The 72089-nt window shown below is 38.0% G+C and overlaps 1 protein-coding gene across 1 annotated transcript; it reads left to right on the top strand.

The window, feature by feature from the left end:
• Positions 1–17452: 17452 nt before the first annotated feature.
• Positions 17453–57376, top strand: LOC127801925 (uncharacterized). The gene is made up of 3 exons (XM_052337458.1): positions 17453–17856; positions 52981–53129; positions 56997–57376. Exons 1-3 carry the CDS (start codon positions 17671–17673, stop codon positions 57133–57135), a joined length of 474 nt encoding a protein of 157 aa, XP_052193418.1. The 5' UTR covers positions 17453–17670; the 3' UTR covers positions 57136–57376.
• Positions 57377–72089: the final 14713 nt, after the last annotated feature.

The raw sequence follows: 72089 nt of genomic DNA, 5'->3' as shown, positions 1-72089 counted from the left end.
CACTAACGTAGTCTTAGATGATTAAATCAGTCGGAGGGAGTAACCCGGACCTTAGATAGCTAAAGAAAATTATACAGTATCGACAAGTGATTCGAATTATGATTTTTAGTGATGAGAGAAGTGGGATCGGGAACAGTTTTCGGTACAGCTGTCGACCGGGCTGAGAAAATCGAATCGACGTAGGAAACGTCCAGAAGATCAACGGAATGCGTCAAGGACTAATATTTAATGTGTAGAACAACCCTTAAGCGATTTCGGGATGAATCAAATGGATTTAAGGTCAATTTGACCAATCGGGCCTAAGTGTAGTTTTCTAATTTTGCCCGAGGGAGGTCAAAATGGTAATTTTTCAGGAGTTTCAAGGGTCTAATGAGATGAACTAAACTTGCGGGACATGGTGATATAATTGGATTTATTAGGGGTGCTTTGAAAGGGGGCAGAACTGTCATTTGGAAAGTCAAGGGGGTGAAAGTGTAAATTATCAAAGATGCAGTGTGAACGCACAAAGCCAAAAATCGGCCGCCGCCTTCCACAGCACATGGGGGCTGTTTTCGGCGATGGGACGGCCAAGGCGGACCTGGGGACGGTCGTATACGGCCGAGGGAAGTCTTGGGGACCAAGCTTGGCCGGTGATTGGCCGAGATCCGGCTGGAAATGGAGTATAAAAGGGGTGAGGGTTTCGGCCGAAAATTGGTAAGAAAATCGACCGCGTTTTGGTGCGATTTTGAGACGTTGGATAAGGGGTTATTACTCCTTGCATCGAGGGGAAGAGTTCTGGGTTTTTGGGGAGTGTTTTCGTGGAGATTTAAGGCTGTTCCAGCAATGGCCGAAGTCGGGAGGCGGACCGCCTAGGGCCGCCTGCAACCGGCCGTTTGGGCCCTTTTCCGGTGTTCTTTCGGCCGGAAAATGGTGCCATTCGGATCGACTAATCGAAGGCTTGAAGGGGGTGTGGTCATATCGTCCATCGGAGGAGGTGTCGCCGGCTGGAAAAACGGAGAAGAAGGTGGCGCGTGAGCCACACGCGCCACACTTCACACACACCCACGCGCCGAGCGCGTGAGGGCGCGTGCAACAAGGGTTTTTCTGGTATTTTCTTCCAGTATTTCTATTAATTTATTTTAGGATTTATTGTGTTGAAATATTTTGGAAAATAGTTGAATAAATAATTATTTTGGAATTATCGAGGAGAAAATTGGGAGAAAATAGAGAAAATTATGGAAAAATTGAGGAAAATGGATTTTAATGCTTCCTTAATTAAATATGGTGTTTAGGAAGTATTGTGACTCGAGGTTGAGTATAAGTTCAAGCATTTGGGATTTAACACCCAAATCGAGGCGTTGCACGAGGATCGAGGCGATCTGAATACATTCGAGGTGAGTGGTTTGATTCCAACTTTTCCTTGTCTTAGAAGTGTTTTAGGTGATTGTGGTGAGTTCTAGTGAGCGATTATACCCTCCTAGACATAAATTGTTTTACAAGGCTTTTACTTATGATCATTGTGTCGATATTTGCTTCATTGCATTAACTGTTTTATTTTAAAATGTTGGTGCATGGCGTGTAAATTTTCATATCATTTGGGGTCAAGTTTAATTGCATCGTTGGGTCCGTATGGGGCGGGATGGGGTCTGCTTGAGATTGGGACAATGTTAATCCAGGTGAACGGGTGTCACACTGGGGGCACTCGAGGGAATAATGTTAAACCAGGTGAACGGGTGTCACGACGGTGCACCCGAGGGATTAACGTTGGACCAGGTGAACGTGTGCCACAGTGGGACATTCGAGGGATTAATTATGTCAAGGTGATATCTCGAGTTAGACATGTTTTGCATGTTGCCGCTTGTCTGAATATGCCATGCTCGTGTGTCTCTCATGCATTGTATAATCTGTTTCTATACCGTCACTTAGATGTTTTATCATCTAACTTGGGCTATGCCCCTGGAACGTTTAATGTTCCAGCCAGGAACTGCTGCGAGGGCAAGGATGTGGCCGGTTGAGGCCCAATGGTGCTTAGTTTGTTAAGTCGTTGTAACGTTTGGAGGATTTAATATGCATTTCAGGTTGTAAATGAACAGTTGTATAATAGCAATTTTATCATTTGATCTGTATTACATATTTTGCTATGGAAACACAATGTAAGAATTATGGTGTTTTGGTATTAGTGTATCCGCTGCGTTGTATTAAGACTCGTTTAGTTTAAGATTATTGATCTTGATAGTTAAACGGGCAAGACTGGGGTTCGCGGGGTTTTGTTTCTGCATGTGAAGATTGTTCTTGAAATACCGCGCGTGTTGAACTTAAAAAGGAAAAAAAAAAAGAAATCCCGAGAATACCCTTATAGTGACACGCTTGGCGAGACGGGGTGTTACAACAAATTCCTCAATATAAAATCCCCATGTGTAAATACGTTCAACATTCCATATGATAAGCTAAGGAATGGTAACTTAAACATTTGCGAAAGTTAGAATCGAAACCTAAAGGATATCGTAATTTCATACAAATACAAACATACACTACTAATCTCAACAACCAATAAATTACAATATTCGGTAGGTGAGATAACATATAAACTATGCTTCAAACATAGGGAATAACATGAATTGAAATTAGATTACGCTTCGGCCACTCCTTTTCCCTTCTTACTACTCGATTCACCTAGAATGTGGAATATTCTAGGGATAAAAGTCCAAATTAGAATATGAATATTCTAAGTGGAGGTTAAAATAAATTTCATGAATGAATGATGCATGGACATGAATAAACCAACACCCTAGTATAGCTTTCACCAACATTCTAGCCCTAGTGCAGAACCCTGGGCAATCATCTCGGCAATTCTTACTTTGAGGAAGATCTATCCCCCACGCAGGAGACTCTTATGGCTTTCCGATAATACTCACTTAGAGAAATGCGGCTACACTACTAAGGCAACATCCCATCCCATTATGGTCAACATGGATGACATACTTATCGATATGCCAACAATGTCATACCCAATGCAATATCACAATTATTGAGACAATATAAAATGAATATGCATGTGTATATCAAGATGCACATAAATCACATAAACTTGGCAAATCCCTCATAAATTCCATACTCATTTAGGCAAACATACTACGTGTAAATTTTTGAGAAAAATCACACACATTGATTTAGCTTTTCAAGCCTTCTCGAAATAAGTGCTTAGCCTCAAAATTTGTGCCTTGATAATTTCCTGGCTAAATTTTTTTAGAAAATTAATAAAACTAAATTTTCTAATTTTTAAGAATTTTTCACATTTTTCCCTCTATTTTCCTACTTTTTTTTCTTAATTTTCCTTACCTTAACACATTGCCTAAGCGCCCGCACCATTCGCCTCGTGCGTGCCTCAACACACCCGATTGCTGATTATCTTCTCCAGCCTTTCATTCGCTGTCGACGACTAGTTTTTAGCTCGTTTTTTTTTTTTTTTTCTTCTTTCTTCTTAGCCTATTCCTTCTTCCAAACATGATGGCACACCTATTGGCTCAAAACAACCAGCCGAACACCCTTTATTTGGCCGTTGACTGCACTCTCACCCTGTAATTAAAACACAAAACAAAATACAATAAAAATTTTATATATTTTTTTTCTTTATTTATGTGAGAGGTTTATACTCGTCAGTATACGAGTGCAGTTGTAGTCCAAATTTAAATTTATATTTTCTAGATGAGTCCAGATCGTCCACTGAGAGATTTATTTATGGCAAAAGAAAAAGAATGTCACACACACGCACACGCATTTAGATGAATTGGTAACAAGTTTTGTTTTTATGATCTTTTTTAGATAACAGATACTAGAAAATAAAGCAAGGCAGAAGTTGGAATAAATGCTTAATGTAAGGATATAAAATTGGATAGCACTTGAGTTAAGACAATTTCAGCACCAACCCATTGATTCCCAAATTTTAGCAGACAAGGTTAGTAACATTAATTTAATTTCAGATATGATGATTTGTTACTAAATGCAATTAGAGATGATGATAGTTCTAGTTTAAGGAATCCCCATATATGATATGTGAGATTCTAATTTAAGCAACCACCATAAATCCAATTACAATTAATATACAAAACAACTAAATTAATCATCCGAATTTGAGTATGATAGCATTTCCAGCTCTAATAACTCCCATGCATGACATGAAAGCTCTAAGTTAGGCTTACGCTCCAATCCAAATCTAGTGATTTTTCAAAAATTAAAACACACTCATACTGAAATTTAAATTAATGTTACTCATTTAAAGCACAGTTTTCTTTGGGAATCATTGGCGTTGGACACTGTCCTTGCCTTAACCTAAGATTAGATTTAACCAATCATTTCCATTTAAAAGTTAATTGACAAGAATTTAAATGGCGTAATTTAAATAACAAAATTTAAATGACAAGAATTAAAATAGTAGAAACTAACCGGCCATTTAGGCGGTGGATAATTAAAAGACAAGAATTAAAATTGCAGAAATTTAAAGACAGAAATTAACCGGCCATTTAGGCGGTGGATAATAAAGTAACAATGAATGACATAAGAATTTAAAAGAAGAAAGGAAGGAAGTAAGATTGCAAGAGAAAATAAGAGAGAGAATAAGAGCAATTCTCTAAGAGAAACTCTAAGAACAAAACTAAACTTTGATTCAAGTAATAACCACCTCCTCACAAATGCACCCAAGTGAGCTATTTATAGCCCACAAGATGCAATACAAACCATTCAATTATTCAACTAAACATAATTATATCTAATGGGCACTCACAAAACATTCACCTAACTAATGGAAGAAAATTAGGTAAAAGACAAAAAATATCAAAGACTTTAGGTGGTGGACTACTCATAAGAATACAAAAGACTTTAGGTGGTAAATCACTTAAAAAAAATACAAAACAAAGAAAAGTCTTCTACAAATTGGGCTTTGTTGGGCCTTTGATTGGTCTTGGGCCTTTGGTTGGATTCCATTTGATAGTTGGGCCAAGTACACTTGAAACATCCTCTAGACTCCATAATTGGCCTTTGAATTTAAGCAATAAAAAAATGGGTAATCCAATGTCTTCGATTATGCCCCTAATTAATTGTAGAAGCCAACTTCCTTGCTTCATCCTGAAATAATATGTAATACGAATAATTATTTACTTTAAGCATAAATATAAAGCCAAAATAGGGATATAATTTATTAGGATATAGGAAATATTGACCCTTATCACACCCCCCAACTTGAATATTGCTAGTCCCTTAGCAATTAGATTATACACCAGCCATGATCTAATCGCAATACTTGCATGAATATAAAAATTTCAAATTCGAAACCAAAATGCATAGAGTAGTTTGGCATACAGTCGAATATTCAAAATCAGATTTCTGGTTAAAGGTCATACAATCTCAGGAATGGCAATCAGGATGACCAATACACAGATTTACTTCCTCTAAGTTTTGACTTTAAACCTTACTGTGGATTTTCCCTCTCAATAAAACGATTCCTCAGGTGTACACACAAGGGGGTGCACCGTTATAAGAGTAAATGTAAAACAAGTTCAAAACTCGGTGTCATCCCAAATACAAGGAACGTATTTTCATGAAAGAACAAGGAAATTGACATAGCTTCTTGACTGAAATAATGCCCTAGATGAATAACTTCTAAATTTAAACATAATTCCCTACTCCGAACTCGAATTCTGAGATCACATAATTTATAGCATCAAAAGGGATTAGACCGGGTTATAATAGGGTTATGAGGTTAATACAGGTTGTCAAAGAAAATGATAGAGTATGCAAATGGTGTGCTGGGATTTTTTTTTTTTAAACATTTGTTATGAAACAATTGTGTTGAATAACTAAGAGAATTTTTCTTTTTTTTCACTTTTTTTTTCTTCTTCTTCTTTTTTCTCTTTTTTTTTTTTTAACATGAAAATAGCTAGACAGACTAATTCCAAAAATCACACCAGATTGGACAAAATTCATATGATTATGGGTTAAACGATAGTAACGAAAGAAATTGTACTACAAATGGCTCACATGGGCTAGCAATGGAGGTTAATGTAAAGAAAGAAAAAGGTTAATAGGCCCAAAATAAAAGAAATTGATCCCCCTATCATGCTTCTACAGAACAATGTTACTCAGTCATCTAATTCGCAATTTGAAACCAATCAAGTTCATCCGCTATCATACTAGACATTCAAGGCGAATTGATGTTTTGAAGCCATTGAAAAGATGAGATAAACAATAAAGCATATTTAGAGTAAGTGTTATCTCACTCAGAATTAACGGTTATTAAGCTCAAACACTAACTTGGGAAATAGTCTCCACTTCTGTTGAGGGATCATACAGTGTATAAATCAGCTAATTACTATAACCTTTGACTTTATGACCGATAACCAATTTTTTTTTTTTTTGTTTTGAATACCCGATGAATGCAAATTACTTGTTCCAATGCATATACGTTTTCAAATAAGAAATCAATGCATTCATGTTTCGTATTGTAGACTTAACCAGCTATCAGTGCATGACTCCAAAGCTTTAGGAATAACGTTATTTAAAACATTTTTTTTTTTAATAAGAGCAAATAAAGATAATCAATTCACACAAGACTACAAGCAAATAATAGCAAACTCACAACTAAACATGAACAAAATAATTTATAATTAGACCTTACACCCTCCAACTTGAATTGCAGTAATAAAATAGGGTTGTTAGGAATACCTGTAACTCCACAAGTCCATAGATTTACTGTGAACTGCTAGAACTCAAACAAACAAATGAGCATAACATATATATTTATATTTTCACATAAAAAAAATAAAATAAAATTATGCAAGTCATAAGATAAACAAAATGCGTCTCAAGAGTACAAAAAGTACTCCTTACTCAGCCATCTTATCATAGACTTGCCTAATAACATTCCACAATTTTTTTTTTTTTAAGAGAACATAAAAAAATTTCATGCAAGTCATAGGAGATGCGTCTTAAGAGTACAAAAAGTACTCCTTACTCAACCATCTCATCATAGACTTGTCTTACAGGAATAAATCTAAATTAATCGGACCCCTTTGGCGCTTGTTTCTGGTTACCTTAGACCAATCTATTCGTGGCTCATAAAAATCGTGCTGTGGAACATAAGTATGTAATTTCTCTAGTAGCTCATCAATGGTGGATGCAGAAATGAGAATCTTTCTTGCTGAAAGAGAAATGAACTTTTGATCCACAGCCTGATCAAGAAAAGAGAGCAACCCATCGAAAAAATGATTAACATTTAAAAGTCCAATGGATTTGGTATGGAGATTACTCTTGGCCCAAGAGATTATACAAAAGATTTCTTCAAGTGTTCCAAAACCTCCTGGTAAAGCAATGAAGGCGTCTGACTGATAAATCTTACAAGCCATGCGCTTAGACATAGAAGTCGTTTTTATAAGTTGACCGCGTGTAATCCCAAAAATATGTGGTTCAGCAAAAGGGATTGGCATTACACCTACCACATATGATTTTTCAAGATGTACAGCTTGCGAAACACAACCATTCAATCCACGACTTCCCCCTCCGTATATCAAATTAATTTTTCTTTCTCCCAATTTTAGGCCTAGTTCGCTTGCTGCAAGTGCATAACTACTGTCGCTCCCGAGTTGAGACCCATATAGTACACATATGGTGTTGATTCGACGAACTAACTGACATTTCATTTATATTTGTTCTTTATGTATGCCCTGAAAAGAGATTTGGTGATCAAAAGTAGGTATACAAAAATTCAACAAGAAATAAACACAAATAAAGATTATGCGTATGTACAAATAGTTGTGATTGTGGCTCACATCTTCCTCTGGTTTTATGTCCAGAAATGGCTTAAACACCTTCTATGAAGTAAGGATAGGCTTCCCATCCAATTTCTTAAAGATTGGCAAATAGGGTCGTTTTTAGTCAGATTCCCAAGACTATAGCGTTGGTAGTCACTTATGAACTGGGTCCATAAAGCAAGAAGTTCTCTTTGCACTATTCCACACGGATGCGTCTCAAGAGTCAATCGAATATCATCCAAAGACTCCTTACTCAGCCAATCCTTTATTAAACTAATTTTATCTTCTCAATTTACGGACGTAAACCCCACAGATTTGCATCGTGTGTTATAGGTCCAACGAGTACATTTGTGACAACCATTGACTCTTTTCGATCTTCGTTTCTTCGCAAAACTACTATTTCCCAAACTTGAAAAGTGCTTAAAATTAAGTGAAGTTTCACCTAGTAATCGAACTTTTGCTTCGATCAACCAGCGAATATCTTCAGGAATGTTATTATACATCAACATTCTAAGTCTTTCACACCTAGCGGCATAAATTTTTTTCAAATCATTCATTGGGAGAGATGGATAGTACTTGCGAATTTTTGAGAGTTGAAGATCCATTTTTTTTTGTTTGATTAAAACACAACTATAATAAACTAAAAACTATGAATCTTGCAAAATGAACGAGAGTACCTGATTGGAGAACAACACGAAGGAGAGGAGACTGAGCTTGCTTGCAGAAGTGTGGCTTACCTCATACAGATATGGAGTCTCTTATAGAGCAATGTGTATCACTATTCTACACTCGGCTCGAGGCACGCCATAATTGTAGGGTCAGGCGCGTCTCTTTTTTCAACGCTTGGTACCTCCTTTTTCAACATTTGGCAGTGTGCATCTTCCTTTATAGGACAATGTGATTGCACTGCCCAAGAAAAATGGCTACTACCAGCGCCAATTCTGTCTCTCTCAATTCAATTTTTGTTTTTTGTTTTTTTAGGGGCCTAATATATATACCACACAAGACAATATTATCGAGTCAAACAAAATTATTTGCACAATGAATCAATTTCAAACACCAATAAATCAATTCTTAAGTACACCTTACCCCCCAACTTGAATTGCGCATTGTGCTCAATCGGCAATAAAATGATAGAAGATAGGCATACCTGGCGGTCTTCAGTGCATGAACTCGTATGCAAAAATTTTATTTAGACTGCACACAAAGAAACACTATTTAAGTAATGCAGAAAATGAACAACTTATATGTATATATATATAACTTCTTTTTTTTTTGTATATATATATATATATTTATTTATTTTTAAAAAACTATTTTATTATATATTTTTATTTATTTATTTATTTTTTGAAACTTTTTTTTTTCTTTTCTTCCAGTTAAGAATCAAATGATTGGTTGCCCACCTGCTCATATAATAACTCTCATTCATTACACCAATTTTAAAGTTATTTTCAAAATTATGTAAATTGATTTTTCTCATGAATGCACATACATATTTTGAAAATATATCATCCGAAGGTGTTGGTTTTATTACATCAGAGTACGACACATTAATTTGCACAAACACCTCACACATGTTTGGTTTAATTTGATCCCCAATAATATCAACTAGCTTAAAAGATAGAAATTTAGGCTTAAATGTGGATAAACTTATGACATCTTCACATTTTGGCTCTCGAATTTTATCCTTTTCTTCCTCCTAGGTTTCTTCTTTTCTCACATCATTTTGCTCCAATTTGTCTTCTATGATTGCTTGTACCATCATAGGTTCATCAAGTCTCTCAATTGGCTCATCATTCATAGGGACGGATGTAAATTGGACCAACTCTTGACCTATGGGTGCATCGAAGGACAATTTTCCCCATTCGGAATTTTGGTTGGGTTGGTTCGGAAACTCCCTAGGCTCACTCACGCTCGAGGTCTGTGTAAGCTCAATCAATTGTTCTAAAATGTCACCTATGGCCCTAGTGGTTTGTTCTTGAAATTCGGCCACTTATGCATTAAAATTTATTTGACCTTACATAAACTCCTGAAGGGTGTCCTCTAAAATATTTTCATTCTGAGGTTGATAAGTATCAGATCTAACCTCTTGTTCTAACTCGAATTGGTGAGATACTAGAGAGAAAGGTTCATGAGATTGGAACAAAGAGTCATCATTCCAAGGATAATTTCAATGGTCATATGAACTAGGGTAATCAGTGTAAAGATCCGGATCGTAGCCCGACAGATAAGAATTCTCCCCCTGACTCTGGTTAAAAGAAAACATCTCATCACTGGGATCGGGATGGCCAAATGCATTAGAAGACACATAAATACTAAAATACTGAGACATGACAATTCAACGACAGATAATGATGCTAATGAATCAATTAATGTTTCAATAATCATACCTGACCGTAGTCTCTTGCATTGTTTAGTAATTAATAGTTATCTAAATATATTTTTTATTTTATTTTTTAATTTATATTTTTTTTTGCCTCAATCTCCCCGGCAAAGGCGCCAAAATTTGACTGGACTCTCACCCTACAATTAAAACACAAAACAAAACACAATAAAAAATTTATATATTTTTTTCTTTATTTAGGTGAGAGGTTTATACTCGTCAGTGTACGAGTGCAGTTGTAGTCCAAATTTAAATTTATATTTTCTAGATGAGTACAGGTCGTCCACTGAGAGATTTATTTATGGCAAAAGAAAAAGAATGTCACACACACGCACACGCATTTAGATGAATTGGTAACAAGATTTGTTTTTATGATCTTTTTTAGATAATAGATACTAGAAAATAAAGCAAGGCAGAAGTTGGAATAAATGCTTAATGTAAGGATATAAAATTGGATAGCACTTGAGTTAAGACAATTTCAGCACCAACCCATTGATTCCCAAATTTTAGCAGACAAGGTTAGTAACATTAATTTAATTTCAGATATGATGATTTGTTACTAAATGCAATTAGAGATGATGATAGTTCTAGTTTAAGGAATCCCCATATATGATATGTGAGATTCTAATTTAAGCAACCACCATAAATCCAATTACAATTAATATACAAAACAACTAAATTAATCATCCGGATTTGGGTATGATAGCGTTTCCAGTTCTAGTAACTCCCATGCGTGACATCAAATCTCTAAGTTAGGCTTACGCTCCAATCCAAATCTAGTGATTTTCCAATAATTAAAACACACTCATACTAAAATTTAAATTAATGTTACTCATTTAAAGCACAGTTTTCTTTGGGAATCATTGGCGTTGGACACTGTCCTTGCCTTAACCCAAGATTAGATTTAACTACTTATTTCCATTTAAAAGTTAATTGACAAAAATTTAAATGGCATAATTTAAATAACAAAATTTAAATGACAAGAATTAAAATAGCAGAAACTAACCGGCCATTTAGGCGGTGGATAATTAAAAGACAAGAATTAAAATTGCAGAAATTTAAAGACAGAAATTAACCAGCCATTTAGGCGGTGGATAATAAAGTAACAATAAATGACATAAGAATTTAAAAGAAGAAGGGAAGGAAGTAAGATTGCAAGAGAAAACAAGAGAGAGAATAAGAGCAATTCTCTAAGAGAAACTCTAAGAACAAAACTAAACTTTGATTCAAGTAATAACGATCTCCTCACAAATGCACCCAAGTGAGCTATTTATAGCCCACAAGATGCAATACAAACCATACAATTATTCAACTAAACATAATTATATCTAATGGGCACTCACAAAACATTCACGTAACTAATGGAAGAAAATTAGGTAAAAGACAAAAAATACCAAAAACTTTAGGTGGTGGACTACTCATAAGAATACAAAAGACTTTAGGTGGTAAATCACTTGAAAAAAATACAAAACAAAGAAAAGTCTTCTACAAATTGGGCTTTGTTGGGCCTTTGATTGGTCTTGGGCCTTTGGTTGGTCTTGGGCCTTTGATTGGTCTTGGGCCTTTGGTTGGTCTTGGGCCTTTGGTTGGATTCCATTTGATAGTTAGGCCAAGTGCACTTGAAACATCCTCTAGACTCCATAATTGGCCTTTGAATTTGAGCAATAAAAAAATGGATAATCCAATGTCTTCGATTATGCCCCTAATTAATTGTAGAAGCCAACTTCCTTGCTTCATCCTGAAATAATATGTAATACGAATAATTATTTACTTTAAGCATAAATATAAAGCCAAAATAGGGATGTAATTCATTAGGATATAGGAAATATTGACCCTTATCAGCCGTTTAAACCTCGATTCCGGCAAGACGTAATTTTCTGGACAAGCTTCGTAACACCTTCAAATCACCTCCAAAATCCCTCAAACTCTCCAGAAATTCTCCCCTCACCCTGGAGATCAAAAGCCCTCTATCAAAACCTTCAAATTTATTCTCAAACACTTGGATTTCTTGGATAAAATTCGATGAAACTCTCAGCCACCAACATGGCTATTTATAGTCATTTCTGACCGTCCATTCGACCAATCAAGTCGCCCCATGGTCTTGAATTTATCCCTTAGGCCATGATGGCCTGCCCCTCTCTCTAATCGGTGATTAGACACCGATGGTCAGCGACCACAATGTAGCTATCAATTTTTGCAATGTTCACACAAGGATTTTGCCATTTGGTCCTTGTTCTTTCATTCTCTAACACTTTATCCCTTAGCCCTCAAGTACTCAAGTTTAAAAAATTATACTTAGTCCTAATGAGTTTGGAAAATTACACTTTTACCCCTAATAACTTTGAAAAATTACACTTAAGGCCATAAAAATTTTCAGGTATTACAATTCATATATCTTTTTGAGGTTGTGTTAAGGTTGATTTGATGATGAAGATCAAGGAACCTTAATATGTTATCTATTGATTTGTTATATCTATTAAAGCTCTTATACATGCTGAGATTGTTTTATCTATTAATATGTTTCATCTATTAATATGTTTCTTTTTATGATTTCAAAGGATATCCTAAGTATCCATAATGCATGAGTGTCGTGTGCAGCTCGTGGTACTTAAAATAATCATTAGGACTAAGATAATATTCTAAGTGCTCAAAAACATGTGTTGTTCAAGTAACACATCAAGTCTAGGAGATAACATTTCTCAAGTTCAATATATATAATGTATTTCATACACATTCTTGATATTTAAAGTAAATAATCACACTCAAATTTTGGTTCTTAAGTTCTGATCCACAAAGTTTAGAATTTTCTATTTGATACTAGGGATCAAGTTCTTAAGGTTCTCAATGTTCTGAAACCTTATAAAAGAATACTTGAAGAACTTAGAAATTGAATGTTTGTTGATTAGTAAGCAAATCATTCAAGTATTTGAAGGATTTAAAGTTTATTGAATTAAGCAGAATTTGATCAAGCTATTGAGAGTTCAATTCTTCAGGTTTGCAATCAAGTGATGATGATCTTTAATTAATCACTTGAGTAGAGCTAAAATGAAATTGAGTAGTAATGTTAGAAATTATAGTTATATCTATCTTTCAAGAACTACTCGAGTATTTAATTTTTGTAACCGAGAAGATTCCTTATCTCAATCAAGTAACAGGTAAGTTATTTGACTTATGTGTGATCTTGTTTGGGTAAATATGAATGTAAAATCTTTTTATTCGCATAGCTGCATACTTGTTGTGGTTTGATGTATGAGTTAAATATAGCTGCATTACTTGAGGGAGGTCTAACCATCGTTATTTCTAAGTCCTCGAGGTGTGAATGTTAATTCCAGATTTTTGGGGTCTCATTGGAAGCAATGGAAAGCTTAGGGACCTTATGAGAGGGATCAAGTGTAAAGGTAAAAGTTGGAAAAGGCTAAAGTGTAAAATCAAGAAATTTGAAGCTGTCATGGCCGACAACAGTTTTGATAGACCACCGTTCGATACCTCCGACCACAAGGATTCCAAGAAAGCTTGTTGGAGAAGCTCATGGATCAACCCAAGGCCTACAACGAGCATGCGGGTGGTCAAAATTTTAAAAAATTCCAACAAGGTGTGGCCGGTTGGTGACGCCCTTTAAATGGGATTTTGAGGAAGTGGTTAAGTGCTTTTGGGTCGTCCAAGGGGCTGTTTGAGATGTTTAAGACCTCGAGGTAGGTAACCATGGGCGTTTTGAGGTGAGTTTTCGCCTATAAATAGGAGAATGAAGGCCGAGGGTTTTGAGACATTGAGGCTTAAAATCGAGCGTGTTAGAGGCTGAATCGAGAGAAAGTGATAGAGGGCTTTTGCTCTAGTGAGAGTGAGGATCATTTCTGGAGAAAATGAAGGGTTTTGGTGTGTGTTTGGTAGTGTTTTGAGCGATCACCGAAAAACTAGGCGGGCCATCTGGCCAAAGGTTCGAGGCTTCGGTTGAGGCCCTTCCGAGCATCCTTTCGAGCTTTCAAGCATGCCAACGTGATCTACTGAAGGAAGAGATCAACCCAGAAGCAAAAACCTTGAGCCCCAGTGTGCCGTCACCGCATAAGAAGGTCAAAGCGTGGCCTTCACACGTCTTCCCCTTTAGTAATCCACACGCGCAGGCGCGCGAGAGCACGTGCGCAACAGGTTTTTTTTGAATTTATTTTTTAGAATTTCAAGAAAAATATTTTAGGATTTGTTATGCAAAAATATTTGGGAAAAAATTGCTATAGATATTTATTTTAGAATTTTAGTGAGGAAAAATAGAGAGAAATTAAAGGAAAATGTGAAGAAAATATGAGGAAAAATTGGTGATGGTATTTATTGATTTAATATGGTGTTTAACGTGCCTCAGGGCCTAAGTTTGGGTGTTCGTTCGAGTTTCGAGGATTAGCACGCAAATCGAGGTGAATCACGTATTTCGAGAAAAAAACTAAATTTGTCAAATGTGAGTGTTTTGATTTAAAAACCTAGTTATGTGAGGGTTCTCACCCCAAAATTGATTGTGAGCATTTTGTCCAAAAACCTGGTTTGGTAAATGATTTTATCATGTTGTCATGCTTTGAAGTGAATATGTCATGTAAATTGCATTTATATGCTATGATGAAATGTGCATACATTTACGATGATATTATTAATCATGCATCACATAAGGGTTTGAGATTATGGACTGACACCGCTGCTCTACCAAGGGTGCACCCATACACCTCGACTTGGGAAAGAGGCTGTAAAAATGGGGAGCAACAATTAGGTGCGGTTGACTCAAACCGAAAACGAATGAGGACATTTTGCATCTTACATACATGCACTAAAATATATGATTTTGTACTCTCACTTAGATGATTCATCATATAACTCGGGCTATGCCCTTAGATTCAAACCTTTCAGATGTTGTCGTAGCAGAACTAGATCATATGGAAGAAGCATGTGACGACACTTTACAAGTGCACAACGAATTATGATGTTGAAGTTAATGTATTTAAGTTTCTGCTGCTTAACATTTGAAAGACGTTGATGTATTGTCTGGACCATGGTTATTGTAATATTAGGCTCGATTCTTAAGCTTCCGCATTTAATGTTTTGATGACTCTCTTTTGAGATGAATGGAAATTTTGGGATGAGGAATAATATGACTTAGCAATTAGTTTTTTTAAAAAATATATTATGCTTGAATTGTCCTAATTTATAACATGCCCGAGAAAGTGAGGTGTTACAGAGGGGGAGAAGCATGGTGCTGCTGAGTTGGTCGAAAATAAGGATTTGATTGGATTATTTTGGATTCTGTTAGCCATGTGGACATTTTCCATTTGCAAAATTAGATAGTGATGTAATAAGTGATAGATGGTTGACGTTGAACAAAGTTTAGTAATCAAATAGTAACAATCCAAAGTTTAGTGAGTAAATAGTTATTTTTTTAAGGTTCAGTGAGTGTTTGTTAAATTTTATCAGATTTCGTTAGCCACATGGGCATTTTCCATTTGTAAGATGTAATGGGTGATGGATGGTGGATGGTTGACGTTGAGCAAAGTTCAATGAGTAGGTAATAACAATTCAAAGTTCAGTGAGTAAGTAATTACATTTTTAAAGTTTAATGAGTGTATACTAAATTTACCCATTATATATATATAAATATATATCTATATATTTAAACCCATTGCAATAATAGCCATGCTTCACACGCTCACGTGTGTTCTCACTTGTTTTATTAAGATATTTAATAGTTCTATTTTTTTGAAGTACAAGTGTTTGATAGGATGTTTGAAAATTTAAGATGGCAAAGTATTTTTTTAAGTAAAGTATATGCGTGCATTTATGTCTTCATTATTTAATTTCTTTCGATAAATAACACTATTATTAAATGAAAAGGAAAAAATTATAAAAATAAAGTCTAATGATCGAAGTTAGTGTATACCTCATAGTGAACACCTATGAAGCACGAAAATGGTTTGGAGGCACTGTTTAAGTGTTTTCGAACTGTTTCCCATTTTGGAAATGGCAAAAACGGCTCAAAACGGTTTTCAAGCCATTTTTGTAAATTGCAAAATGTTCCGAGACAGTTTCACAATTTATAGAAAATTGTGGAAAACGTGTTTCTTGTTACCACGACCGCCTATAGTGAGGAAAACAATGGTCACCTACAGCGGGGAAAATAATGGTCGCTAGATCTGCAACTTGGGCCATCGAGAGGCGATGCGGTAGCAAGACGAGAGATGGAGTGTGCAGCGACAGTGAGAGGCAAGTGACGGTGGCAGAGACGTGTCGACAGTGAAAGGTGAGATTGGTGACGAGGATGAGAGATGCGTCGACAATGGCAGAAACGGAGGAAGTAATGGTGGTCGGTAGTTGATGACGAGTGGCGAGGGGCAGCGTGGGTCTCTCTTAGGGCAGAGAGCACTTTGATATGCAATTCTAATTTAGGATTTACAACTTAATACTATTTATGGCATATAAATTATAAATTAATCTCACATACACCCCTATATATTTTAAAATTACAATTTATCTTGTGTTTTTGTTTCTTAACTTTTTTAAAAAATACCATTTTCGTGTTGCTGTTTCGTATCGAAAACGTTTCCCTTTTTCGTTTCTGTGCAACCTAGGTGAACACCTGAAGGGATTCCAAAACTTATCTAACTATTAAAATACTAAAATGACAATACTAATGCTTCAAAGAAAGACAAGCTAATACTTGGAAAACTAACTAAGAAAGCAACCAATCTCAATACTTACTGAGGATATTTTAATTTTGTTTTTACAACTTGATCGCATAATTTGAAAGATTCTTAGAAAAATATTTTTAATTAAAATATATTTTGACTTTTTCATTTTTTGGGTATGTGCAATTATGTGCAGATGAAGTCCAAAACCTCAAGATGATTTGATAGTCAAATACATATTTTATTCTTTGTAGTTGTACGTTTTTTTATTTAAATATTTAAATTTTTTGTTATTTCAATGTCACTATTAAATAATATAATTTTGAATTAATTGTATTATTAAATTTTTTATTGTTTCAATTATATCATTAAATTTATTAATTTTAATAAATTTGTTAATTGAATCAAAATTATATAATTTAGGAATCTAATTAAAATAATAAAAAAGTTCAGAGATACACGATAATTTATAAATTATAAATTGATTCAAATTGTCTATTCAAATTGAAAAAATATTTATTACCCAACAATTGATTTGTTTTTCTAAATTTTAGTTTATAATAAATAAATAAATATATATATATATATTCTTAATTTGGGGAGAAAAAACCCAAATTCGGAATCTCATATAAAATTCACAGGGTAGGGTTTGAGATTTTTGCGTTAGCAGTGGATTTGATTTGATCGGGTTTTTCTTCGCCCTGAAATCTCTAATCTAAGCCAAAAACCAGAGGCCAATCCCATCATCAATTTCGTCCGTCGTGCAAGAAAGCACGATCAAGAGTGAAAGAAAACAAAGCTGAATCGTGACGTGGGTGGGGGGATTGGAATCACCAATCGAGTCAAAGAAATGGCGAATTTGTACGTCAAGGCGGTGCCGCCGGTGGATCTGAACCGCAACACCGAGTGGTTCACGTATCCAGGGGTCTGGACTACCTACATCCTCATCCTCTTCTTCTCCTGGCTACTCGTTCTCTCTATCTTCAACTGCTCTCCTGGCATCGCTTGGACAATCGTCAATCTCTCCCATTTCCTAGTATGCCCGCTCAAACTCCTTTCTCTTTTCAATTGGGATTTCTGGGGTTTTCATGGAAGCGTTTTGAAAATCCGTTTTGTGTTTCTGTCGTTTAATTCTAGTTTGGTTCGGTGTTTCTTGATGTTATGCCCGAAGTTCATGTTCTGATCTTTATGTGAATGGTTCTGCTGAAATTTGTGTGGGAAATCTTACGTTTCCGATGGGATTCAAGTCAAAATTTTCTTTTGTTATGTCATGTCATGTCGGTTGCAAGCTTATCAAATGTACAGAGATGAATTTTTTCTTCCTTTCAGGTTCCTTTTCGCTTCTTCTGATTTTGGGTCACTTATTTGCCTTTGGATTGTAGACTACTGGAGCGTTGAGCTTCAAAATATTGCGCCTTTCTGATACTGAAGTCGCTCAGTTATTTTTTCTTTTGTTAAGCATATGATGACCATCTCCATTCGTTTTCCTTAGTGTCGGGATTTGGTTAATGGTACTATGGAAACTTCATCCATCATTTTTTCCCGGCCTTAGGAGATCACTTCAACTAACTTCTTATCTCCTGCTGTTTTTACAAGGGCAAGTGTGTTCTATATCAGGAATAAAACAAAGAGAGGATGTATAACATTTAATGCTGTTTAATGAACTTAACTGTGTCCTTCATGTTGAAGCATATATCAATTAAGTGGCTGTGCTATGTTTAATTGTTGATGAGTTATATTATGTGTAGACTGTTATGTTGTTATTCGGTTATGCTGTATTAGTTATTTTCAGCTTGCTATATAACCACTAGCTGTGCTGTCATTTGTAAGCTTTGATTCATTTTTGATAATTGAAAGTTCTCTCTCTCGCATTTCCTTTCCTTTTTCGTGCCCTAGATTTCATTACATGGTATTAGAGCCACCGTCGCTCTACTTCGATGGCGTTCAATCCAACAATTAGTTCCTCCTCTTCTCCACCGCCTCGATCTTCCTTTTCTTTGTCATCTGCATCGCAACATGATTTTGCAGCGACAACCAAAGCTTTTAGCTTCATTTTGATTAAACTTGACTCCAGCAATTACATCTTCTGGAAGGCTCAGATCCTTGCTACAGTTAGAGCCTTTGATTTAGCATCCTTTCTAAATAAGTCAACATCTCCACTGAAGTACGTGCTAGATCCAGAAGTAGGAGAAGCTGGATCTCAGATTGTGAATCCTGACTGTTAAAAACCGAGACTATGATCTCTCAAGAATCACTCAAGAACCTCACCGAATTCAAACCAACATTGAATACTGAAAGTAGAAAGTAAAAACAGAATTAAAAGTAGAGAAAACCAAACCAGATTGCAGCACACAAGATATACCCTGGTTCATGCCATTTACATGGCACTACATCCAGCAATCCAAGAAGCAACCAATCCATTAGAAAAGAATAAGAAACCAGTACAAGAATACCCCTTTTTCACTCCACCTTGCCTCTCGAATACAATACTCTAATGAAGACAACAAGAACTAGTATAGCACAGCTCTTACTCTCGCCTCTCACTGTATCCGAACACAAGGAATGAAAGATATGAAAGTTTTGATGATGATGGCTAACCCCTGCACCCTTCTATTTATAGACTAGATGGGCAGAACTCCCTAAGGGAAAATAACTAACTTATAAAAGTCAAATCTATCCTTAATAAAACAATTAGTTACATTTATGTCCTATTAACTAATTGTTGTCAAATCATCTTTATTTCTTCTTGATTTCTTCAATAAATCCAGCACTCAATTACTTTAGGCAAAACAGTAACAAATCTCCACCATTTTGCTTTAAGTAATCCTGGAATTTCAACCTTCTAGCTCTGCTCACTTCTTGAATAACCTGAAAACACATCAATCAAAACACATCAAACTGTAACAACATTAAGGAATGAAGTAATTTGGACAATGGGACTGCCTTAGTGAAAATATTTGCAGCATTTTCACTTCCAGCAACTTTTGTAAGCTCTACCTCCTTCTTCTCAAGGACTTCTCTTATAAAATGATATCTAATATCAATGTGTTTTGTTCTTTCATGATGACTCTGATTTTTGGCCAAATGGATGGCACTTTGACTATCACACTTTAAAATAATCCTCACATTATATCCTAGGAGTTCACTAATCAAACCTTTCAGCCACAAAGACTCTTTAACAGCCTTTGTTACAGCTATATACTCTGATTCGGTTGTTGATAGAGCTACAACTGATTGAAGGTTAGATTTCCAACTAATTGTAGACTTCCACAATTTAAATACATAACCGGTTGTAGATCTTCTCCTATCTAAATCTGAAGCATAATCAGCATCAGAATATCCTATAATGTCTGGTTTTTTAAAGTCATCAGCTCCACCATAAATCAAAACCTTGTCAATTGACCCTTTTAGATATCTAAATACCCATTTAACTGCTGTCCAATGTTCTTTCCTTGGATTTGCCATAAATCTACTTATCACACTCATGGTATGAGCTAAATCTGGCCTAGAACACACCATTGCATACATAATGCTGCCAACAGCATTAGAGAAGGGAATTCTCTTCATTTCTGATAAATTCTTTTCATCTGTTGGAGATTGAGCATGAGAAAGTTTAAAATGTTGAGCAAATGGTATATTTACTACTTTTGCATCTAACATATGGAATTTTCTCATAATTTTCTGTAAGTAGGCTTTCTGGGATAGCTGAAGAGTTTTATTCTTCCTATCTCTATATATTTCCATTCCTAAAATCTTCTTGGCTTCACCAAGTTCTTTCATCTCAAAAACTGACTTGAGTTTAAGTTTTAAACTTTGAATTTCAGCTGTTGATTGACTTGCTATTAGCATTTCATCTACATACAACAAGAGATAAATTGCTATTTTAGTGGAAACATGTTTAAGATAGACACAACAATCAAAAGAACTTCTTATAAACCCTTGACTTAACATAAAAGAATCGAATTTCTTGTACTACTGCCTAGGGGACTGCTTTAGTCCATATAAGGACTTCCTCAACAAGCAAACCTTGTCTTCCTTTCCCTTAATTTCAAAACCTCTAGGCTGATCCATTAGAATTTTTTCTTCTAATTCACCATGAAGGAATGCTGTGGTAACATCCATTTGCTCTAGGTAAAGGTCAAGATGGGTTGTCATAGCTAGCAGAATTCTTATAGAAGTGTGCCTAACAACTGGTAAAAACACTTCATTAAAATCAATTCCTGCTACTTGGGTGAAACCCCTAGCTACTAACCTAGCTTTATATCTAGGTTTAAGGCTATCTTCAGCTCCTTCTTTTACCCTAAACAACCACCTGCAGCCAACAATTCTTTTTCCCAAGGGTCTATCCACTAACACCCATGTTTCATTCTTTCTTAAGGAATTCATCTCAGCTTCCATGGCTTCCTGCCATTTCTGAGCTTCCTTAGAACTTACAGCTTCTTCATAGGTTTGAGGTTCTTCTCCTGCTGATTCTTCTACACTTAAGAGTGCATATGCTACTAGATCCGAGAACCCATATCTCACTGGAGGCCTACTTATTCTTCTTTGTCTATCCTTGCCTACATTATACCTATCTCCAATAGGATCTCCAACTGTACTAGATGAACCAGCACTGTCCATGTGCTGATCTTCATCATAACTGGATGAATCCCTAACTTCTATAGATCTATCAAGACTATCTTGGCTTGAGGATTCTTCACCAGCACTTGGCTGGTCCTGGTAAGGTTCTAATGGAGAATTTTGAATAGTACTAGCATTCGGTTGCTGCTGTTCAAAAGTTACAGCTTTGTCTTTCCCTTCCCTATCCTCATTTTTATTTCCTAGATCGATAAATGAATTTTCATTAAAGGTTACATCTCCACTTATCATGGTTCTAGGCATGTCTTTTTCTAAATTCCACTACTTATACCCCTTAACTCCTAAAGGATAACCAATAAACACACACTTCTTAGCTCTAGGCTCTAATTTTCCTCGTTTTAAATGTGCATAAGCTATACACCCAAAAACCCTAAGGTGATCTAGGTTTGGTTTATAATTATACCACATTTCATAAGGAGTCTTAAATTCTAAGGCTGATGAAGGTGACCTGTTTATTAAATAGGCTGCTGAAACAACAACCGCTCCCTAAAATGCTTTTGAAAGCCTAGCATGGAATAACATACATCTTACCCTCTCAAGGAGGGTCCTATTCATGCGCTCGGCCAGGCCATTTTGCTTAGGATTTCCAGGGGTAGTAAGATGTCTTAAGATGCCATTTTCATTACACAATTGGGTGAATTCCTTATTACAAAATTCTAAGCCATTATCAGTTCTAATGACTTTTAATTTCCCACCCTTTTGATTTTCAATCATGATTTTCCAAGTTTTAAAAGCATCAAAAGTGTTATCTTTTGTTTTTAAAATAGAAACCCAAACCATTCTTGAATAGTCATCTATAATAGATAGAAAATACCTAGCTCCACCATGAGTTGGAGTTTGACTAGGGCCCCATAAGTTCGAATGGACATATTCTAAAGGACCTTTAGTGATATGCAATGCTTTCTTAGGGGATTTTGTTTTCACTGATTTTCCATAAATGCAAGTTTCACATGTATCTAAATCTGTCATTTTTCCGGAACCTAAGATCCCTTGATTAGCTAATTCTTTAAGCCCTTGGATACTTATATGAGCCATCCTAAAATGCCATAGTTTTGATAGTTCATAGGTCTTTTCTTCCCCTATGGCTGCATCTCCACATAGTGTGGAAGCTATCATAACAAATATTCCATTTTTAAGGACTGTCTTCATACATATAAGAGATCCTTTAGCTACTTTAAGAATATCCCCACAGCCACTATAATTGTAGCCATTCTTAGCTAATTCTCCTAGGGAAATTAGATTTCTTTTAAGTTCTGGGACATACCTAACAGATGTTAAAATTATGATTGATCCATCAAACATCTTTAGCTTAATATCCCCAATTCCCTTTATCCCACACTCTTGGTTATTACCGAGTAGAACCTTCCCCCCACTCATGTCTTTATAATTCAAGAACCATTCTTTGTGAGGTGACATATGGAAGGAGCATCCGGAATCTAAAACCCATACCACTTCATCCGAATGTCTTGAAACCACAAGAACATCCGAACTATCATAGTCTAACTCACGGGTTGAGTTTGAAAACTCTGATTTACCTTTATCAGAAAAATCTTGCTTCCTTTTAGGACAGTTTTTCTTTATATGTCCTTCCTCATGCCAATGAAAACATCTAAATATTTTCTTGCCATTTATGGACTTTGATCTAGACTTTTCTTTAGCCTTAGGGTCTTTCTTTTATGATCTATACCTAGTTGAAAGGGCATCACCAGCAGTTTTCTTATATTCTACTTTCTGTTGTAAATCTTTAGAATTAAGGGCACCTATAACATCTTCTAAAGATATGGTATCTCTTCCATGCTTTAAAATGTCTACAAAATGCTCATATGACTTAGGCAGTGAATGCAACAGAATTAGGGCCTTATCTTCTTCTTCATATGATATACTTAAGTTTTCCAAATCAAGACACAATTTGTTAAATTCATCAATATGATTTTGAAGCTTCTGCCCTTCTTGCATTTTGAAAGTAAAAAATTTTGCTTTCAGATACAGTCTACTTAAAAGGGATTTAGTCATATATAGGCTTTCTAATTTTGCCCACAAATCCTCGGCAGTTTCGATTTTAGACACTTCTCTTAGGACTTTATCTCCTAAACTCAAGATTAGGGTGTTGAAAGCTCTTTCACTGATTTCTTGCCTACGATTATTAGCTTCTAATCTTTGTTCGGCAGTAGCAGTTTCTGGGAAAGGTTTTTGGGGTGCTAAAGCTTCCTTTAACCCTAAATTTGCCATCAAGGCTTTCATCTTAATCCTCCAAAGTTCAAAATCATTTGTGCCATCAAATTTTTCAATATCATATCGACCAGCTGGGGTTGCAGAAGCCATAGTAGACAACTCGAGTATAGGTTTCTAAAGATTCTATAGGTTTCTTGATATTTCTTGATTAAAAAGACCTAAAGCTCTGATACCAAATTGTTAAAAACCGAGACTATGATCTCTCAAGAATCACTCAAGAACCTCACCGAATTCAAACCAATATTGAATACTGAAAATAGAAAATAAAAACAGAATTAAAAGTAGAGAAAACCAAATCAGATTGCAGCACACAAGATATACCCTTGTTCATGCCATTTACATGGCACTACATCCAGCAATCCAAGAAGCAACCAATCCACTAGAAAAGAATAAGAAACCAGTACAAGAATACCCCTTTTTCACTCCACCTTGCCTCTCGAATACAATACTCTAATGAAGACAACAAGAACTAATATAGCACAGCTCTTACTCTCGCCTCTCACTGTATTCGAACACAAGGAATGAAAGATATGAAAGTTTTGATGATGATGGCTAACCCCTGCACCCTTCTATTTATAGACTAGATGGGCGGAACTTCCTAAGGGAAAATAACTAACTTATAAAAGTCAAATCTATCCTTAATAAAACAATTAGTTACATTTATGTCCTATTAACTAACTGCTGCCAAATCATCTTTATTTCTTCTTGATTTCTTCAATAAATCCAGCACTCAATTACTTTAGGCAAAACAGTAACACTGACTATCTGAATTGGCTCTGGTCAGATCAACTTCTACTAGGTTGGTTGTTCTCTACCATCGATAAGGACGTTCTTGCGCAGGTGATTCATTGTGAATCATTTGCTATGAGGTATGGAATTCTCTAGAGAGTCTTTATTCAAGGTAAACTATAGCTAAGTCCTTCTAGCTAAAACAACAATTACGCGCAATTAAGAAAGAATCACTCTCACTGAATGATTACATACTCAAGATAAAAACTATTGGTCATGCTTTATCAACGATTGGTGAACCGTTAAATGATAAAGAAATCTTACTTGCAGTTTTAAATGGCTTGGATCAAGAATATGAAACTGTTGTTAGTTTGATTACATACCAGATAAACGATATTGACTTAGAGAAAGTACAATATTTATTGTTGATGCATGAACAAAGAATTACTGCTAAGAATTTTCCAATTTCATCTGGCTAATTTGAATCGTTTATGACCTCTCCTATGTCTGCAAATGTAGTCTCACGGAATGTTGGTGGTTTCAGTAATAGTAATGATAATAGAGGTGGCTATACATCTAAAGGTGGTGGTTATGGTGGTCATGGCAATTGAGGTGGTGGTAGAGGTCGAGGTAGAGCCTCTGGTCAGAAGGTTTATTGCCAATTATGTGGCAAACCAGGGCACTTTGCCGATAGGTGTTATCTCCGGTATAATAGAAATTTTCAGAGAACTAATTTGAATCAAAGCTTTAATAGATCCAATGGAGTTGTTCAAACTGATCCTAGAGCTTACATGGCTTCCCTTAGTGAGTCTAATGGACCTTACATGAGTGAGATAGGTTTAGTTCAAGGAGCTTCCTATGACAATTTTTCTTCTTTACTTGAAAATCTACCTTAGTCTTCTATGGTAGATCCTTCGTGGTTTGTTGATTTTGGTGCCACGAATCACATTACCTCCCAACTTAACAATCTCTCGCTGCGTGCTCCCTACAATGGTGCAAACAAAGTAATTGTTGGAAATGGTAATAATTTACCAATCTCTAATGTTGGTATTAGTCATGTTTACACTCAAACTCATCCTAATTCAGTTTTTTCCTTGCCTAATATTCTTCATGTACCAAGCATAACTAAAAATTTACTTGGTGTGTCACAATTTACTCGTGATCACAATGTTGTTGAATTTTATGCTGATTCTTGTTTGATAAAGGACAAGAGTTCAGGGCAGGTGTTACTCTGGGGACAACTTAAGGATGAACTCTATCAATGGATTCCAACATTTGTTCATGCTGCTTCCATCTCTTTTGTTCATCCTATCAAGCAGCTTGTTAAGCCTTTTTCTTCTAGAGCTGATTTGTATTTGAACCAATATAATAGACATAATTTGTCATTGAATACTTGTAACAGACAGTCTTCATTTGGTCATGAGCTGTCAATTAGTGCAAATGTAGCTCAAAATCAGAATGTTTGCCAACAATGGCATGCTTGGTTAGGTCATCCCTCATCAAATGTACTGAAAAGTGTCTTGAATAAAATTCAAATTCATTTTTCAAGATCTGAACTTTCTTCCTGTGACTATTGTAAAATGTGTAAATTGCATCAGCTTCCTTTTGCTGATTGTCCAATCAAATGCACAAAACCATTGGAATTGATATATTTTGATTTATGGGGACCTTCACTAGTTGTGTCGGTTGAAGGATATAGATACTATATTGTGTTTGTGGATGCCTATACACGTTATACTTGGCTATATCCATTGAAGCTTAAATCTGATGCCCTATCAACCTTTATTGTTTTTCACAAATTTGTTGAACTTCAGTTTCAAGTTAATCTTAAAGCCATTCAAACTGATAATGGGCGAGAGTTTAAAGCCTTTTTTCCCTACCTTTGTAGCCATGGGATACGACCTCGCTTTACATGTCTTTATACTCACCAACAAAATGGGGTGGCCGAGAGGAAATACAGGCATATTGCAGAAATGGATTGAACTCTATTAGCTCATCCAAACATGCCTTTGAAATTCTGTGTAGAGGCTTTTCTTACTGCTGTTCACACTATAAATTTGTTGCTTGCAACTCCTCTCAAGTTAACTACCTTGCTTGATCTGCTAGATCATCAGCTGCCTAATTACCTATACCTTCAATCTTTTGGATGTCCTTGTTTTCCCTATCTTAGACCCTACAACAAGCACAAATTTGATTTTCATTCCACCAAATGTGTATTCATTGGATATAACAAAACTCAAGCTGGTTACAAGTGTTTGTATTTATCGAGTAAGGTGTATGTTTCGAGACATGTTCAATTCAATCCTAATGAGTTTCCATTTGCTGTTCTGTTTCCTTCTCGTTCATGTCAATCAGATACTGTTGGGATGTTGACTAATGGGGTATCAACTTATTTCTTCCAGCCTTTTCCTTCTCCTTATTCTTGGGTAACACCACCTTTAGCTCCTATTAGAACTTCCTCTAATTCTCCTTTTGTTCAGCTGTATAATCCTCCATCTCCTGCACCTAAAAAGCTTGTCTCCAAACCTCTTACTGCACCAACACCCTCTATTCATCCAATGGTTACAAGATCTAAGTCTAAACAGTTAGTGACCTCTTCACCTCATGTTTTAGTGAATTTTTTAGAACCAAACTTAGTTCGTGAAGCTCTTTTAGACTCACGATGGGTTAAAGCCATGGAAGAGGAGTTTTCAGCTTTGCAGCGTACGCATATATGGGATCTTGTCCCATTCTCTCCTGATATGAATTTGATTGGTTGTAAGTGGATTTTTCGGGTCAAGTATAATTCTAATGGGATTGTTCTTAGACACAAGGCCAAGCTTGTTGCTGAAGGCTTTCTTCAAAATCCGGGTGTAGATTATGCAGACACCTTTAGTCTTGTAGTCAAGGCTCCTACCATTCGTGTTCTATTCTCTTTAGCAGTGACTTTCGATTGGGAGATTCAACAAGTTGACATTAACAATGTCTTTTTGAATGGAGATCTCATTAAATATGTGTTTATGACTCAACTTGAGGGTTTGTTGATTCTAAGTTTCCCACACATGTTTGCAAGCTATGAAAGTCTCTCTATGGACTTAAACAGGCTCCTCGAGCCTGGTATAAAAAGTTAAGAACTGCTTTACAGAGTTGGGGTTTTTCTAGGGCCACTTTGGATGCTTCTTTGTTTATTCAATGCACTGCTGAATTTGTGTTGTTTATCTTGGTCTATGTTGATGACATTTTACTGACTGGTTCTGACCTTATTGCCTTGAAGTCCTGTATTCATGATTTGGATAAGCATTTTGCTCTTAAGACTCTTGGACCAGTTAGTTACTTTCTGGGATTTGAGGCCTATATAAATTCCACTAGTTTATACTTTACCCAATCCAAGTACACAATGGATTTATTAAAGAGAGTTGCTATGCAGGATTGTAAACCCTGCTCTACACCTATGGCTTCAGGTGTTTCCTTGACTGATGAGGGTGATTTGTTTGCTAATCCTTCTTTGTACTGTACTATGATTGGCTTGTTGCAATACGTGACTTATACACGACTGGACATAGCATTCACTGTTAATAAACTGTGCCAATTTTTGTCTGTTCCTAGGCTGCAACACTAGTAAGCTTGCAAGAGATTATTAAGGTATCTTAAAGGTACTATTGGTCTAGGCTTGTTGTTTTCTCTATCTTCTAAGGGTATGTCTCTAGCTGTTTACACAGATGTAGACCATGCTAGCTGCAAGATCACAAAGAGGTTTAGCAGTGGTTTTTGTGTATTTTTGGGTGCAAATCTGGTTGTGTGGGGTTCTAAGAAACAATCTATGGTAGCTCAATTAGTTGGAGACTCTGAATATTGAGCTGTGGCCCTAGGTTGTTACTGAACTTTTGTGGCTTCGATCGTTACTATCTGAATTGGGTTATGCATGTTTAACCACATCCATTGTGTGGAGTGATAATTTGGCTGCTAAAAGTATGGTAGAGAACCTTATTTTTCATTCTCGAATTAAACACATTGAGATTGATGTTCATTTTGTGAGAGAGAAGGTTGAAAGTGGTGAAATTGAGATTCGGTATGTGCCTACTACTCATCAAATTGCTGATATTCTCACTAAGGGACTGTCAAGAGATCGGTTTCTATTCCTTTGTAAGAAGCTTGGTTTGGTTTTGTCTCCTACACAGAGCACATATAGCAGTCCTAAGTCTACTGTCAGCACTTCAGAAATAGCTTACTCTAGGGAGCCTGATTTGAGGGGGAATGTTGAAGCATATATCGATTAAGTGGCTGCTCTCTGTTTAATTGGTGATGAGTTATATTACGCGTAGACTGTTATGTTGTTATTCAGTTATGCTGTATTAGTTATTTTCAGCTTGCTATAAAACACTAGCTGTGCTGTCATTTGTAAGCTTTGATTCATTTTTGATAATTGAAAGTTCTCTCTCTCTCTCTCCTTTCCTTTCCTTTCCTTTTTCGTGCCCTAGATTTCATTACACTTCATAATTATTAGGGAATAGTTGATTGATGGTTCTTACTGTGAAAAATAGATCTAGAACAGAAAAGGAATGAGAAAGGAAAAGCTAATCGAAGAACGAAAACTTGAATTCCAGAAAGCAGATCACAAGATCAAAGATTACATACTAAACAAATACTGATGCGCTCCTTATATAGGTGCATAACACCGCATAATCAGCTAGACAAATAGCTGAATAAAAACACACCAACTTAAACAAACAGAAATAACAAATAAGCTGCCAATACTAATTATTTAACTCTTCCACACCTACAAGGTTTACATTCTTGTGTTGGAAAGAGCACATGCAATGGTTAATCTTGCTGTTTGTCATCCACTCAACAATATTTTTGAAAGAACAAAAAATAGAAAAGAATCCCAGATTTGCGACAAGTTTCCCTTGTTTTACTCCATTATTGTATCAAATAAATGGTCCTAACTGATAGTTATGTGCCTTGCATATTATTCATTCTTGTTGGTATGAGACACAGCACGGTTGCACTACCATTTTCTTCTATTTGTTTTGTACTAGTTTCCAACTATTGCATCAAGATGGAAACAAGTTCTTCTGCAATAGTAAGATTTTGATGATGCGTTATGTAGGACGCCAAACAGATATAATTTTTTCTTTTATTACAAGTTGTCTGGTCTTTTTGTTAAAAGAGGGTATTACTAACTTTGAAGATGATATAAAGATATATTTGTCCAAATGAAATGAAACAAACTATGAAAATGATGAAGAATGACACAGCAGTTGGATTAAATAATATGCTGATAGAAGCATGAAAATGCATGAGAAGATAGAATTTTATGGTTAAGGAGATTATTTAACGAGAACTTTAGATTGAAGATGATGCTTGACTAGTTGAGAAAGAATAGTTCAGTGAGCATTTACAAGAATAACATATATATTTAAAGTTTTATAAAAATTATAGAGAGGTCAAGTTAATGAGTCATATTATGAAACTTTAGAAGAGGTTGAATAAACAAAAATTTATGAGAAAACAAGGTCTTTGAAAATTAATTCAGTTTTTTTCCTAGTAGGTTAATAATGGAAGCATTTGTTTGTTGGGGAGTTGTCGTGGCCCTAAGTTTTCCTAGGGTTTAGAATGGGATTTTGGAGGGAATTGAAGAAGAAAGAACAAAATGGAGGGAGAAAACAAAACAGAAAGAGGGAGAAATTGAGAAGAAAGGGGGAGGGTTCAGACCAAATAGAGAGGAAGATAAGAATTGAGAGGGAAAATATAATGGATTTATTCAATCAATAACTACCTTTCTCTATTCAATAGCCTATTTATGGGCTTTTTACATGCCTGCAGTTATTACCAAACTAACAACTAACAAACTCAAGTACACACTACACAACCCAAGGTACAACTAAGGGAAAATACAAACAAGAAATAATTACAACTAATGCCCTTGGGGTTATGACAATTTCCCCCCTCGTAGAGAGAGTTCTTGTCCCCAAGAACTTACAATGACTAGACACTATTCTTCGTCCAATTCCTATCTTCTGTATTGGATTTCCTCTTCTTCTCTTCTTCCTTTTCTGAATCTGGTTTACATTAGGTGATATGACAACAATACTATGTCATGTACCTAGCAGCTAGGTGTTACATTGAACACATTGTAATAATTGGTAGCTATAGACGTTAGCTATTTCTTTTGATTGAGAGAAATTAGCTTGTTGGCAGCATGTGCCGGCAATGCTAATTGTTTACAAGTGGGTAGGCAAGTTGTTGATTCTAGAAAGGATTTGGGCAACCGTTTTTAGCGCCTATTTCCAGCTAAACAGTATAACTACTCTGCTTCAGCTCAATTGTAATCATCTTTGAATTGAATCAGCTAATTTTCCCTCTCAAAACTCTCTCTCGATCTTTCTCCCACTCTCTAACCTTTCCGTTCAAATTCTCAACTCTACTTTCCCCCTCAACTTTCCACGAGTTTCTCTTTTAACTAGAGAGAATTCTCACTGTCAGATTCTGGATCTGACATCTTGGTATCAAAGCAAGTTCCTGGTCAGAGTTAGCGGAGCGAGGAGCAATGGCTGACGGAATAAGGATGAGGCAAATGGAGATGGAATTACAAGAAGTTTCAGCGTCAATGGTGGAGGTCCAGGGTCGGGTGGATACGATAGAGGAGAAGGTTGGGTCGACGGTAGATCAGAAGTTAGATACGTTGGCTAAATGACTCCGGGGAGACATGTGCCTGCAGATTAGGGAGGAGATGTAGGAGGTGAGGGAGCAAGGAAATATGATGCGCGATCAACTGCAACAATTTATGTTGATGTTCTTGGGCCAACCTTAGGTGAGAATTTTGCTTGATTTTCCACCAAGAGAGAGATCAGAGCCAATCCTTTCGAGAATTGGTACTAGTACCCGTTGTGCAGGATTGTCGGGGTTGGAAGGAGATTCGGCCATGGAAGGAGAATTTGTGCCAGAGAAGAGGCAGGAGGTATCGAATCATTCACATCAGCCCGGATTTCCAGTTCCCAAGCTGGAATTGCCGGTGTTTGAGGGAACCCAACCTAGATTGTGGGTGCGAAGGTGTGAGAAGTTACTTGAGATTCATCCGGTGGCCGAGAGATAGAGGGTGTCTCTAGCCTCGACCTACTTCCATGATGCAGTGGATGTGTGGTTCCAGGGTTGGTCCAATGTTAGGGAGAATTGTAACTGGGAAGATTTCACACAAAGGTTGTGTGAAAGATTTGGTGAGTGAGGCAGATGGGATGTGGTGCAAGAATTCAACCGTTTGAGACAGGATGGGACGGTGTTGGAATATCAAGCGAAGTTTGAGGAGCTTAAGTTCCTAATGTTGAACAGGAACCCTAATTGACTGAAGAGTATTTCGTGTCAAGCTTCATAGGGGGACTAAATGACGAATTGAGGACGACGGTGCAAGTGCTCTGACCAAGAATGGTGCAAGAGGCAGCAGAGGGGGCCTTTCTGCAGGAGATGACATTCGAAGCACTGTTTAAGAAATAGAGGGGACATAATAAAGGTGCACTGTCAAGAGCACTGCCATATGGGGGAAGGCCTGCAGGGAAGGAGCCTATGAGATCTGAACCCGGAGTAAGGTATCGTGCATTACCACCAGTCCCTCAAAATTTTCAAAATAGAGATAAATTGTTGGAGCAGAGGAGATTGGCAGGGTTGTGTTTCAAGTGTGAGGAAAAGTATACACTAGGACACCAGTGTAAGAAGTAACTGTTATTGTTGGAGGGAGGAGAAGAGGAAGAGGATGAGGATATGGCAGTCATAACTGATGTGGAAGAGGAGGACAATGGGGCAATTTCACTACACGCCATCAAAGTAGTGGCTAGCAGCAAGATAATCAAAGTAGAGGGTCGGGCATAGGAAGGGACCCTGATGGTATTGATCGATAGTGGGAGTACCCACAACTTCATTGATGAGGGTACAACCAAGAGGATGAAGTACCCTCTGGCTAGCACACAACCACTATCAGTTACGGTGGCTAATGAGGAAAAGGTAATAAGCAAGTCCGCTTGCTTGGGATTTTGCTGGGAGATGCAGGTTGAACTCTTTGAGGCAGATTTGAGGTTATTGAAGTTGGGTGGCTGCCATATAGTGCTTGAGGTGGATTGGATGAAGGGAGTAAGTCCAATCAATTTTGATTTTAACAAGATGGAGGTATCCCTAGAAAAATAAGGAAGGAGGGTGGTTCTCCAAGGCAATTTGGAGATGGGAACATGCAAACTGATAAGGGGAAAGAAGCTGCACCAACTGTTCCAAAAGAAAATGTCTCAAGTGGCTCAGCTATTTGCCATTGAGGCTAGGGAGGAAGGAGTGACCTATGATGAACCAGAGGGAGATAGCTCAGAATTTAGTCATCGGCAGCCTCAAAGCCAATGGTAGGTAATTGAGTTGGCCTTACTTGAGTTATTACTGATTGAATATCAAGACCTATTTGTAGAGCCTAAGTCTTTACCCCCTCAAAGATCCCTAGACCATTCTATACCTCTTGTACCCTAAGTTGAACCTGTTAACATCAGGTCTTACATGTATCCCCCAAAACTGAAAACAAAAATTGGAAGATTGGTGAAAGACATGCTGTCCCAATCTATCATAAGACCCAACCATAGCCCTTTTGCATCCCCTGTCCTCTTGGTCAAGAAGAAAGATGGGTCATGGCGTTTTGTGTTGATTATAGACAACTAAATGCCATCACCATCAAAGATAAATTTCCCATGCCCATTATTGAAGACGTACTCGATGAACTCAAAGATGTTTCTATTTTCTCCAAATTGGAGCTAAGGTTCGAGTACCATTAGATAAGAATGAACCCAACAGACATTGGCAAAACTACTTTTAGAACCCATCATGGCCACTATGAGTTCACTGTTATGCCATTTGGTCTTACCAACGCCCCAACCACTTTTCAAGCTCTTATGAACCAAATATTTGAACCCTATCTTCGAAAATTTGTGCTGGTATTTTTTGACGATATTCTAATATATAGTCCTACCTTTACCTCCACCTAGAGCACCTTAGGACTACTTTTAAGGTCTTGCGATTCAACAGTTGTACCTTAAAAAGTCCCAAGGCCATAACAGCGTGGCCAAAGCCCACTGATGTCAAATCACTGAGGGGATTCTTGGGGCTTATAGGATATTACATGAGATTTGTGAGAAATTATGGTTAGATCAACAAGCCCTTAACAGAACAATTGAAGGAGGGGTTTTGGAGGGATCAGAGGGCGGAGGAGGTTTTGAACGACTCAAGAAGGCCATGAGTGAGATGCCAGTGCTGGGAATGCTTGACTTCAACAAGCCTTTTACATTGGAGATGGATGCAAGTGGGGTGGCAATAGGAGTAGTCCTGAGGGTAGGCCTATAGCCTTCCTTAGTCAGGCTTTGAGCCCCATACATCAGGGGCTCAACATATATGACAAGGAACTGCTAGTAGTGTTAATGGCGGTGGATAAGTGGCGACATTACTTGGAGGGGGGTAGGTTTATTATCAAAACAGATTATGAAAGTCTCAAGTTTCTCCTACAACAGAAATTGCATTCCCACTTACAAAAGAAAGGAATGGCAAAGTTAATGGGGCTGGACTATGTCATTCAGTTCAGAAGAGGGAAGGAGAATGTGGCAGTAGATGCTTTATCTTGCTGCCAAGAAGGAGGGGCGCTAGCTGCCGTAACCTCGGCGGTGCTTGATTGGTTGCAGGAAGTAACTAATAGTTATAACCACGGTACGTGGGCAAGAGAGCTTCTGGAGCAGCTAAGTATAAATGGGAACTGCAGACCTGGCTATGCGTTGTCTAATGGATTAATTAGATACAATGGGAGATTGGTGATTGGGGAGAGTGAAACCCTGAAAAACTAGATATTATAGTCCTTACATAGCTCTCCACTTGGGGGGCAATTGGGAATTTAGAATACTTACAGGAGAGTTAAGCAATTTTTCTATTGGCTACAGCTTAAAAAGTTTGTGATGGAGTATGTGATGAACTGTGATACTTGCAAAAGCTGCAAGCATGAGACAGTGCCCCAACCAAGGTTGCTCCACCCTCTGGCCATTCCTGAAAAGGCTTGGACCAATGTGACCATGGACTTCATTGAAGGGCTGTCAAAATCAGAGGGACATGATTGCATTTTAGTGGTGGTTGACAGATTTACCAAGTTTAGTCTTTACCAGCTTATTTTGGAGGGGAGTCAATGAAATCTTTGGGCACTAAGTTACACATGTTAACTGCTTATTGTCCTCAAATGGATGAGCAGTCTGAAAGAGTGAACTGGTGCCTTGAGTGTTATCTAAGGTGCCTCTGTTTCCTAAGACAAAAAGGGTGGCACGAATGGTTAGCAGTGGCCCAATGGTGGTACAATTCATTCCACCACAACTCCATTAACATGACCCCTTTTGAGGCCCTATATGGCTACAAGCCATCATTATTGCCAGCTGTGGAGGATCCAATGACAGTGGTAGTAGTGGGAGCCTATATGCAACAGAGATGGGAGATCCTAAGGCTTCTGAAGACAAAACTAGCTAAGGCCCAAAACAAGATAACCAGATGGCGGATAGAAGAAGTGTGGGAGTTTTCAGAAGGGGAGGAGGTGTACTTAAAGCTTAGCCATCAACACCTCAAAGCTCTCTCCTGACACCCGATATCCAAATTGAGCCCCAAGTTCTGTGGTTTATTTCGAGTGCTTGTAAGGGTAGCCAGTGGCCTATCACCTACAACTACCGGAGGGATCTAAAATGCACTCGGTATTCCATGTCTTCCTCCTTAAAAAGGGCATTGGATCATAGGTAGCCAATCCTTCCCTTGCTTCTGGTATCAGTGAAGAAGCAAAGGCAGCGGTCCCTATAGCTATCCTAGATAGGCATGTCATCTACAGGCAGGGGGCTCCCATCCTCCAAGTGTTGGTAAAATGGTCCTCTTTACATTCGAACAACAACATTTGGGACTACCTCCCAGACTTGCTGAAGCAATTTCCCACTGTAGCCAGCCTATTGCACATTTCTTGAGGACAAGAAATGATTGAAGGGGGGGGGGGGGGGGGGGAGAAGTTGTCATGCACCTCGCAGCTAGGCGTTACATTGAACACATTGTAATAATTGATAGCTATAGACGTTAGCTATTTCTTTTGATTGAGAGAAATTAGCTTGCTAGTGGCATGTGCTGGCAACGCTAACTGTCTTCAAGTGGGTAGGCAAGTTGCTAATTCTAGAAGGGATTTGGGCCAACCGTTTTTGGCGCCTATTTCCAGCTGAGCAGTATAACTACTCTGTTTCAGCTCAATTGTAATCATCTTTGAATTGAATCAGCTAATTTTCCCTCTCAAAACACTCTCTCAATCTTTCTCCCACTCTCCAACCTTTTTCTCCAAATTCTCAACTCTACTTTCCCACTCAACTTTCCGCAAGTTTCTCTCTTAATTGGAGAGAATTCTCACTGTCAGATTTCGGATCTGACATACTGTCATATTGTCCAAGATAAAAAAATGCTTGAAACAATAGTGAGGTTTTCTTCAGTTGGAATTATCTTACCCTGTTGTCGTGGTCTAGAGGTAGAGATATGTAGCACATGGGCGGAGGTTACACGTGTGGTAGTTAGGAGCTATTAGTTAATTCTAGAAAGGGGCAGTAGAGTAAATAAGCTATATGGTTGGCGGGAATATTATTCTCGGGATCTAGTATATAAGGACCCAATTCCCTTGTAATGAGGCATCGAGAATTTGAATTTGAATCTCACACAATTCTCCCTCATTTCTATTCACTCTCTTTCCCTCTCAATTCTCTCATTTTCCTCTCTTATTTGATTGGCTCTATAATTCTCTAGAATTCTATATCAAAATCTTGAGGATTATTGTTAGATTTTTGAAGATCTGACACCTGTGACTCAGCTTTTTCCAAAACCAAAGGCAAAGAAGCAATACTCTTTTTTCTCAAAACCATTCCTACCCCCAACCTCCAATTTTTGTCTTAGGTCTAGGTCCGAGTCCTCGTCGGCTGCCTATCCATGCTCATCAGCTTTAGTATCAACTTCCTTAGAGCCAATGTAAGATTGTTCTGGTCTGGATTGTTCCATTAAAACTCCTGTAGCTACATGTGGGCTGTTACAAACTTGTGGGCTGCTCTTAAGATAGCTTTTAGATGGCAGCCCATGCTTTTTGTAAATGGCTTCTAGCGCTTACTCTTGCATCCTAGCCCTCTTAGCTACTTCTTGTATCGTGACAGGACACATCATTTTCACCATAGGCCTCAGCATATCGTTAAGACCATTAATGAATTTTGATACAAAATAAGACTTGGATAAGGTTGGGAATTGAGCACCAGTGCTTTCAATTTCTCAAACTTGACCACGTGCTCCATAATCAAGTCCTCTTGTTTCAGCTTGTTGGGCTCCTTTTAGTAACTCTTATCTCCAACCTTATCCTTCTTGGTAAACTTTATCAAAAATTCATCAAACTTACTTGATAGACTTCTCAATTTGTTGTCAATTCTGTCCCAAGTATTTGCAATTCTTGTATCCATTTTCTCAGTTCAAGTCCTTGTAAATTCTCCGTTGTAATAGCTTCTTGATCAGCTTCTAAGGATCCCCTCAGAAACTGGAATTGGTTCCTGTAAACCTAGTCTGCCTCCTTAGCGGCTTCAAGTTTTGTCCATGTTTTCTGATAATCGATCGCCTATTAAGTAAGTCTCACAATGCAACACCTTCTAAAACAAAAAAGAAGAGGTTTGTACAATTTGGGAAATAAAAGAAGAATTTCAAGAACAAGAATTGAAATTGAGGTAGGAACATAAAGAAAGTGAAAGAATTGAGAAATCAACAGCTTGTAGATCGCCTGACTCTAGCTTCTCAACTTCGAACCGCTTGCATATCCTGACTCACTTAACTCACAAAGCAACAACCAAGATACAACTGTTTGACTACGCCTTCAAAATCCGAACCTACTACTAAGAGTTTGCCTTCGCCTTAAAGATTCGATCGAGAGTCGCTTGCTTGCACTTGCCTACCCAAGCCGAGACCCATTTGAAATCGTTAGAATCTTGAATCTGTTGGAATCGCTGAAAATCACTGCTTGACCGATTCCAAATTGCTGGCCTGTTAACGTTCGAAAGTCACTAATCTGGCCAACTTCGATCCACTTCCAAGAAACGGGTGGCTTTCGATTTGCAAGTGACTATTGCCTCCGTTGCAGCTTCTTGAAATCGCCTTCAATCAGCTTCCGAGGAAAGCCTTGCTCTGATACCAAATGTCATGGCCCTAAGTTTTCCTAGGGTTTAGAATGGGATTTTAGAGGAAATTGAAGAAGATAGAACATAATGGAGGGAGAAAACAAAATAGAAAGAGGGAGAAATTGAGAAGAAAGGGGGAGGGCATAAATGAAATATAGGGGAAGATAAGAATTGAGAGGGAAATCTGAATGGATTCATTCAATCAATAGCTACCTATTCTCTATTCAATAGCCTATTTATAGGTTGTTTACATCCCTGCAGTTATTACCAAACTAACAAACTCAAGTACACACTACACAACCCAGGGAACAACTAAGGGACAATACAAACAAGAAACACTTACAACTAATGCCCTTGGGGTCATGATAGGAGTTTAATCAATAGTTCTATATATTGTTAGCAATTAGGGAGAAGGCCGAGTAGGGGTATTTATACAAGTTCAAAATATCTATGCTATCTCCTAGAAAGCAGGAATAAATTCAAATTTAGATAACAATAACTGATATTTGAAATGCTAAATTATCTTTCTCTTTCAGGCTTTATCATTTTCTTGAATTTTGGATTTTATCTTATCTTCTAAGCTGCCTCATCTTTTAAATATTGAATTCTTTCAACCACCCAATCTTTTCTTTTTAAATTTAAACATCCAATCAGCCATCTTTATGATCTTCGACACTCTCTCTTAAACTGGTGAGTAAATATTATCCGTTCCTAGCTTGTAAATTAATGCCTGAAATTGGGGATTATTGATTCCTTTGGTTAACATATTTGCTAACTGTGATCCTAAAGGCACATATGGAGTACAAATGAGACCGTTGTCTAGTTTTTCCTTGATAAAGTGTCTGTCAACTTCTATGTGTTTTGTTCAATCATGTTATACTGGATTATGTGCTATACTGATAGCTAACTTATTGTCACATTAGAGCTTCATAGGACCATCCTACTTAATTCTTAAGTCTTTCAAGATAATCTTTAGCCATAGTAATTCACATATATCTTGTGCCATACCTCGAAATTCAAATTCAACACTTGATCTTGCCACAACATTTTGCTTCTTGCTTCTCCATGTGACTAGATTCCCTCCAACAAAGGTGCAATACCCAGAAGTAGATCTTCTATTTGTCATTGTACTTGTATAATTTACATTGATATATGCTTCGGGTGTAATCTTGGTATGCTTCCTGAATAGTATGTCTTTCCCAAGAGTCCCTTTTAAGTAATGCAATATTCTATAAACTGCCTGTAAATATATTTCCTTTGGATTATGCATAATTTGACTCACAACGCTTATTGCATTGACAATGTCTGGGCGTGTATGAGATAGATAGATTAGTCGGCTAACAAGTTTTTGATACACCTCTCTATCTACTGCTTTGTCCCCCTCGGCTTCTCCAAGTTTGTGGTTTTGATCTATAGGTGAATTAATTGGTTTGGATGCCAACTTTCCTGTATCCCTTAAGGGGTTAGTAATGTACTTTTCCTGAGAGATAAAAATCCCTATCTTGGAACAAGCCACCTCAATTTTGTTAGATCAGGGTGATTTGACAAGGGAATTCTTCCAAATTGAGGAAGAAGAATGAATGTGGCGTGAAGAAAGGAAGCTAGAGATCAAAGAAGAGAGAGAGAGAGAGAGAGAGGCGGAGAGAAGGAGAGATTGAAAATGGAGGGAAAGGGCTTGTGGCATAAACCTCACATAATCCCCATCCTCGATGGAAGTTTCCTATTTATAGGGGAGTTGGTTACAACCAACGCTCCTTCTAATTGCCTCTCTGCCGTGAGTCACCAAGTGGCCATGTGCCACTTGGAGGCTAAATACAAATGCACCTTCTCCCCCCAATTACAATATTATCCTCTTCTAATTATATACTTGCTCTTGGGCTGTGATAAATTCCTAGGAAGTACTTGTTAAAGCATTTGTTCTAGATTAGGGCTTGTAATAGTAGGGATATTTTCATGTAATGTTTCTGTTGTATTTCTAGAAGGATTTTATTATTTTCTAAGGCTGACCGAATTGGTTGTAATTGCCATTTTTGGGCAGTCGGTCAAGGGGCTTTTCTCCTTTTAGGTTCTTATATATAGAGGCGAAGGGGAAGGCTTTTGGGTGTGGCTTTTCTTTCTCAGATTAGTGGACTGTCTTCGGATAAGATTGAGCAATGAGGAAGAGGGAATATCTTTCTTGTATCAACTCTATATAGCTTTCAGGTTTTTGGGCTAGGTGAGAGTTGAGTTTGAGTGCTTTGTAATCTTGTATTATCATTCAAGATAGTGGAGAAAGTAGGGGCGAAAGCCAAGCTGGATGTAGGTCTTCATTAAGACCGAACCAGGGTAAATTCTTGTGTGTTGTGTGTTCTTGATTGGTTCTTGATTTGTCTTCTGATTGCTGGTCATTTGCGAATCAAGGAGAGATTTCGTTTGAGTGTTTTGAGTGATCATATAAGGGTGAGATCAAAGTTAACAACTTGGTATTAGAGCTGGTCACCTCTGGATTGGATCATTGCCTCAAGAATCTCAAGTCGTAGAAGGCAATCTCTGGAAAATCAAGAAATGGCGCCGATTGCTTCTCAGTCAGATATCGACAAGTTTGATGGGAGCAATGATTTCGGCCTATGGAGGATCAAGATGGAGGCACTGCTCTGCAATCTTGGATTGGAAGAGGCGCTGGAACAAGAAGAAGCAGAAAAGGGAGAATCAACCGGGAAAGAACTCCAAGCCCTAACCGTAGAACAGAGTGAGGCGCAGGTGCAGATTAAGAAGAAGGCCTATAGCCTTCTTATTCTGAGCCTTGGAGATAAAGTGCTCAGGGAGGTATCTAGGCTGAAGTCTGCGGCAGAAGTTTGGAGGAAGTTGGAGGATCTATACCTCAAGAAGACCCTCTCTAGCCAGTTATTTCTCAAAGCCAGGTTTTTTAATTTCAAGATGCATGAAAACCAGAAATTATAGGATCATTTAGATGACTTTAACAAGCTATGTTTAGACCTAGAGAACATAGATGTTAAGTATGAAGAAGAAGACAAAGCCGTAGTTCTCCTATCTTCTTTACCCAAGTCCTATGAGAATTTTGTAGATATCCTTCAGCATGGTAGGGATAAACTATCTTTAGAAGATGTTATAGGGGCTTTAAATTCTAAAGATTTGAGGATAAAGATGGATAGCAAATCATCTCCAGCAGATGCATTAACTGCAAGGTCTGGAAACCCTAAGAAAGACTCTAAGAACAAAGGTAAATCAAGATCTAAATCTAAGAATGGAAAAGGGCCGATTAAGTGCTATTATTGTCAACAAGAGGGTCACATTAAGAGGCATTGTCCTAAGAGGAAGAAGGACTATGCCGAAAAGGAAAAATCTGATGGTGGGGTAAATGTATGTGATACCGGCTATGATAGTGCTGATGCACTAACTGTTAGTGACAATTATGACAGCCAAGATTGAGTCTTGGACTCAGGCTGCTCTTTCCATATGACTCCTAGAAAGCAATGGATCCAAAACTTAAAAGGAAATTAATGGGGGAAAGGTTCTGTTAGGGAATGATTTTGAATGTAAGGTCCAAGGGGTAGGAGATGTAAAATTAAAGATGCATGATGGGACACATAGAACCCTCACTGCAGTAAGGTATGTCCCAGAACTTAAGAGAAACTTGGTTTCTCTTGGGGAATTGGATAGATGCGGATATAAGTACAAGGGTGAGGGTGGAGTAATTAAAATTCATAAAGGCTCCCTAGTATGCATGAAGGCTGCTTTAAGAAATGGAATATATTTTCTACAAGCAACCACTCTAAGTGGTGAAGCTACCCGTGTAAGTTTTAATTCCCATGATAAGGCAAAGTTGTGGCATCTAAGGATGTCACATATTAGTGAGCAAGGGCTCAAGGAACTTGCCAAACAAGGGATATTAGAGATAGGTCAGTCCCTAGACCTAGGAAAATGTGAATCATGCATTTATGGGAAAGTAGCTAAGATCAAATTTAGCAAAACAGCCATCCATTCATCAAAGGCACCCCTAGATTACATCCATTTAGCCCTATAGGGCCTAGCTCAAACCATGACTCATGGGGGCTCCTGATACTTCCTATCCATTATAGATGATTTCTTAAGAATGCTTTCGGTATATGTTCTAAAGTCTAAGGATAATACCTTTGAATCCTTTAAGATTTGGAGGAAAATGGTAGAAAATCAAGTTGGCAGAAAAGTAAAAGTTATTAGGACTGATAATGGGCTAGAGTTTTGCAATAGGGATTTTGATCAAATGTGCAAGGAAGGAGGCATAGTTAGACATTTAACAGCCCCCCAAAACCCTAAGCAAAACGGGTTGGCTGAGAGGATGAACCGCACCTTGCTAGAGAGAGTAAGATGTATGCTCTTTCATGCAAGTTTGCCAAAAGCATTTTGGGGTGAGGCTGTGTCTACAACAGCCCATATCATTAATAAATCACCCTCTGCAGCCATTAACTTCCAAACACCATATGAAAGGTGGACAGGTCACAAACCTAGCTTATCACACCTTAAAATCTTTGGATGTTTAGCATACGCCCATGTAAAACAAGGGAAACTAGAGCCTAGAGCCAAGAAATGCCTATTTATAGGCTATCCCTCGGGGGTTAAGGGTTATAAGTTTTGGAATCTAGAATTAGATGGTCCTAGGACTATAGTCACGAGAGATGTGACATTTGATGAGTCTTCTACCATTAAGTTTAGCAACCTTAAATCTCAGCATAGTCTAGAAAATGATAAAGAAGCTGTCCAAGTTGAAATCCCAGGTGTTAGCCCAGAAGATACCCCAGAACCATCTGAAACTGCATATAAGTTTCAAGAAAATAACCTTGAAAATGATCAGGCTATGGATCAAGCCCTAGAACCTTCCCATCACGATGAAGTTGAGGAAGACAGTGATGCAGATTCCAGCTTAGGTGATAAACCAAATTTGGACAGATATAGTGTTGCTAGGGATAGGCAATCTAGGGTCCGAAAACCTCCCAAGAGATTCGGTTATTCTGATCTGGTAGCTTATGCTTTTACCAGTGCAACCGAAATAGAAGGGAAAGAACCTCTCACATATGAAGAGGCAATGTCTTCTAAGGATGCTGGAAAATGGCAAGAAGCCATGAAGTCTGAAATAGATTCTTTGAATAAGAATCAGACTTGGGAATTGGTTGAAAAACCAAAGGGGCAGCGCATTGTAGGCTGCAAGTGGCTGTTTAAAATCAAGGAAGGGGTAGGAATTAACCCTAAGCCTAGGTATAAGGCTTCATTGATTTTAATGAAGTTTTCTCTTCTGTTGTGAGGCATACATCTATAAGGGTTCTTTTAGCCATAACAGCCCACTTAAATATGATTTTAGAGCAGATGGATGTTACCACTGCTTTCCTCCATGGGGACTTAGAAGAGAAGATTCTAATGGATCAACCTAAGGGTTTTGAAGCTAAAGGAGAGGTGGAGAAGGTATGTTTTCTTAAGAAGTCCTTATATGGACTTAAGCAGTCCCCAAGGCAATGGTACCGTAAATTTGACACGGTTATGATTAGCCAAGGGTATTTGAGAAGTTCCTATGATAGTTGTGTGTATTATAAGCATGTTTCCCCTAACATTTCAGTGTATTTACTCCTATATGTGGATGACATGCTCATTGCAAGTCAATCCCACCAAGAAATCCAGCTTCTAAAACAAAGATTAAAGCTGAATTTGAAATGAAAGAGTTAGGTGAAGCTAGAAAAATTCTAGGAATAGAAATTTCTAAAGACACTCAACATAGGAAGATATACCTATCTCAAAAGTCCTATTTAGCCAAGGTTTTATCCAAGTTTAAAATGTCAAATGCAAAGGCAGTTGGTGTGCCTTTTGCACCTCATTTTAAATTGTCTTTAGACCAGTCCCCTAAAAGTGAGGAAGATTGGAAGGAAATGAGTCATATCCCATACTCTAGTGCGGTAGGAAGCCTAATGTATAGCATGGTATGTACTCGGCCAGATTTAGCTCATCCTATGAGTGTTGTGAGCCGGTTTATGGCAAATCCAGGGAAAGTTCACTGGAATGCAGTGAAATGGATGCTTAAATATCTAGCTGGAACCCTAAATCATGTTCTAACATATGGTGGTGCTAAGATAGGAGTTCAACCTAGTATCCTAGGTTATTCAGATGCAGATTATGTAGCTAATATAGACAAGAGGAGGTCCACATCTGGTTGGATATTTAGATTATGGAACTCTACAATTAGTTGGAAATCAAGTCTCCAACATGTTGTAGCTTTGTCTACAACCGAGGCAGAATATATAGCTCTTTCGGAAGCTTTTAAAGAGGCTATATGGCTTAAGGGTTTAGATAGTGAACTCCTAGGTTTAGATGTTAAAGCAACTTTGTTATGTGATAGTCAAAGTGCCATACATTTATCTAAAAATCAGGCTCACCATGAAAGGACAAAACACATAGATGTTAGATTTCATTTTATAAGAGAAATGATTGAAATAAATCTGTTTTCTTATCCAAAGTGGCAGGTGAGAACAATGCAGCAGATATGTTCACAAAACCAGTTCCAGCAGCCAAGCTTCATCATTGTTTGAAGATTATTTAGTTGGGGCTAGTAGGAAACTGAAGATTGTTGGATTTGGGAGAAGCCTAATCAAGTCAAATGGGTGGAGAATTTGTTAAAGCATTTGTTCTAGATTAGGGCTTGTAATAGTAGGGATATTTTGTAATGTTACTGCTGTATTTCTAGAATGATTTTATTATTTTCTAGGGCTGACCGAATTGGTTGTTACTGCCATTTTTGGGCAGTCGATCAGGGGGCTTTTCTTCTTTTAGTTTCTTATATATAGAGGCGGAGGGGAAGGCTTTTCGATGACATCCTCATATACAGCTCCACCCTAGACCAACACCTATCTCATCTCAAGCTGGCATTTCAGATCCTTAGATTCCATAAATTGTATGTGAAAAGGTCTAAATGTTCATTCGCAGAGGAGAAGGCTGAGTACTTGGGTCATGTCATATCTGGACATGGAGTTAGTATCAATCCTCACAAGATTGAAGCTATGAAGAGTTGGCCCTAGCCTAAGACACTGAAGGAACTGAGAGAATTCCTAGGCCTTACCGAGTACTATAGACGGTTTATAAAAGGCTATGGGGTGATTAGCAAGGCACTGACCAATCTGCTAAAGAAGAATAGTTTCGGTTGGGGACCGGAAACAAAGGAAGTATTTGAATCTCTTAAAGCAGCCATTCCTCAGGCCCCAACATTAGCTCTACCGGATTTTTCCAAGGAGTTTATTTTGGAAATAGACGCATGTGACACGGGTATAGGGGTTGTGCTTAGCCAAGAAGGAAGACCGGTGGCCTATCTAAGTCAAGCATTGGCCCCAAGGCGCATGGGGTTGAGTATATATGGCAAGGAGCTACTGGGTGTATTAATGGTTGTGGAGAAATGGAGATATTACTTAGAAGGCAAGAAATTCACCATTAAGACAGACTATGAGAGTCTGAAATTCTTATCCCAACAAAGAATACATAATCAGTTACAGAGAAAGGGGATCACCAAACTCATGGGATTTGACTTCATCATTCTCTACCGTAAAGGGAAAGAGAACAGAGCAGCTGATGCTCTATCAAGGAGAGATGGCACAGCCTCCTATCAAGCCATCTCGACCTTAGTTCCGGATTGGGTGCAAGACATTACCCACAGCTATGACCAGACTCATTGGATCAAAGATTTGCTTACTAAGATCTCAGTGCAGCAACTTTTGACCCTAACTACCAATTAAAAGGTGGACTATTGAGGTTCCAAAACAGAGTGGTTATTGGGAATGACAAACAGTTGAAGAAAAAGATCCTCCAGTGCATGTATGACTCCCCCATAGGTGGGCACTCAGGACTCAATGTAACTTACTGGCGGGTCAAACAACTTTTTTACTGGAAAGGGTCAAAGAAGGACGTGACCAAGTTTGTCATGGAATGCACTACCTGTCAAAGGTGCAAACATGAGCAAATCCCTTATCCGGGCCTCCTACAACCATTGGAAAGACTGTCCCAAGCGTGGGAACTAATTTCAATGGACTTTGTTAAGGGATTACCAAAATCAGAGGGGGCTGACACTCTATTGGTGGTGGTGGACAAACTGACTAAATTTAGCCATTTCGTCACGTTGGCTCATCCGTTTACAGCCATTGAAGTAGCTAGGAAATTGATGGATTCGGTCTTTAAAATACATGGCTTACCTAAGGCTGTAGTGTCTGGTCGTGATAAGGTCTTTACTAGCCAATTTTGGAAGACCTTATTCCAGGGGCTAGGAATCAAGCTACATCTTTCCTCTGCCTATCATCCCGAGACAGACGGGCAGACTGAGAAAGTCAATCAATGTCTCGAGACTTATCTTAGGTGCCTATGCGTCTCCAAGGTAAGAAGTTAGAGTAGATGGGTAGCTCTGGCCCAATGGTGGTATAACACCAACTATCATACAACACACAAAAGAACCCCTTTTGAAGCTCTGTTTGGGTACCTGCGCCCATCATTCTGGCTGTAATGCGCACTATTTTCCCACGGAAACATCAGCTGATCAGTATTTGAAGGACATACAAGAAGCTCTACTAACCATTAAGCAGGAATTGGCCCTAGCAAGTCAAAGAATGAAGCAGTTGGCGGATAAACACCAAACATAAAGGCAGTTTGAAGAAGGAGATGAGGTCTATCTAAAGGTCAGAAGGTTCCAACAGCACCTTTTCCGCAAAGGGCCAATCTCTAAACTCAATCCCAAGTTCTATGGGCCATTCAAAATCTTGGCTAAGGTGGGTCCTGTAGCTTACCGTCTCCAGTTGCCTGAGGGAGTGGGACTTCATCCGGTGTTTCACGTCTCTCTCCTGAAGAAGTCTATTGGTCTGGCAGAAGTAGCAAGTAGTGCACTTCCAGTACCAATTGAAGACATAGAGGAGGAGGGTGAGCCCTTGGCAGTGCTCGACAAAAGCGTGATCTACAATGACACTGCTCCATTGACTCAAGTCCTCGTCCAATGGTCTCACCTACACCCGGACATCACCACTTGGGAGTATCTCCCTGACCTCCTGCAATGGTTTACCAGGATGACAAGACTACTTTAATTTCTTGGGGACAAGAAAAGTTTTAAGGGGGGGGGGGGGGGGGGGGGAAATTGTCATAGACCAAGGGTATGATTGTAATTAGAGGTGAGTAGTGGCATTGATGTAATAAAACAGTGTAAGGATAATTCAAATTCCTTAAGGCGCGCGCACGGGCAGATTCTCTAACTGTCGCGACAATTCTTGTATCCCCTCTATAAATACTAGATAAGTCGAGGATGGGAAATTATGTGAGGATTTATCCACAAATTCCTCTCTCTCTCATTTCTCAATTCTCTCCTCTCTAGCTCTATTCTCTAATTTCTCCCTATTTCTCCTTCTCAATCCTTTCCCGCCTCTGCCTGTTCCTCCCAATTTACGGAAGAATCCCTACTGTCAGACCAGTACCTAACACTCACTAGTACGGTAAAATTGGAAAAACCTTTCACAATGGCGAATCCACCACCATGGTTTCGTCCCCTTAAACACCGAAATTTCCAGTTGAGGCATGGGTGTATGAATAGGAGTTTGGGAAGGAGTTCCTTTTGCCTAGCTGCCCTGCTCTAAGGTGGGTTGATCTCTTGCTTCTAGCCCTTCATCGGGTCTAGGTAGGATGCCGTCTCGGATCAAGATCGGTTCTACACTTGTTCTTAGGGAGATCTGGTAGTAGACGGAATTGGGGCAGTGCCGCTAGCATGTTCAACATGCTATTGATCTTCTGCCCGTACTGTTCCACCGTATCCTTATTCTTCTCCAGTTCGCGCACACTGTCTTTGATGGCCGAAATATCTTCTTGGCTTTGGATCATGGCCTCCTACATCTGAGACATATTGAATTCTAACGCCTCCATCCACACTTCTAGCTGTTTTATCTGAGTTCCTTCAGCCATCCTGCAATCTCGTCAATGTCTTGTTGCATCGGTCCTTCTTGGTTGATTCCCAATGATCTTTATTGCTGTCCCTGCTCGAGTTCGTGTCGTCCGTAATTCCAGCCCTTATCCTTGAGTCATGTACCGTTGAAGGTCGCCGACTCTGATACCACTTGTCACACCCTCAAATAGAGGGTCAGGCAATTAAGGAAATTTTGGAAGAATTTTTAGAGAAAGAATAGAAATAGGAAGAAACAAATAAGGTGAGAGAGAAGAGATGGGAGAGAGAGAGAGAGAATGAGTGAGAGAGAGAGAGCGAGAGAGGAAGAAAATGAAGATGATGTTATTCCAAAAGCTGTCCTCAACTCATTACAACAATCTTCTTATAGGCTACTACCAGTTTGTTGTTATGTAACCGCCACTTTGGGGAGAATTTAGCTACCAGCTAACTGTATACCGTTTTCCCAACCTTTGTTAGTTACAGCAGTTGTAGGCTTCCCGCCCTTGAATGTCCATACTACCCTTAGGTTCGTAACACAACTACTACATTCTCCTTTCCCTTATGGTAGAGAATTGTATAGTCCAACCCCATTAACTTTGAAACCCCTTTCTTCTGCAAGTGAGTATGTAGCCTTTGTTGAGATAAGAATTGTAAACTCTCATGATCTATCTTGATTATAAAGGGATTTCCTTCTAGATAGTGTCTCCTTTTATCCACTACCCCAACACTACAAGTAACTCTTTATCATAAACACTTAGCCCAAAGTGCTTTGGAGCCAAGGCCTGGCCAATATAAGCTAAGGGCTTCCCTTCCTGCATGAGCACTGCTCCTATTCCACTGTCACAAGCATCAGTTTCCACCTAAAAGGCTTGGAAAAGTTTGGCAATGCTAGCACTAGAGCTTGTGTTATGGCCCTCTTTAGTGTTAGGAAGGTTGTCTTGGCTTGAGGGTTCCAATGGAAGTTGTCTTTCTTGAGTAGCTTTGTTAACGGTTTACTGATGATCCCATAGTATTGTATAAACTTCCTGTAGTACCTTGTTAGCCCCAAGAAATCTCTTAATTCCTTCATCGTATTAGGTCTAGGCCACTCCACCATTGATATGACCCTACTTGGGTCAGTTTGAACTCCTCCAGATATCACATGGCCCAAATATTCCACCACTTCTTTAGCAAAAGTACACTTCGATAACTTGACATAATTGGTTAGATCTAAGGACCTCGAAGGTTGTCTGGAGGTGGGAGAGATGTTCATAGTTTGGCCTATAGTTGAGGATGTCATCAAAGAAAACCAATATGAACCTTCTCAAATAAGGGTTGAAAATTCGGTTATTCATCAATGCTTGGAAAGTGGCTGGGGCATTGATGAGTCAAAGGGTATGACAACAAATTCATATAGCCCTTAATGTGTTTTGAATGCTATCTTTGGGATATCAGAGGGTTTCATTTGGATTTGGTGATATCCGAACCTTAGGTCCAATTTGGAAAAGATTTTGGTTCCATATAACTCAAACTCGTTTTTTATGGTGTTAGAGTTGAGTTGATGGTAGTCAACACAAAATCTCCACGTTCTATTCTTTTTTTCACAAGTAGAATCGAGGATGCAAACGGGCTTTTGCTAGGTTGAATGATTGATGAGGTTAGCATGTTTGATACTTGCTTTTTTATTTCTGCCTTTTGAATTGAGGAGTATTTGTGGGCTCTGATGTTCATGGGTTCAGAAATGGACTTGAGGTGCATAGAATGGTTAAGTGGTCTTTGGGGTGGTAGGAAATTGGGTTCAACAAATAGGTCCTTAAATTCTGTCAAGAGTAGGTGCAAGCTATCGGAAGTTTGTACCTCTTAAAGATTGCTTCTAGGGTCAACTCCTGCAACCTCGCCTTTTTTTTCGCTTGTCTCACTGTCACTGGCATCATCATCTTCACCATTGATCTTAACTCATCCCTTAAGCCACTAATAAAACTTGACAAGAAATATTGCTATGTGAGGAAGGGTTGGGCGTTCCACATTAGAGCACCTAACTCTTCAAATTTCTCCTAATAGTCAATAACCAATCCCTCTTGCTTAAGTTTGTTAAACTCCTCGATCATATCAGCCATGTTTCTCTCCCCAAAACGTTTGCACAATTCCTTAGCAAAACCAATCCACTTTGTCTCCTCCCCTCTAGATCTGGACCATCCTTGGAACCATAAATCAATTGCATCATTCAGATAGACTGTGGCTAAGCTAATCCTCTGATTCTTAGCTACATTATAAAATTGAAATAAACACTCACACTGACGGATCCACCACCTAGGCTTGGATCCATCAAACAAAGGTATCTCCAATCTCAACATTGGTGTATGATTAGTATTATGAGAGGCTAATTCCCTTACCTGAACTACTGGCTCATCATCAGGCAAGTTCTCCGCCTTTGCCACTCTTGGTGGTCTAGGGAGGATGCCTTGGCCGGCCACGCCTTGATTAGCTACTGATCAAGGAGGAAATTCCGAAGGTAATCGAAATTTAGGAAGTGATGATAGCATATTAAACATGCTATTAATCCTCTTGCCATATTGCTCCATCGTCTCCCTATGCCTTTCCAATTCCCTTTCCATACTCTCTTGAGAGGCAGGAAGATCCTCATGCATGCCTTCTTTGATCGCCATTGCATCTTCCCTGTGACCAATGTGTCATTCTGAACTCTAGTGCTTCCATCCTTGACTCCAATTGTTTCAACCGTGTCCTTTCCGCCATATCTAGATCTGTAACTGACTCACTTCTTCCGATTAGGATAGATTCGCAATTCCAATCGCAAATCACGATTCGTTGTGGTCTAGTCCACACCTTCCACTCGCACTAGACACCACTTCTCTATCGGGAATCGTCAGCTCTAATACCAAAATGTCTAAGTCTCTAATATGAGGCTTGAGCAATTTTGGAACTATGGAGTAACTGAAAGAGAGAGGGTTTTGGAGGGAGAATTTGAAAGATGGGAGGGGAATTGGGAGAAAGAAATGAGAGGGAAAGAGAATTTAGGAGGGAAAGAATTCTGTATCACTCGACATGAATTCCAATCCTAAAACATTCTAGCCTTAATAGGCTCTTCCCTTCGGCTAACAACTTAATCGCAGAAGTACAATCATCATAGCAGTAACTAACTAATACAATTGGCTAATGCATCAACAACAAAAATTCAAATTTGTCCCCGGGATTGTGATAGTCACCTTTATATGCCCTTACCTGGTGAAAACTCTAAATATATTGCAAAATACGCACCAAAGCCTGCCAATGACCATCACAAGGGGAATCCAAAAACTAGCTAACCACACTAACAACTGATGCAATAGTATCAACAGTTATCAATATTATTAACGCTTATCAAATGAATTTTAATATTAGCAATATTATGAATATTGTATTGATAGTATTAATTTTATAATAGGATAATGCAGTGAACATATGTTTTCTTTAACCATTTTAAACACATTTTTTAGTTGTCACGGCATGGTGATAGTTTTTTTTTTTTTAATAATTGAACACATTTTCTAATTTTTTTGTGGAAATGAAAACTAGAAATTAAGGCTCCGGTTGTTTTCAGGTAAAATAGAAAAGTGTGTTTACATATATGTTTATACATCTATGTGGAAATACACATGCATGTACATATACATATTATATATGCATACATATATATATTGCTAACTTTTGAAAAAAAATTTCTTTATGCCAAATAATGGAAATATTGTTTTAGAAAATATTTTTACATGAAAACCAAACACTGGAAAATAGAATAAAAAATAATTTTTTGTGTTTTCATATATAAATTATTTTTCAATGTTTGATATTTTGCATTGAAACAAATGGAGTGGAATTGGAAAACTAGAAAATGTTTGTGATTAAACAGACCCTAAGAGTAGGGGTGTGCACAGTTTGGTTTAGCCTGATTAGAATTTAGAAATTGAACCATAAATTACAGTTTGAAGAAATTCCAAACTGAACCAGAGAAAATCATAAAATTACAATTTGGCTTGGTTCAAACTACAATATGGACAACATAAGAGTCATACATATTTTTTTTTCTGATAAACAACATATTTTATTAGTAATAATCCTATGACAAAAGCCTTTCTTTTTAATGCAACAATTTTATTAATTGACTTGGATAAAACCACCTATATACAGTAGCTGAGTTCATGAACTAGTAATAACCATTTTACACCCCCTAAAACATCAGGATTCCTGTGGTGTGAAAGAAAGGGGTGGGTTTAACTGTCTTAGGGTTTGTACTCTTAGTTAATTAGTTTAGGTTTTCTACTCTTCTTTACTTTTCCTCCCTAGTTAGTAATTACTAATTAGGTTTGGGTTGCTTTGTTTAGGTTAATTTTTCAAATAAAGTTTTATGAAAAGTTAAAAACAAAAATTATCTATGTAATTTATTTATATAGAATTTATATTTTTGGCTCAACATTTTGTAATTAAAATAGTTTTGCTACCAGTTATATTTTAAGTAAATATATAATAGAATAGAATAGAATATATAAAATGGTTTAGGTTTTGGTTTCCGATTTTTTGTTACAAACTAAAACCAAATTATGCACACCCCATCCTAAGAGTTGTTAAGAAATTACTCATCAGTTAAAAGTGTTCATGGTGTAAGAAAAGTGTCTGCAGTGTTTTTGACTCATTGGGGTGCTGCTAGAGTGAACAACCAGTTCTGTTTTTGCAGCTTGTAGTTTTTGTTTTTGTTAAATAGTGTGACTGATTGGTTTGCTGTCTTTAGCTTTTCTTTATCTTTCTGTCTCGAATCACCTCCTTTCTTCCCAATTTCTTTGTCATCAGGAATGGCTTATCATAGTTGTTATAAGCACACCTAGGCACACGGCTCAAATGGGGGTGCCTCTGTGCAGCTAGGGTGAGCAGCATGCACCTCAAGCCTTAGGCTGTGAGCAATTTTGTGCCTCGGCGTGCCTTGTGCTTTTGACAACTATGCCTTGTGCTTTTGACAACTATGTGGCTTATAACTCCTTTGGTAAAATTATTGTAAACAACTTTAGTCAACCTACTTGAACCGTCTTAAGTCCTCTTCCAAGCTTCACCAATGGCAAAAAGGCATCCCTGGTATATGGGTTGTCCTGCCTTGTGAGGGTCATTTTTATATGCAGTCTTGCCCTCACTTTGTGAAGAGACTACTTTCACAACTCAAACTTGTGAGATTGTAGTTTTAGAGGAACAACCTTACATTTGCTACCATTTTACCAAGACTCACCCTCCTCTTCCACCAGTGGCAATGACACCAAAATCTTTAGATGGTTACTGAATCATTAGCTATTTATCAGATAGCTGTGTTTTTTGAATGTCACAAGCCCCTTCTTTATTTAAATTTTGTGAAGAGAACTTTCGTCCTTCTCTACTTTTTAATATTATGTCTAGCTGCCTTTTTGTTGTGTAACCAAATAAGTCCTTCTGTTGTTAGGTCACGTATCACTTTTTTCATTGGAAGAAAGGAACTCCATTTGCTGATGATCAGGGGATCTATAATAGGCTTACATGGTGGGAGCAAATTGACAACGGAAAGCAGCTCACCCGCAACAGGAAGTTCCTAACCGTTGTACCTGTGGTCCTGTAAGTTCACTTACATTTTATAAGTGCTTCAGTTTGGCTCTAGATTTTGTAAAATCCTATAGGAAGGTTTCTTCTTTATTTTTTATTTTTTATTTTTTTGTATTCATGCACTAAAGGGTTTACATCAACATTTAATTAGATGCTATTTTGGATTATTGCAATATTTCACATAAAATTGGTTCTGTAAAATCCTACCAAAAATATGACGAGATGCATCTTTCTAGGACAATATAGAAAAGGAACCCATTTAATGTTCGAATTGAATTTAATTGTTTTTTTAATGTTATTGGATATGGATTTTTAGCATTTTGCTCTTTGGTTATTATTTTGTAATTCTTTTTGTTGTCCTTGTTACTAATTATTTGCAAATTTTGCAACAATACACTTGACTAGTCAAGTGATTTTACCGGGCTCATCATGTCATTTGTAGATTGGCATTTGGTAGTTGTGTCATTCATTTGTCATGTTTGTGTTAATTATCTATGTTTTCTTAATAGATGATTTGTTATACTATCTATGCAAATTATTTATCATCATTGTTTGCAAACTCTCTCTCTCTCTCTCTCTATATATATATATGTGTGTGTGTGTGTGTGTATGTATGTATGTATGTATGTTTACATGCATATAGATACGTGTGTGTGTGCGCGTGCATGCACGCACATGTGACCTTATGTGGGGGTCCTTTTGAAGCTAAGTTGTGGTTCTTGACTTATTCACCCTATTAGTGATTTTGCATGGGAGTTATTTACTTGTATGCCAAAACAACAAAAGGATATTTGAGTTGCAGTTGGTTGGTATGTGATTTTGCTCCCATATTGAGTACACCAATTATTGTTGTGTTTCCATATTGTACTTGTTGGTTTCACCATGTCAACTAAGTGATGGAACACAACTATATCAATTATCTTCATTCATCACCATCTCATGAAACTTCTCCATATGAAGATAGTGTTGAAACTTCATTTCATCATTACTCTGCCAATGGATGTTATCTACTGTCGGTCCCAAGCCCGGATAAAGGAGGAGGGTTGCGTTAGGTAGCTGATAGCCAACGTAAAACCTAGTCGGATCCAAATATGAATTCTAGACAAACTATCTGTTGGGGCGTAACCCACATAGAAGTCTATAATTTATGTAGCCGACCCCATATAGTGGGATAAAGGCTAGATATGTTATTTGTTGTTGTATTGAGTACACCAATTAGATTTCATTTAACCAAAAATGTAGCATATTCCTGCAAATATTTCTACTTATACGTGATTCTCAAGCCTGATTTCCATTTTAAGGTTTGTGTCAATGACGTGATGCACAAAGCAATTATCTTTGCGAATCCCAGATAATGGGTAATCAATTACCTATTTAGACATTTCTGGGCCTTATTATTTTTTGGTGGTATTTAATAGAATATAGTTAATACTTGTGTGCTTAAATTTTGGCACTTTAATGGACCTAAGTTCGATTAAATTGATGAGATCATGTTGTCTGAAACTCTGGTCTCACAATGGGTTGGTCATATTGAAACTGTTGGTAGATTGCAAACATAGGGTCTGGCCACAACCATTGGAATGGGTACTTTGGATCAACTCATGTTTTTGATGTATTGGTTTCACTTTCAAACTCAAGCACATTGACCAGCTGCTACTGCTTATTGTGGGCTGCAAAATAATCGAGTCATTCTTGATATATATATATATATATAATTCTTATGTATGTATGTATGTATGTATGTATAATCATAGTTGTTAAATCGAGAATCGAATTGAATTGTAAGATTCGGTACACATTCTCAATTTTAACTATAAATAATATATATTCATAGAAAATAAATAATGTGCCCACCATGATCAATTCTTTTAAATATAAATAGATAAATAAACTTCTAAATATATTTGCTAAGTTTAAAATTATACCAAAAGGCAAAAGTATATTCATGTTGCCTTTAAATTCAAATTGCACCAAACCAAACCACTTTCAAAATAACAAGTTAGAAAAAAAAAGAAAAAGGAAAAACTACAACTATAAAATTACTAATAAACTCCATTGTCCATAATCTTCACTAGTTATCAATCATTTTCATCTTCATCTTCAAGTTCAAGAGCATCATCATCTTCATCATTTTCATCATCTTCTTTGTTTTCAAATATAGCCAAATCGAATGAATATTTGATTAAAGCGCACATACAGACAAAGTTGTACAAATTGGATGAATCAGACGAATCGTGCTATTCATGGTCAATTCATAGTTGATTCTAAGGGATTTTTTATTCACCCTATATACTCGACTCGATTTCTATATGAATCGAGTCGAATCGTATGATTCGAATCGTGAATCGTACGATTCAAAGGGATTTTAGATTCACCCTATAGACTCGACTCAATTTCTATATGAATCGAGTCGAATTGTATGATTCGAATCGTGAATCGTAACAACAGTGTGTATAATAAGAAAGCAATTTAACATGTTGGTTCCTCTAGGTCAATATATATATACATATATGAGTAAAATATCAGGTTCCTTCAGGCCACTTGGTTGTGTTCTTGCTCAATAATGTTAGAAGGTTTCTTTTGCTCATTAATGATGTTAGAATGCTACAAATGTTAATTGGTGTTCAATAAATCTTGTTTTGCCATTCTTTAGTATACTATTCCTAATAAAAAAAATATAACATGCTTTTTTTATTAACCCCCAATCATGACTTTGTAAAGTCTTGGGTCCACATCTTTTCTAGAGGTATCCTCACGAAACTCTATGCAAGTATTGATGGGATTCAAAAGAGAATTCTGAAGAATGAAGAGGGAAACGTTCCCATATTGATGGAACTTGCACAAGGGTGCCCAAGTTGATTTTTTGCCGCCTCCATTTACTAGCATTCCTCTCATAGTCACTCTTTCTAGTCAAGACACGTCGAGGCACTTAAGTTGTTGCACATGCAAACCATCTTAATCGCACACACATGCACTCAAAGATATTCATTGGGTCTAGTCAATTAACATCCAGATCCATTTATAAATGTATCTGTTGGATCTAGACCTCATTGGATCTCGACCAAATCCAATCCATTTACAGGCCTACTCTTATCCAGGCACATTTACATTTCTAGCCTAAGGAATGAATAAATTGTGTTTCAGTATTGTTATGGGCCATGTTAGTTGAATTACTGAAGGATAATCATGTGACCTTTTTTCTGGTGTTGAATATAAGTTTTGTAATGTTTCTTCCAGACAGACGCAGGTATTGAGTACATTCTTTGTGATAATTTACCATCACGGCCATGTACATAGTCTTAATACAGAATCTGGGAAAATGGAAATGGTTCCCTGTGAACTTAATAGGTCGTTGAGAAGGAAACTGCTGTTAGTCGCTTACATGTGAAATGGGGGATGAAAGTGTTCTTAGTTCCTATCTGGTCATGGTGTTGGAGATTTTAAAAGTGCTTTTGCATATTTTTAGTGGTATTTGGCTAATATAACAAAAGTGCTTTTTATATACCACAATCTATTTTTTGCTGCAGAGAAGGAAACTGGAACTTCTCGTAGAAATGTTTTCCACATAAACGAGTCTTGTGACATTAGAAATTTCATAAGCTAAACAGACCCTTTGCCACGTCAGTAGTTTGCTTTAGAATTACTACCGTTGGAATAATATACCATTGTTATGAAAGAAGTCAAATTGGTTTCTTCACTATTAATATAGCATGGTTAAACCTAAACCCATGAATGATTGATTGGCTTGCTGGTTGTGTTGGCAACTTGGCCTAGAATCTCTACATGTGAATATGACTCTATTGGCTTAGTGACACCATGAAAGGTAGGTAGGATTGATCAATAATTCCTCAACCAATGTAATGTTTACCATCCTGGCAGGTACTTGATAGCCTCTCACACAACCGACTATGAACATCCAATGCTCTTCTTCAACACTGTTGCAGTAATTGTGCTAGTTGTTGCCAAGTTCCCTAACATGCATAAGGTCCGAATATTTGGTATCAATGGAGATCAGTGAGTTGGGCCTGCATCCTGAATCCTCCCTCTTGTTCCACTGGTGTAAAAGCCCTGGACTCACCCTCCCTCCGTCAGGCGAGATATCCCTGAATACAAGTCAGAAGACAATCCATATGTATTACATTGTGCTTTTTTTTTTCTTTTCTTTTCTTTTACACAAGCTGTTTTTCCTTGGATATTAAAGGAATAATTGTGTTGGCTAAATTTGTATAGTAGAATATATGTTTTGGGTTTGCTGAGGATTTTGCTGTTGTTATTCAGCCTATCCAATATCTTACAGATGCACCTTTTCCCCAATCTCTTTTATACATTCAGAATAAGTTGCTGAAGTACCAGGGAAAAGAGCAGTGAATTCATTTGGAAAACAGTATTTATGAATGATTACTCAAGTGACCTGAATGGGCAGACCGCAGCATTATATGAACCAATATATTCCCTCTTAAAAGCCTGCTGATAATGGCAGCTCTCTCCAGGGAATCTGCAAGCCCGGAGAGGAGCATCCCCATGGGTCTCTATTGTTGGACAACAATTGCTCTGGTCAGGCCTATATTGGTGGCAGTTAAAATCATTTGTAGAGGAAGGCCTAAACGTGCTCCAGTCAAGGTTTCAAGCTTAAGAGGCTTTTTGCCTGTTAGGGGTTCTTGTTCCTCCCTGTATTCGTGTTTTTCAAAAAATGGTTTTGCAACTCAAAACGCATAATTTTTCAGTCATAAAAGAGTAATTTTATCATTGTTATCAAGACTGAAAATTTGAGCTAACAGGCGACAGAAATGAGATTAGCAGCCATGGAAAATGGAATTTTATTGCGTATGATCTATTATTTTTTTTAATTTTGTTTTTTTAAATGACTGCATAAATTCAAAATATAGAACAGAAATCTATTCATACAAGGACCAAGTTTTTGTCATCTTACCGTGTTCATGGTGAATCAATGAACATTCCCTGATGCTGAAACAAAATATGCGAAGCTTATAGCAATCATAGGAGGTTTCTTTGTTCACAATTTACTTTTAAAATAGTATAAAAAGATAATAATAAAATTAGTGTCAAGGCCACAAGGGAAGTGGCAGTTGAATAGACGTGAAGAAAAAATATGGTCCCTTGGTGGTGCAATTGGATTATGGAATGCTGCGGTTGGTTGTGCATTACCGATGGGATGGTGATTTGCTTGTCCCTGTCGTCACTTTATTTGGCTGAGCATCAACCAATGGCCAAATAATTTTACTGGGACCAATATGGTGTTTTTGATATTTTCAAACAATTATAATATGAGTGACTATATGAAAATGATATATTTTGGCTCTTACATGATATGAGTATGGGATATGGTATCAAACATTTTTAACTATTTGGAAATTATTATGCCCTCTTGTGTGAATGCCTTGTGAATGACACATGTATATGGATTGTGCACATATTACATAACTTATCAATTTCGATTCCTTAATTAGGAACTTGTATATGGATTGTGCACATGAATATGAATGACTCATGATGACTTATGTTGGTTAAGTCATCTTAAGTGGGAACTTGTATTAAAGAGAACTTTTAGTCTTAAGGGAGAATTTGTTGGTATGAATGTATGGATTATGTGCTTATTGATTCTTGATTCTCTAATCTTGTTGGTTATGTCATCTAAGGGGGGGGGGGGGGGGGGGGGGGGAGTTTGTGAAATCTCATGTAAGTATTCCTACAACTCAACTATTTTTAAGTTCTTGGTTTAAGGGGGAGTATCTAAGTATGGTTGACTTGTTCTCTAATCATATTAGTTTAAGGGAGAGTTTTAAGCTTAAATTTTTGAAAACAAACTTTTTTGATTTATGACAAAAATATAGAGAGAAATATGTGTTGAAATTGATTTTAGGTTTGTCATTATCAAAAATGAGGAGATTGATGTTTTACTCTTATATTTAGTTTTGATAATAAAAAATAACATTTAGTTTTGATTCCCAAGTCATAAGTCAAGTTTATAGTTTTCAACAAAAATCAATTTCAATATCAAATATTATTTTGTTAAAATGAAAAAAAAAATTAATTACATTCTTATACATATGGAGATTTGTAAAAAACAGGTATTAAGATTTAAAATAATCTCCTAAATGATTTTTTACAAATTGATTTTGAATTATTAGATAAATGAAGCAAAATATTTTTAAAGGCAAAAAAGCCCATGCAAGCTCTTTATAGATTAATGTTTTTGTCTTTGACATGGTTTTAATGATGAAATTCAATTGTATTTTATGATTTAATTATTTTATTAATTTTTATTATCTTGGTGCTCTAAATTTTTTTTATATGATTTATTAAGTACTGTTATATGTATTTTCTGCTCGCATGAAGCGGGCTGGACTTGATTTAGCAAGACGGCCCAATCTCCTGAAGCCCACATAGGCCCAAGGTCAAGGTCGTCAGAGCCAAGTCGCACGTCACCTACTTCGAGCTCAAATCGCGGAATCATGCGAGTTCCCAGTAACGCATTAAGCTTGCAAACCGCGGAACCAAGCGAGCTCCCAGCGACACGTTCAGCTCGCATATGCAAGAGGGCCACGAAATAACTAGAGAACAGTCACGGGCTAGGCATATCATTCTGGTTGGACCATCCAGGCCCAATTAGGCCCTTTTTTCTCAGTCTATCTCTTAGCCAATGCTGATCCCATCTTGGCCTTATACTAGCCTGCAGCAACATCATTGCAGCCCTTACTGGGTATCTACGTGCTCGCCTACATTCATATTAATGAAGGTCCCGTCAACACCATGCTGTCACCTGGGAACCCCTGTCGGCATCGATATTTAGTCCCATCACCTGCAAAAGTACTATGCAAACATAGATGATATCTCCTCTTATATGAGCAAGCTCTCTTTAGAGTCAAGGTATGCTTTCCCTGTTAGCCTACTGATATATAGTTGCTCCTTACTCTCATACTTATTGGAGCATTGGAGTACTTGCAGGTACCGGCAGCTGGAAAACTGATTGAATCACAAAAATTTCCTTGGTAAGTCTTCTTCTCTCCCTTTTAGTGTCCATCTCTTAGAGCGAGCAAACGAATCATGGTCGACCAAATCCGCACGTCAATATTTTGGTGTTAGAAGAAGGGCTCGCTTTGATCGTCGACCATGGTGAGAGGAAAGAACGCACGAAACTCTGATGCAGTGGTTGATTCGTGGGAGACTCTCTGCGATCAACCGCAGGATGTTCCGCCAGTCTGGAGACTCGTTGTTTCTGTAGTGGGTGCCCCTGTTCCGCCACCAACTGGGGTTACCGTCAGTGTGCCCCCATGGGCTCCTGCCCAACCTATTGCTTCGATCCTAGGGATAGAGACGATCCATGCCTGGCAACAATGCTAGGAAGCGCTAGAAGGTACGTCACGCAGCTCGCTGATACGGTTAGGGCATTGGCTTAAACACATGCTCACGCATCCCAAAAGCAGGCTGAGATCATGCCATCCAAGGGTGTCCCTCAGCTTCGGGGTAAAAGACCTACTCTGGACGAAACAGAAATTGGGAGAACGCCACGACTGGTTGGATCAGTGCATTCCTCAAATTCACCGTATCTAGTGATGAAAGAACAACGATGCCGTGATGGCGAGCTGGAGGTGCACCTCACAGACCTGAGGATAAGGGTAAATCATTATGGAGATTGCCGTGAGGAGGTCCATCAAAGGAATCAACGACGTGAAAATTTGCGCCGGGGAGAAAGCTCAGTCAGGGTTAGCCTAGACCATGCCATATGTCGTAACTCGCGAGACCTGGAGAATAGAAGGCGGTGCCACGAGATTTCCATTTGCTAGAGTAAGCCAGCGAATGGGAGAAGCGATCTCGTACTGGGCGATCTACGGATCCAAACCCTACCATGGAGGGATTACTGCAGAGGGTCCAACAGCGGGAGGCAAGACACGGGATTCGTGATCAGAGGGAAGGTAACGAAGAGAGGACCCTACTCTCCAAAGAAATCGAATTGAAGCCTTTCCCTTGTAGATTCAAGACTCTTAATATCCCTAAATACAACGAAGACGACGATCCATATAATCATCTGAATGCGTTCAACATCTAGATGGACCTTCAGACTTCAAGTTCACTGGTAAAGTGTCGCGTCTTCACCGCGACCTTGGGAGATATGCCTCGGACCTGGCTAAGGAGTCTCTGTCCTTGCAGCATCTGTAGCTGGGAGGAGTGTTAGAAAAAGTTTATAAGTCGATACATGTCGCTTAGGAGGCAGCTTGCCCCGACCTGTCACCTCGCTACTGTGTTCCAACGGCCCAACGAATCCATGAAGGATTACATTAAGAGGTTCAGGCATGAAGTCAATAATGTTGAGAACTTATCAGATGAAAGTACTTTGACGGTGATATTTGCGGGGCTCCAAAATGATGGGAAACTCTATGAGAGCATCTACAAATCCCCCGTGATAGACCTGGGCGAGTTCTACGAATGAGCTTCGAAGGAGATCAGATGGGAGGAGAGATTTTGCACGAAGAAGTCGGGTGACCAAATGGATGAGACTGTAAGCACTAGCTAAAGTGATAAGAGGGACAATGGTGACAATGATCAGGTCGTTAAGAACTCAAGGAACGAGCTAGGAGACGAGCAACCTGCGCACCAAGGTCGCTACGAGAACTATAGCATCCTGTCTGACACTCAAGATATGATCTTCATTACTGAGAAGAGCCAAGAGGATTTTAGGAGCCCTAATCCCATAAGGACTCCCAATAGATTCAAAAATAAAGACAAGTTTTGTGCTAACCACAACGAGGCGGGGCACAACACCTCTGAATGTTGGGTACTGAAGGACGCAATTGAGGACTTCATCAGGAGAGGTCGCTTGCATGATTATATGGTGTGACTAGAAAGCTAGCAGTCTTAGTAGCCAGCTCAAGCTCCCGAGTAGGATTGAACACCTGCGGCAAGAACTATTTTTGCTATCCATGGTGGGCCTCGTAATGCAGGAACCTTTAACAGGTCGCGTGAGGGTGACTGCTTATCAACAACGGGCTGCAAGGTATTACAAACATGAGAATTCGAGTTCGGTGCTATGATGTCGATGATCTCAGGCTGCGCCTTGTTTTTCATGGAGCTTGCAAGGCTAGCGATCGAACACTAGGCCCAAACTGCGAATGCCCCTATATTATCAAAGAAAGCCTAGGAAACGGAGCGTATCGCTTCGCAAATATGGATGGGACTGTTCTCTCACATGCTTAGAATGCGGAACACCTCCATCCTTGCTCCCGATAAGCGTAACTGATTCTTACTTATGCTCCAACTTCTTGATATAATTAATTCTTGCAATTCTGATTGGAATTTATGAATGTTCATTCATCAATTTTATTGCACTTTATGCTTGTTAATATTCGATTGAATGTCCTTAAAAAAATGGGGGTAGAGACACCACGATTTACGAGCTGGGGCCTATTCATCTTAGCCTCCATGCTATGGTTTGCGGCTTATCTAAGCATTCATCTTGATCCTCCCCCAAGTCGTGGTTTGCAAGCTGATGACCATTCATCTTGACTTAACATCATAGTTTGGTACCTACTAGGTAACCACTTCCATTAATTATTCTGAGCTAAGGGTTCGCTAGCTAGGGTCCTTTCATCTTGACTCAAGTCATGGTTTGCGACTTACCTGGGTGTTCCCTCTTAGCTCGTTAAACTTTCAAAAAGCCATGGTATGTTAGCTGGGATCGAACTACGATCTACCTAGACATATAACTTGGTAATTGATCAATTCCTGAAGCCATGGTATGTTAGCTGAAGTCGCAACACAATCTACCTGGACATATAGCTTGGCGACACAGATCAAACTCTCGACAGAGCCATGGTATGTTAGTTGGGATCGCACCGCGATCTACCTGGACATATATCATGGCAGAATTTCTAATATGATCCAGATATTATCTCTCTATGACATATTGACTAAGACTGGGATCGATCTGGTTATCATCACATAAATCAACCATTATTATCTTACCATTAAGGCTAAAAGCCATGATATGTTAGCTAAGATCGCAGCACAATCTACCTGAACATATAGCTTGGCAACGCAAATCAGAATTACGTTATGTAAGCCGGGATCTGCTCTTGCTTTCCCTAATAATTAAATTCCACGATCTACTAGACATGTAGCACGACATGACATGATTTGTAGCAATTGGGTAGAAGTCAGAAAGGTAGATTGACAGATCACATAGCCCGCTTCAACCAACATGCATCACCTCTTAGTTCACGGGTCACACTAAGAGTTGGGGGGGGGGGGCTAATGTTATATGTATTTTCTGCTCACATGAAGTGGGCTGGACTCGATTCAGCAAGCCAACCCAATCTCCTGAAGCCCACATAGGCCCAAAGCCAAGGTCGTCAGAGCCAGGTCGCATGTCGCCTACTCCGAGCTTAGACCATGGAATCATGTGAGCTCATAGCAATGCATTAAGCTTGTAGACCGTGAAACCAAGTGAGCTCCTAGCAACGCGTTCAGCTCATAAGCCAAACATTTAGTTTGCATATGCAAGAGGGCCATGAAATAACAAGAGAACAGTCACGGGCTAGACATCATTCTGGCTGGACCGTCAAGGTCCAATCTAGCCCCTTTCTCTCAGCCCATCTCTTGGCCCATGCTAGCCTGCAACATCATTGTAGCCCCTACTGGGTATCTATGTGCTAGCCTACATACACATTAATAAGGGTCCCGTCAACATCATGCTATCACCTGGGAACCCCCGTCGGCGCTGATATTCAGTCCCATCACCTGCAAAAGAACGATGCAAACAGAGAGGACATCTCCTCCTATATGAGCAAGGCTCTCTTCAGATCCAAGGTATGTTTTCTCTGCTAGCCTACTGATATACAGTTGCTCCTAACTCTCATACTTACTGAAGCATCGGAGTGCTTGCGGGTATCAGCAGTAGGAACACTGACTGAACCACAAAAATTTTCTTGATACGTCTTCTCTTTTCCCCTTTCGTGTCCATTTCTTAGAGCGGGCAAATGAATCACGGTCAACCAAATCCACACGTTGACATTTTGGTGCTAGAAGAAGGGCCCACTCTGATCACCAACCATGGTGAGAGGAAGGAACGCACAAAGCTCTGATGCAGTGGCCATGTTCCCACAAACAACACCCAAACCAACGCTTACATGAGATATATAGGTAATATCACCCTCAGGTGTGCACTCACAAATTTTTTTGCATTCGCAACCCTGAACAAGGAATAAGAGGTTCCAAATTATATTGGGCACTAATTCCCCATCGGGAACATTCACATAGGCAACTACTAGCATCTTAATGGAATTAGGCCATATTGCCACTCACTTTCAATTTACACCCATAATTCATACCAAGCCCCGCTCTACTCATAGTGGTATTCTATGCCTTAGGTTCTACATGCTTTACAATCTATATCATGAGTAAGCCCAATAACATGCCCCCCCAAGCCCATGCATAACACCACTTACCAATAAAATGCACAAGGCTAATCATAATGTCATACCCATGTTTAATAAGCGTGGAACATGCCCATAAATAGGGAAAGCATAATGTAAGAGGGAAAAGATGGACATCAAAGTTTCAAGGAACCATTTGAGTAGAAAACCCAACTTTAGTTGACACTTTCATAAGCATCAGTCAACAGTGTTGGTTCTAATGATGACAAATATATTCCAAGAGAGGGGGCAAATTGAGATTTGTATAAATTTTTCGATAATTAAAACAATGGTTGATGGCAGAATACTATATTTTGAAATATAGGGTATGTGTTTCGAAATAAATTTTTCTGTTTTATAAGTTTCGAAACCTACTATATATGTTTCGAAATATACCTCACTGTTTTAGCTTGTTTCAAAATATACTTTTATGTTTTACTTGATTCGAATTCTTTTAACTTATATTTCAAAATAATGATCTTTGGCAAAGATGATTTACATAAGTAGGAATATACTAAAGGTGTTTGAGATCAAAGATAGATACTTATGTTTATATGAATGAGTATAGGCTTATGCTTAAGGAAAATGTGATTTAGTCTTTGAAAACAATTCTCTTGAAAGCTCAAGCAATAATGGATAAGCAAAAGCAAAAGATTAACTACACACAAGATATATAGTGGTTTGACACCCCGCCTAGTCCACTACCTTCAAGTTTACCCACTTGAAGGATTTTTTCAATTCCAATCACTTTTACTAGTGATCAACCACAACAAGGGTTTTATCACCATTCACCTCAAAACCTTGTACAATGAGTTTTTACGGGCTCAACTCAAACTTTACACTAAGTGAGTTTTAAGCTCAACTCAAACCTTTTACCGCAATGAGTTTTAGTCTAAACTCAAACCTTACAACCAATAACAAGATGAATAAAACTTATCTTTAGAGTCTAATGAAATTTATAACAATGAAATGCCTTACCAATGGCTGCACAAACCTCTAAGATTGAGGTGAGGAGAGCTAACGAGATGATACTTCTTATTTTTGATTTGCTCCTACTTTATACACTCATAACACCACAAATGTATGTATGGATCTTTTTTGGAAGCTCAATCAAATTCTTTGATCACCACTTGTGCTTGTGTATGTGTCTCTAGTGTGTTATCTTGTTGTCTTGTGTTCTTATCTTCAAACACCTGCTATTTATATCAAGAGATGAAAATTTGGCCGTTTATAACCGTTAGAGACAAGACAAAAAAGTAGGTTTTGAAACATAGCATGCAGGTTTTAAAACATCACAAATTTACACTGAGGTTTCAAAACATACTCCTTATGTTTCGAAACATGCAGCTTTTCCAATTAGACTTGCACTTAAAGACAACATTAAGTGGGAGACAAGGTCTTATGTCCACTATGATTAAAAATGTTCTCCATTTCAAATTTGAATTTGAATTTTGCAGATCATGGAGAATGAATTAAAAAATGTTTTGAGAAGCTTTTAGATAAATATTAAAATGCAAAACAAAAGCATCTCGGATTTTTTAAATTTTTGCTGACAAAAATGTTAGAGGTTTCGAAGCATAACATACATGTTTCGAAACATAGAATGAATGTTTCAAAACATACTTCAAAACCTGATTTGAAAACATATGCATTACATAGATGTTTTGAAATAGCATACACACTTAGAAAACATTGAAACCGTTTCAAAAGGGGTTTCGAAACATGCACATAAACATGACAGAGTTTCAAAAGGGTTTGCTTGACAACACAATCCATAGCATTACAACATATATTTTACAACAAAATCTATAGTAAATGTCCACATTTTCTTTTATTTATATTTTACCTTTCATTTACTTTAATATATAAATGTAAATAAGAAAATACCCTATATTTGGATTCAATAAAAATATCTAAAAAAATCAAAATCCATAACAATAAGAAAGTAGAATTTTGGTTTTAGTACAAACTCAGGATTTAACAATTTTACCACCTTCAAAATACATATTTTCTATTTTTTAAAAAAAATCATTAAAAATTATTTTATCACCAATGGATATTAGCTATCAAAATACCGGGAGATAGTTTTTCAAAAGGAAAACATTTTCAAAAATATGTTTTAGTTGGTCTTTTGTCTTAGAAAAATTTTAGCTTCATTTTAACCAACGATTTCAAGGCTAATTTTGAAAATCACTCTAGGAGATTCTTTTAAATCTTAATACTTGTTTTTACAAATCTCCATATGTATAAAAATGAAATTAATTTGGTTTTCATTTGAATAACATAATACTTGATATGATGGCACGTGATGGCAACTCATTAGAAGATGAAACTTCTAGTGAGGGTCCAAAATATATATATATATATATATGAATGCATGATGCATAACATGATTAACATGTGCCCTTAATGTAACTTTCTAAGCCTACCATCCCTGCATAGAATCCTAGGCAAATCCCGAACCTCTGTAGGATAAGCCTAATGTTATTCCATCATTGCCCTAGGGGAATTACAGCTACACTCTAGGGCGACATCTCATTCCCATGCACAAACATCAATATGACAATAACATCATGTCATGCAATTATCACGACTTTCCATCCAATATGACAAAATGAATATTTCATTCATAACAACATGCATATATAACAAACATATCATGAGGATAGGAAAACTCACATTTGCCCAAAGATCAAGACACCTCGAAAAGCGCGCATCACCTCGATATGCGTGCCCGACCTCGATTCTCGTGCCAACTCTCAAAAGTTGCACCAATCACATCATCTCGATCACCTTAATCATAAAAATAATATTTAATTAGTAAATATCCTCAATATTGCATTTATTTCATTTTCCCTTCATTTTCTCTCATTTTTTCTTCTAAAAATCCCAATAAATACCATTGAGGATTTTTTCTCAAATCTAATCCCACAACAATTCATCATAGGCTATGAACTTCAAGGGAAAAATAATGGACTTACCCGGATGGTGCATTTTCACGCAAAACGAGGCTCTTTGGTGATAAAATCGAGACATCGGGAATCCCAAACCCAGATATTTTTACACGGACCTCCATAAAATAATTTTCTGGAATTTCTAACATTTTTTCCAGAATTTTCCAAAGCACCATGCGCCCGCACGTGCCTGCATGCGCTAGGGCAACTGGGCGCACGTGAGATGCAGAGCGTGACCGACAAGCGTCGGTCGTCTTCTCCTGCGACGGCCGTGCCGACATTCTAGGATCTCGATGCCATCTTGAAGCCTTATTCCAGTCGATCCTCATGGCATATCCCACGGCTTAAAATGAGCTTGCGAAGGGCTCGAATTTGTCGGCCAAACTACCCGCCTCCAACTTCCGCGACCTCTCGAAACCCCCTCAAACTTTAACAAAAATGCATGAAAATTACCAGAAATGATCTACGTCTCATGGGCTTCAAAAGCCCCTTATTTTGAAGGCTCAATTCGTTCGATTTCGGCCTTAATTTGAAGCTTATTCTTCCCTCATTTTCGGCCATCTGTGAACGCCTATTTATAGGCATTTTCAAGCTTCCAAAAGCCCTTGCTCGGCCAACCCATTGCCTTAGGAGTTAAAACCTACCTTAGATTGACCTTAAATCGACATTTCCTTCCCACAAAAGCGAGTTGCAGGCTCGCGATAACCTGACCGAATTTTCGATCGATTTTCTTACTTTTTCTAGCAACCCATGGGCCGTTGTCGACCCAAGCTTTTACAAAAGATGCTCCCTGACCATCCCTCATGCCATCCCCGTGGACGAAATTGGCCATGGCCGATCGGCCATGTGCTGGTCAGATTTGCCCATGCTACCATTTTTGAGTTTTTGCACTTTTACCCCACTGATTTTGGTTCTCATTTTAGCCCTCTTTCACCAAGCCCCTCGACTTTTTATAATTGATTTCAAGACCCTCAAGTCCTAAAACATCAATTTGACCCCTAAAGATTTCGAAAAACCATTGTTTCAGCCTCTCTCTAGCAATTTTAAAAAACTGCACTTCGGCCCAAATCTTCGTTTTGGCCCTAAACCTTTTCGTTTCTTCCTGAAACCACTAAAGGGTTGTTCCTTATAAAAAAATGAAGCCCCCTCAAGCTTCCGTTGACTTTCTAGAAGTTGTCCATAACAATTCGGTATTGCAGCCTAATTGGCAGCTGCATTTTAGTTGTACTAAAAATTTTCCCAATCCAATTTCTTTCGGCACCATAAATCCTATCTTAGGGTGCTTGTTAATGCCACATCATTTTCCTTTGGCATCTCGGCTCCAGAACACTCCCGATAGTTGATTCGGTCATCTATACGGTAATAAATTACCATCATACCCTTCATTTATCCTTAAATTCCATTTTTCTCCCAAGATAATTTACCCTACTCCTTTAGAATTTCTTGGGTACTACAACTTGCCTCTTAAAGCTTCACACTCTTGATCCAACCTCGAGTGATGCTTCTACAAGACTCTAACCTGGAAGAACCCACTCAAATGAAGGAAGAAGATGATAGAAATTCAGCTATCACTTCCTAAAACCTCTTCTTGAACTTCCAACCCAAAAGGGAAAGGGAAAGGGAAAAGAAAAAATAGAAAGAATGAGAAGAACTCACTACCTCTCCATCGCTACTTGGCCTCCTCCTATCTTCCACAAGCTTTTACACTTCTCAAAGCTTCTCCCCTATTGACTTATATACAAAATGGTTTAAAAATCGAGTCCAGCTTCAATTGGTTGACAAATTCAAAGGCATCTGTCGACTACCCAAGATCAACCTTCCCAATCTGTCGACTAACCTCTCCAATCTATTAACAAATTCCTTCTTCCTCTTACAATTGGTTGACTGATCCCACACCATCTATCGACTAACTCTTCCTTTACACCAATCTATCGACAACCTTGCCCCATTTGTCAACTACTATAGGCTATTTCTTCCTTGATTCTAGCTCCCAACATCCTATTCAACCATTTCAACCATCAAATACCTCATGTGGCCCTCCAACTAGCCCACATATAGCTGGTAAGCCACTCTTAACTCGTCATAGAATTAATTGGATTATTCCTTCCCATTTATTCTTCTCTTTCCAAAATGTCGGTCATTACATGTTAATTGTTATTATGTTCTTTCATGGATTATAATGTCAATTGGTTGTCGTTGGGGGTAAAAATACGTCCATGAATGTAAGAAGGGCATTTCTTATGATTGTGCATGAAGTTATAAATGCATTGAAAATTTTCTATGAGTATGTGATGATAAGTATATATATATGTGTGTGTGTGTGTGTGTAACCATGTTGAGCATTTTGCTTAGGAAGATTATAAGTGCCTGACCAGGTATGAGTATATGCATGATTTTGTTGTGAAATGCTTAAGTGTTGCATGGTGATTAGCACACGCGACAGATCAAGTCCATGTAGTATACTCGTAATGCTCGCTAGGTGGAAAACCAGTGCTTGGGAAGACGTCCATCCTTAAGTGGATAATGTAAATTCATTACTCATTGTTATATAGTCAAGTTAAGCATGATATGGGTTATGACTGGAGTTGTAAGTAATTAATACATTCATGAGTTGAAGTTGTGAGTTGCACATAATCATGCATGAATTTATATCTATGTGTCGAGAAGGCTAGGAGTGTATGGAAACGAATTAGAATTAAATCATATGCGAGCATAGTGTAAAGGTAAATTTGACTACTTAATGAAAAGATGTGATTGGTTTCACTTGACTACTTAAATTTGGCTTTAACTACTTAATGAAAAGATGTGATTGGTTTCACTTGACTACTTAAATTTGGCTTTAACTACTTAATGAAAAGATGTGATTGGTTTCACTTGAGTTTTATATGTAAAAAAAAAAAAAAATGAGAGGAAAATTTGGGACCGTTGTACGGAATGTTGTTTGTTAAAGAAGAATGCTAGGAAAGGAAAGAAAAAGGCGTTTGCGGCATGGAGCGATAAGGATTCATACTCTAGTGATGAATCGCAAGAGGAAGAGTGTAACATCCTGCATTGAGCTATAGGAAGGACTTGGACAACTTACCCTGATGGGCCTGCGTGAACTTCCTAGAGGTCACCCATCTTTGAGCTTCCCCAACTCAAGCACGCTTAACTTGGGAGTACTTTGCCTACATTCAATCCAAAAAGTATTCAGCTGGTGTTGTTTCATTCCTTACTTATCCTCGATATATACTATCATTCTCTGGGCTCTTGAAGTATTACATTCTCCCCCCTTAAGCACATGACATCCTCGTCATGCAACCTTACAACTGGTCCCAGATCTTCTCCCATTTGGGAGTTGCCATCCTAAAATCTTGCCAAAAGTCGTTCCTTGTACAGGCCCTCGAGCCCCGATGCCACTCCCCGCCCTTATAGGACTGCCTTTTCCAAGGGTCAGCTCTGATACCATTTGTAACATCCCTCATCGAGCGATAGGAAGGACCGAGACAACTTACCCTGATGGGCCTATGCGAACTTTCCAAGGGTCACCCATCGTTAAGCTTCCCCAGCTCAAGCATGCTTAACTCGGGAGTTCTTTGCCTACATTCAGCCCAAAAGGTATCCAGCGGGTGTTGTTTCCTTTCTTACTTATCCTCAATATATACTACCCTTCTCTAGGCTCTTAGGGTATTACAAAGAGGTGGCCAACTTGTGTCTCATTTCCAAGGAAGAAGATGGGATAACATTTTACTACTCTAGTTATTCTACTTTAAATTTTACTTTAGATGAGTTGCATGATGCTTTCAATTAACTAATGGTAGAGTTTGAAAAAGTAAGCTTGAAAAACAATATTCTAAAGAAGAAAATAAAGTCCCTTGAAAGAGAAATCACATATTTGAAGAAGGATAGAGACTCATTGTACAAGAAAAAGAAAATTTTGAGTGATGAGAAGAAAATCTTCTTAAACAAAAAATGGATTTAAAAGAATCTCTAGATAAGTTAGTTGAGGGTAAAAAGAAACTTGAAATGATTATAGGGAATCAAAGAAATTTTGAAGAAAAATAAGGAATTGGTTATGATTTGGATGGTCACAAAATTTCCTCACTTCTTTTTTTTCTACAAAATTCCCTCTAGCACATGCCAATGTGCTGGGTTACCCGGTCCACTGTAGTGTCCCCAGAGGTTACTTTGATACTATACATTTAATATTACTTACATTATCGCTCATTAAATATTCACATTAGGCTTAGCCTCTCATATATCTCAAAATAAAGGGCATAAAAAAAATACAAAATTAAAATATTTTCTTTTGCCCTTAAAACAAACCCCCACAAATCTTTTGGTCGGGATTGCTCTGTACATATACTACCCATGAAAACAACTTCATTGGACTCACCCTCATCTAAGCTTCCCCCTTTCCTAGAATGATACAAAGAAGCAAGGTGAGCCACAAGGCTCAACAAGTATAATATAAAGCAAGTGAAGGCATTTGAATCAAGACATGAAATAGAATAAATCAACCCGCAACAATTACAATAATTAATGACATGCCTCACCATAATATGCACACATGACATGCCACCTAGCATCATATAAGTCATGCACTCACT

The sequence above is a fragment of the Diospyros lotus genome, chromosome 5 (genome assembly GCF_014633365.1).
Source record: "Diospyros lotus cultivar Yz01 chromosome 5, ASM1463336v1, whole genome shotgun sequence".
In the NCBI taxonomy this organism is placed as follows: domain Eukaryota; kingdom Viridiplantae; phylum Streptophyta; class Magnoliopsida; order Ericales; family Ebenaceae; genus Diospyros; species Diospyros lotus.
The sequence above is the reverse complement of the archived record's forward strand: the minus strand, read 5'-3'. Positions and strand labels throughout refer to the sequence as shown.

Excerpts from the sequence above, each read along its gene's own strand:
- LOC127801925 (XM_052337458.1), top strand. The coding sequence starts at position 17,671 with ATGGCGAATTTGTACGTCAAGGCGGTGCCGCCGGTGGATCTGAACCGC. Across the intron at positions 17,857-52,980 it reads TCAATCTCTCCCATTTCCTA|GTCACGTATCACTTTTTTCA; the intron begins GTATGCCCGCTC and ends TTCTGTTGTTAG. Across the intron at positions 53,130-56,996 it reads ACCGTTGTACCTGTGGTCCT|GTACTTGATAGCCTCTCACA; the intron begins GTAAGTTCACTT and ends CCATCCTGGCAG.